This window comes from Peromyscus eremicus, chromosome 1, assembly GCF_949786415.1.
Source record: "Peromyscus eremicus chromosome 1, PerEre_H2_v1, whole genome shotgun sequence".
NCBI classification, from domain to species: Eukaryota; Metazoa; Chordata; class Mammalia; order Rodentia; family Cricetidae; genus Peromyscus; species Peromyscus eremicus.
The window spans coordinates 49860080-49932168 of NC_081416.1; the positions used below are offsets into that span (position 1 = coordinate 49860080).

At 41.3% G+C, this 72089-nt stretch overlaps 4 protein-coding genes across 6 annotated transcripts in view; 2 read left to right on the top strand and 2 right to left on the bottom strand.

The window, feature by feature from the left end:
• The first annotated feature begins 2469 nt into the window (after positions 1–2469).
• Ms4a3 (membrane spanning 4-domains A3) lies at positions 2470–14756 on the top strand. The gene is given in 7 exon segments (XM_059244137.1): positions 2470–2607; positions 3868–4005; positions 7127–7183; positions 11236–11394; positions 13205–13306; positions 14656–14715; positions 14718–14756. Coding segments are annotated over 7 exon segments (693 nt in total).
• Positions 14757–23151: 8395 nt separating this feature from the next.
• On the top strand, positions 23152–29975 carry Ms4a2 (membrane spanning 4-domains A2). 3 transcript variants are annotated; one of them, XM_059248305.1, is made up of 7 exons: positions 23152–23213; positions 24012–24135; positions 24649–24783; positions 27416–27472; positions 28081–28236; positions 28583–28681; positions 29535–29975. In XM_059248305.1, the coding sequence occupies exons 1-7, from the start codon at positions 23152–23154 to the stop codon at positions 29631–29633; spliced, it is 732 nt and encodes a 243-aa protein (XP_059104288.1). In that variant the 3' UTR covers positions 29634–29975. The 3 variants fall into 3 exon arrangements, with proteins under 3 accessions (XP_059104288.1, XP_059104293.1, XP_059104302.1); XM_059248310.1 differs by having other exon boundaries at positions 28192–28236; XM_059248319.1 differs by lacking the exon at positions 28583–28681 and having other exon boundaries at positions 24649–24663; positions 28192–28236.
• Positions 29976–55508: 25533 nt separating this feature from the next.
• On the bottom strand, positions 55509–59111 carry LOC131894530 (membrane-spanning 4-domains subfamily A member 6C-like). Its single transcript, XM_059245114.1, has 4 exons — positions 58954–59111; positions 57674–57808; positions 55790–55950; positions 55509–55575 (listed from the first exon to the last, which is right to left on the bottom strand). The coding sequence occupies exons 1-4, from the start codon at positions 59095–59097 to the stop codon at positions 55509–55511; spliced, it is 507 nt and encodes a 168-aa protein (XP_059101097.1). The 5' UTR covers positions 59098–59111.
• A 9156-nt stretch (positions 59112–68267) lies between these two features.
• Positions 68268–72089, bottom strand: part of LOC131895373 (membrane-spanning 4-domains subfamily A member 4D-like) — an 11505-nt gene continuing 7683 nt past the window's right edge. Inside the window, exons 5-6 of the mRNA XM_059246130.1 lie at positions 70071–70172; positions 68268–68414 (exon numbers count right to left, since the gene is read on the bottom strand). Coding sequence (XP_059102113.1) covers positions 68268–68414; positions 70071–70172 — 249 coding nt within the window. The remainder of the gene's footprint in view (positions 68415–70070; positions 70173–72089) is intronic.

Consider the following 72089-nt stretch of genomic DNA (forward strand, 5'->3'; position numbering starts at 1 on the left):
CGCTCAGCACTTTCTACTTTTCATCCAGCCCAGGGTCTCAGACCATGGGATGTTGAATCCCATATTTAGGATTCGTATTCCAAGTTAAGCTTCTATGGAACCTCACGGACGTATTCAGTCATATTTCATTTCCCAGCTGATCTTAGATGGTTCGTTATGAGCACCCATCCTCTTTTCTTTCACATGTTCTCCCTCGCTCTTACTCTGCTGTGACATGGCATGAAGGACCCCAGCAGGTGCCAATGTTCTGGCATTGGACTAATCAGCTTCTATGACCATGAGGCAAATAAACTTGTGTTTTTAATAGCTCACCCCGGTCAGTGGTATTCCCTTATACCATCAGGCAATGGACAAATATAGGTGGTTAAATGTGAGGGAATCGGTTTATCTTTTCTATGCCAGCTTTATCTTCCATCCCATTGACTTAGGAGTGTTATCTAGGTTGTGGGTTATCCCGAGGATAGAAGAAATAGATGCCCACGAAGCAAACTGAACAGCAAGCAGCAGTTGATATATAGTAAGCATAATATATTTAAGTTACCATTGCTTTATTTTATGACAAATGAACTAACCTTGCTTGGCCTGAGAGGATTAAACATTACCATGCATGTAAAACAATTTCAGTAACATCACCGGTGCATTATGTAAACCCAGTCCCTTAGTGGCCCTGGTACGTCCCTCCTTCCAACACTATTTGTTCTGCCTGGCTTCACCTTTAATTACATAGCCAGACCTATTCCTCCTCCATTCCACAATAGCTTCCCACTGACCTACCCTTATTTTCTGCTTCTACTTCTTGCTCCATTAATGTGTGAAGCAACATCTTAGAGCCAGAGGGTGGTGGTTCCTCATACCAGCTTCCTTCATTATGGGTGAGCCTTGGGGAAGTGGATGGGTCATTGGTGCCCTCAAATACGGGTATGATTAGCACACCTTCCAGGCAGCCAGCAGAAACACTTCCACTGGATCTGCTGAGGTATTGCACAAGGAAGAGATTCGTTAAACCTGAGGAAGAAGAGACGGCTGTTTTTTGCGAGGCAGACTGATTCCTCTTCTGTAAGGAGATGGACTTGCAAGGAAAGGAGTCTGTCAAAGCGTGAAGTCTCCAAGGTAAACCCTACAGGCTCCTTACTCCATAGGAATTCTCCTTGCATTTCTGTCTGCTAATGGTATCTCCAATGGCCTTCTTGGGATGCCTAAACGCTTTCTATTTGGTTGCTCAGTAAAGGTTTGGAATTTTTAGATGTATGGATGACTGCCCTTAGAATGCAGATGCTAGCCTGGGTGCCATTATTTTTGGCATAATATAGCTATTTATTTGGAAAATGCAGACATGGACATGGATGGACAGACAGACACACACACACACACACACACACACACACACACACACACACACACACACTTTGATATATTAAGAGGCTGCCTCTGAGTTTGGTGGCCAGTTCTGGTTATGAGAGGACACTCCTGAACTATGATTGAGGTTTGGTGAGACAGTTCCTGCTCAGAGGAAGACTGTAGTGATAACTAGAGGCAGATTTTGACCCTTAGCTTCTTTGATTCCTACCTGGTGGACTTGGGGATGTTATTTGATTCTCTGTTTCTTAGCTTCTCCATCTAATCTGTAATATGGAAAGGGTCATAAGGACAATACCCATTCCAATGGATGTCCTGAGAGATGATATGAATAAAACACTCAAAAGAACTTTGGCTACTCAGTTAGAGCTGGGGAGGTGAGCTACTCAATACGATGTGAAGAAGCCTATGTTTTCTTGATTTTCAAAAAAGCTTAATTGACCATATTTTATAGAACATAGTTTGCTTTATCTGAAGGCAGAAGCTCATCTTTGATTCTTTCTAAAAAAAAAAAAAAGTCAATGATGTGTCAGACTACATTTTCTTCCCTCCAAGTCTGTTCTATGGTGTTTTCAACATAAAAAGACCTAGTGCCTGCTGATGGATTTTCTATTATTATCCTTAGACATGGCTATTTCTGAAGTATGTATTAGCTGAGTACCAACTGTGAGACAGTGGGACAGTAGAGTAAAGATGATAAGCACACAGAGAGACACAAGCAAACACCTTGAAAATTGAAACTCAGACTGAGGAATGTTAAAGGGGTGCTGAGTGGATTCCCAGAGCAGGCAGAAATGGTTCATCATTCAGACTGGGCCAGGACTAAAAGGAGTTTCTTGAAAGTTTGACTCATGGGCTGGAATTTGGTTTGGTAAAAGAAAGGTACTATCCAAGCCAAGTTGTAGTGGGGAGGGAGGGGTTGCTTTGTGAAGGGAGCAGTTCTAGGGTAGAAAGGGACAGAGCAGGTTATGAATCCTGTCACTCGGGAGAGTAATCTTGATGAATGAACAAAACAGAAATTTCCTTTTACACTAAAAAATATTACTAGAAAGTGATAGAAGGGAGCATCAAGCTTTTGAGTTCTTTCCCAGGACAGCCACAAGCAGCCCCCAAATGGCCTCCCAGGGATTGGATAATGCAGGACTGGGAACCTCAGCAGGTCACGTGAACCAAGAGGAGACTGATGGTTCTGGTTATCAGCTCCTGGATGGATCACGTGATGTTCAAAGAGGAGCATTGCAAGCCCTTGGGGTAAGTCAGCCTCTGTCACCAAGTCGGTTTGTACAAGAAGTAACAAAAGATTACATGGGTTCCCTCTGAAACTGCTGAGTTATTTCTCACTAAGTCATTGAAGACAAGATGGGGCCATCGAGACCTGAGGAATAGAAATGGAGACTCAGCCTCTCATGGGGTAGAGTGTCCTAGCAAACCCTGGAGAGTTTATTCTAAGGCTATTCATTGTTTCTTGGTGCTTTCTGACCACTCACACCAGGAGGTTGAGTTCTGTGAAGTCCCTTCCCTTCCCTTTCCTTCTGTCCCTTCTCTCCCTTCTCTCCCCTCTCTCCCCTCTCTCCCTTCTCTCCCCTTCTTTTCCCTTCCCTTTCCTTCCCCTTCCCTCTCTCCTTCCTCTTCCCTCCCCTCTCCCCCTTTCCCTCCCCCTTTCCCTCCCCTCCCTCCCCTTTCCCTCCCTTCCTCTTTCCCTCCCCTCTCCTCTCTCCCTCTTTCCCTCCCCTCCCCTTCCCTCCCTCTTTCCCTCCCCTCTCCTCCCTCCTTCTTTCTTTCTCCTTCCCTCCCCTCTCTCCCTTCCCCTCCCCCTTTCCCTCCCCTCCCACCCCTTTCCCTCCCTTCCCCTTCCCCTTTCCTTCCCCTCCCTCCCTCTTTCCTCCCCTCCCTCCCTCTTTCCCTTCCCTCCCCTCCCTCCTTCTTTCCCTCCCCTCCCCCCCCTCTTTCCCTCCCCTCTCCTCCCTCCCTCTTTCCTTCCCCTCCCCTGCCCTTCCCTCCCTCTTTCCCTCCCCTCTTCTCCCTCCTTTCCCTCCCCTCCCCTGCCCTTCCCTTCTCTCCCCTTCCTTTCCCTCTTTCCCTTCACTGTGGTCCTGGGGATGGGACCCAGGTCCTCATGCATGCCAGGAAAACACTCTATTATTGACCTACAGCACCACCCCTTTGTGCATTTTTAGACAGGGTCTTACTAAGTCACACAGGTTGGACTTGAACTCATTTTGTAGCTCAGACAGATGCTTCTGCCTCATTCTCCCAAGTAGCTGAGATTGCAGGCCTGTGTCATCAGTGATGGCCGTATTCTATATTTTAAATAAAAAATTTTAAAATAAAAATTTAACAGATGCTTTCCTTTGTCGTATTATGGTTCTAAACAAAATCTTCTTAGAACAAGATCTTGCTCAGTTAATTTAAACTTCACATTTTAAGCATTTAAAGTCATGATATCTCCTCCTTTCTGAGGAAAATAAAAATGGTAGTATGCCTTTTATCTTTTTTTTCTTCTTCTTACAGGCCATCCAGATCCTGAATGGAATACTGATTCTGGCTCTGGGTGTATTTTTGGGTTGTTTACAATATTTGTCCCACTACTTCAGGCATTTTTTCTTCTTCACCTTCTACACAGGCTATCCATTCTGGGGTGCTGTGTTCGTGAGTATTCATTTCCTCAGCCACAAACTATCTCTTATCCTGCACGGCTAGTGTGCTGCAATATGAAAGTGTTCTTTGAAGATTAGCGGCTGTGGTTTTGATTTATAATTTCTGACAAAAGTAGGCAAAATCGTTTTTCTTTCTATTTTATAGGAACCACTTCACTTTGTATAATAATTCCCAGTTCCATCCATTTTCCTATGCAAATTATAGATTCACATTTCTTTATGGCCAAATAAAATTCTGTTATACATATGTAACACATTTTATTTATCTATCCATGTATTTTTAATTAAGATATTTTCTATTCATTTTACATATCAACAACAGATTCCCCTGTCCTCCCTCCTCCCACCCCCCAGCCTTCCTCCCCAACCCACCCCTATTCCCAACTCTTCCAAGGCAAGGTCTCCCATGGGGAGTCAGCAGAGCCTGGTACATTCAGTTGAGGCAGGTCCAAGCCCCTCCTCCCTGCACCATGACATTGCTGGGCATGATGGACATGGCCAGTTCTATCTCCTGGGTGGGACTTAGAGTTCTTGGATATGTACACACACACACACACACACACACACACACACACACACACACACACATGCATGCACAGAATCCTATAGCTTTGAAGCTTTATAGACTCAGGAATATAAATTCTGTATGTTTTCTCTTCTACGCAGTGCCTAGATTTTAATTTTTATATATGTGCCTAAATGTGTGTGTGGGGGCATAAGTTGTGAAACTAGAATAGAGACCAAGAAAGGAGAAAAGGGGTCTTAAGAGAGTGAGAAGGAACAAAAGACAATAACAGACTATGCGAGTCATAAAAGTAGATTGAGGGCTGGTATCAGTTCTCAGTCTGATAAAAGACTGTGTGTATTTTCAGTTCATGGTATGAAGCATGTACTGTGGATTTGACATTCCTGAAATTGTGAGATAGTTAATATAATTTTTTTTTAAGATGGAAGAGCTAAACTCTGAAATATTCCTGAATTGTTCTGCATAATAAATCTTGACAACCCAAGCGAAGAGTTTCTGCTCTGAATTTTAGAAAAGATAGAAAGAAAGAATTTCAGGTGTTCCACAAGCACCGAGTTTTATTTTCTCAGAAAGTGAGATTAGTTTGTTTTGTAATGGAAGGGAGCCAGAGGGATGGCTTAACAGTTAAGCTGTTGTTCCAGGGGACCCAGCTTCGATTCCCAGCACCCACATCTGTAACTCCATTTCTAGATCTGATGCCCTCTTCCGACCTCTACAGGCACTGCACATATGTGTGTAGACATACATGCAGGCAAAACACTCACACACATAAAATAAAATTTAAAAAGGGAAGGGATCAGGGAGCCCTTTGGTGTCACTTTAGCATCACCAAAAGATTAGATCATTGATTCCAATTCTAGAAGCTTCTTTCTGGCTCGGAGACACTTTCAGGGCAAGTCCAAGGTGTATGACCCGTTCTCCTTTTCTGCCCTTGCCTATAGTCATCAACTCCAGTCCAAGCCCTCCCTATCGTGAACGTGCCTGCTGTGTGCCCACTATATAGTGCTTTCTTTCTATTGCTTCATCTTTTAGAATCCTATCAAGGATGTGGTGCTAGAGATTAAATGTGAAATTTTGCTCTCAGTTTCCTTATTTGTCTGTCAGAAATAGCAAAAGGATCTTCTTTTGGAAATCTCTGAAATTAAATGAGAGCTATATATTATTGTTAATTTGGATGCTTTCTGTATCCTGGGCAAACAGGTATTCCCATTTTTGTATCAATCATTTTAGGACCACACAGCTGTTAGTAGGTGATATTAACATGGGGATATGATGTTAGATGGAGAAAGAAGCTGAGGTGAAGAAATGCTTAGTAATCCACCCATGAGATGAAGCTGGTATTGAAAACAAAGGTGCTCTTTTATGAAGGACTGTGACAGAAAGACCTGTGATAATCTCTTTTAATCTGAGGCAGAGCTCAAAGCCTGTTTCTGCATTTTCTTTTTTATTCTTTTCTCATACATTATATCCCAACCACAGTTCCCCTCCCTCCATTTCTCACAGTGTCCCCTGCTCCACCAAGATTCACTCCTCCTCCATTTCCCTTAAAAAAAAAAGCAGGCCTCCCTCCTCAACTGAACATGTCATAGCAAGTTACAATAAGACTAGGTATAAAACCTCATATCAAGGCTGGATGAGGCAACCCAGTAGGAGGAAAAGGGTCCCAGCACAGATAAGAGTCAGAGATACCCCCCACTCCCACTGATAGGAGTCCCAGAAGAACACCAAGCTACACAATATATATGCAGAGGACCTAACTCAGACCCATGCAGGCTCTGTGAGCCTCATGAGCCCTGCTTAGTTGATTCTGTGGGCCGTGTTTTCCTACTGTCCCCGACCCCTCTGGCTCCTACAATCCTTCCCCCGTCCCTCTTCTGCAGGGTTCCTTTGGCTGTAGCTAGTGTTTGGCTGTGGGTCTCTGCATCTGCTCACATCAGTTGCTGGATGCTGCCTCTCTGATGACAATTGGACTAGGCACCAATCTATGAGTATAGTAGAATATCATTAGGAATCATTTCATTGACCTTCAGAATTCAGTAGTTGCATTTTATTTAGCAAGCCTTTATTCTCCAACATTTGGTAACTTGGTAAAGGATTCTAAATCTTACCTATTTAAAATATGGTTTGGATAATCATAAATGTATAGAAAATTCTATTTATCAAAATTAGAGTCATGGAAATAATAACACATTAAAACAGTGATTTAAAAACTAGAGAATACAGAGATGGCCATTTAGATTTATAAATTCTCTTTTGAAGCATCTAGACAGATAAATCAGATGCATGGGCAGTGATACAAGAATTTTAAAAATATATATTAACATAAAAAGAGCATAACTATAGTATTCATTATTTATATCCATAGATACACCTGTTAAAAGCTAGACATAAACAAAATGAAATTATGATGAATTTACTTAGAATATGAACTACGTTAAAATTTTAGTCATATAAAATGAGTAATGTGAAATACACTTTGTGTAAATTTGTGTAACTTCTGTTAGATAACTACTGTCAAGGGAATACTGAGGAGAAAGTGATCAAGACTAAATGTCCCTTTGTCTGTCTTACTTCCTATTTTAAACAGTTTATCAGCTCAGGGTCCTTGACTGTTGCATCAGGGAGAAAACCCACAAGAATGCTGGTAAGTGTCAATTCTTCCTCTTTTTCTCTGTGACCAGAGGAGCAGAAACAAACTACTCATCAACAGTAGGAAAGCAGAGGTTGGTGAATCCAGCTGAGGAACCAAGTCTCATTTAATGCACACACACACACACACACACACACACACACACACACACACACACACACACGCACACACACAGAGTCAATTTTCTTCCAGCATTCAGTGGTAGACAATAAAGGAAATCAGATAAACCGTGAATACTCATATCTGGGATTGTTATTCTGAATAGCTAGTGAATCTGAAGTTTAGAAGCAGGCTCCAATATTTTTGTGTGTTGTTAGGTTTAACAAAGTATTTTTAGTGAATGGTCTTTCACTACTACATCCAAAATTGAAAGCAAAAATTTCTATCCTTTTAATCATTTCTTTCTTTTTCTCTCTTTTTCTGTCTCTTTCTCTCTTTCTTTCTTTCTTTGTTTCTCTTTCTTTCTTTCTTTGTTTCTTTTTCTTTCTTTCTTTCTTTCTCTCTCTCTTTCTTTCTCTTTCTTTTTCTCTCTTTTTCTGTCTCTTTCTTTCTTACTTTCTTTCTCTCTCTCTTTCTTTCTCTCCCTTTCTTCTCTCTCTTTTTCTTTCTTTCTTTCTTTCTTTCTTTCTTTCTTTCTTTCTTTCTCTCTCTCTTTCTCTCTTTCTTTCTTTCTCTCTCTTTCTTTCTTTCTTTCTTTCTTTCTTTCTTCCTTTCTTTCTTTCTTTCTTTCTTCCTTCTTTCTTGAGATGGGGTTTCTCTGTGTAGTCCTGGCTGTCCTGGATCTCACTCTGTAGACCAGGCTGGCCTCAAACTCACAAAGATCTACCTGTCTCTGCCTCCTGAGTGCTGGGATTAAAGACATGAGCCACCACTGCTTGGCCCTTTTAATTATTCATTACAAAGTTACTAACTCTCTGTTGTGTGTTCTCTGAGTTATCTAGCCATTTAACCCCTGTCTATTCTGTTTCCCTTGCCCCGTCATGGCTGTTTCATCATAATATTCCACTCTCAAACACCCGTCTTTTTCTCTCATCCCCACTCCATGATGATGGGCTTGTTCCCTGTTCTGAGAAAACGAAGTCATGGAGAGACTTTCAGACACACACCCTGTAACATCTGTGTGTGCACTAGATCTGCTCCAGTGTGTGTTTTCCTCCAGCCTTTGACCATGGAGGAACTCTTTAAAGCTAATTCTTCTACTTGGGTGTTCTAGACCATGTCCTTTTCCACTATGTAAATTCATCACTCCAATTTGTCCCCATTCAGTCCTTTAAATTAGCATATAAACACATTACTATCATCTATCTATCTATCTATCTATCTATCTATCTATCTATCTATCTATCTATCTTTCTACCTACCTACCTACCTACCTACCTACCTACCTACCTACCTACCTCATCTTGGCATTATTTTTTCCTGTTGTGGAATAATCATTTTGTACATTGTGAAGATTGGTTTGATAAAAAGCTGAATGAATGGCCAGCAGCAAAGCAGGATTTTCAGGGCAGAGGGGATGCTGTGAAGAAGAAGAAGAGCTGAGTTGCTAGCTAGATACAGGAAGCAGGAAAGCAGCTTTCCTGGACAGTACAGAGCAAAGGTAATAAAGCCACAAGGAGGAAAGTAAATGAATAGAAATGGGTTAATTTAAGTTATAAGAGCTAGTGAGACAAGCCTAAGCTATAGGCTGAGCTTTCATAATTAGTAATAAGTCTCCATGTCGTTTTTTCATGAGCTGGCGGCCCAAAGAAAAACCTCCCCACATTTTCCTGATAGGCAAGTGCAGTTTATTTTTCTGTTTATGTATAAACTCTATTTTTTTTTTTTTTGGTTTTTCAAGACAAGATCTCTGTGTGTAGCCTTGGCTGTCCTGGAACTCACTCTGTAGACCTGGCTGGCCTCAAACTCACAGGGATCTGCCTGTCTCTGCCTCCAAAGTGCTGGGATTAAAGGCATCTACCACCACTGCCTGGCCCTAAACTCCATTTTAAAAGGAATTATTCATACTCTGTCTCCAATTCTTGTCTGTTCTGTTGCAGTTAAATCTTCCCAATTCTTTCTTTACTTCCTATCCTCTGTAACTTCCCTCCTTAAGAATATTGAAAGTGTCCAGGTTGCTAAAACAGTGCTCAGTTCTTGTCCGTCACCTGACTTTACCTATGGGCAGCATTTAGCTCACCTCCTCTCCTGATATTTTTTCTCTTGGGCTCCAGCACATCTCAATAATTTCTCCTGTCCTTTACAGTCTTCTTTCCCAGTTCCTTCTCTTGAGACTGCTTAGTGTTGGGTGCTCAATGTTCCTATCTTTGGCAGATACCTGTGATGATATTTTATTTGTGCTTTAATAAAATAAGCTTGCCTGGAGATCAGAGGAAAAAGCCAGCCACTATAGTAAACATAGAAGTGAGGCAATGGTAGCACATTCCTTTAATCCTATCATTCAGGTTGCAGGGATCTGTCTGGATCTCTGTGAGTTCAAGGCCACACTGGGAACAGAGCCAGGCATGGTGGCACATGACTGAAATTCCAACACTAGTTAACCATAAAGGTTTGGAGGTCTGTACAGACAGAAAGGAAGTGACAGAACTGGGCAGGAAGAGGAAGTGATGTAGCTGGACAGAAAGAGCAAATGACATAGCAGAACAGAAAGGCATATAGGTGTGGGTATACAGGAAGTAGGTCTCTCTGGAAACTGAGAGTTGGTAAGGTGAAGTTGGCTTGTGGCTTTTCCTATTCCTCTGATCTCTCAGGTTTTAACCCTGATATCTGGCTCCAGGTTTTTTTTATTTATTTAATAAGACCTTTTAGCAATTTGTCTACAGCTACCCTGCTCAGTCCATATTTACTTCAATGATTTCAGCCATTTTCATTGCTTCAAATGACACCTCTGTGGTCACACTCCTGAAATATATGTTCCTGCCAAGATTTTTCTCCTGAGCAGCAGATTGGATCATCGACTTTGCTTCCACTTAGAAGTCTGAAAAGTCTGAAACCCAACTTAAACTATCCCTGGAACCTGTTCTGTGACATCTCATCTTCATGTCAGCTGATGGAAATTTCATCTTTCCAGATTCTTAGGCTGATAATATGAGCATATCCCAATCTCTTTTTTTCACATTTCTGAAGCTAGTATTTCAGCAAATCACCTGGGCTCCATCATCAAGTTAAGCTTGTGCTTGGCCTTTCTCATCTTTCCTCTGATGGCATTCCAGGTAGTCTCTTAAGTGGGCTCTCTGCTTCCATTTGTGAACCTGATTTTTCCTGTTCTCAATAAAGACAAAGGGACCCTTTTTAGGCTGTTGATCTGTCACCTCTTTGCTCAAAATCCTCCAACAATTTTGTATTTTTCTCAGAATCAGAACTCAAGACTTTTTTTTTCATGAATTACAGAGCTTTATATAATACATCTCTCTATTAATTTTGACTTAGTTTCCTAATCTTATCCATCTTGGCTCTCTTGTCCTTGGGGACACTGTGGCCTCAGGGACTTTGATCTGTGTTCTTTACCCAGACTTCCTCTGGACCACCTGGGGAAATGCTCAGTTATATATCCCTGACTCCGTGTGTTATTATTACTTAATGTTACAAACCTCCACTCCTTTCACTGGATTTCCATTCTTCTTATACCATTCTATTAGCCTCAATACTTAGTTACTTGAAAATATGGCATAATTTTATGCTAGTGTATTTTCTTTTTAAAATTGAAATAGGGTTTCATACAATATAGGGTAGCTTTGAATTTTAATTTCTGCTATCACAGAGTACTGGAATTACAGACATCCTCAACAACACCCAGTTTATGCAGTACTAAAGATTGATCCTGGGGCTTCATACATGTTAGGCAAGTGTTCTACCAACTGAGCTGTGTACCTCAACCTCTTTGTCTTAATTGCTAGATTGTACCAAGGGGGAATTTTTGCTCATGGGAGCTTGCGCTGCATCTAGAATGCTGTTGGGTGTGTAAATAGATACTTCTTTAAATGGAATGTTTCCAAGGTGTTAAAGGATGTTCTACATATATTAACGAACTTTTTTTTTTATTTTAGATGCAAAACAGTTTTGGGATGAACATTGCCAGTACTATAATTGCATTTGTTGGGACTGCTTTCCTTTCTGTACATTTGGCAATCAATACCCAGGCTTTCAAGAGTTGCCAGTCTTCACAGTCACCTGATTTATGCATTTACCTGGGTTCCACATCAAATGTATGTTTTAAAACTGCTAATAACATATTTCAAACCATTCAAAATACACAGAAAAACAGTGTGTTATGTACTATGTTAACTTGAATGTTTGCTTTGCTCTGTATTAGTTTTGTAATGAAGGGCACATTAGATAAACTGTCTATATTTTAATTTTCTTATCTTTGAAGTGAAGATAATAATGAGTAACACCCATCTAAAGGATTGGGCATTCCTTGGGTATATGCCCAAGAGTGGTATAGCTGGATCTTGGGGGAGATTGATTCCCAATTTTCTAAGAAAGCGCCATATTGATTTCCAAAGTGGTTGTACAAGCTTGCATTCCCACCAGCAGTGGAGGAGGGTTCCCCTAGCTCCACATCCTCTCCAGCATAAGCTGTCTTCAGTGTTTTTGATCTTAGCCATTCTGACAGGTGTAAGGTGGTATCTCAGAGTCGTTTGATTTGCATTTCCCTGATGATTAGGGATGTTGAGCAATTCCTTAAATGTCTTTCAGCCATTTGAGTTTCCTCTGTTGAGAATTTTCTGTTTAGTTCTATAGCCCATTTCTTAGTTGGACTGTTGGGCATTTTGATGTCTAATTGGTATAAAACTCAATATGTTAATATTTGATAAGTAATAAAAACAGGGCTTAACTATCATGTTGTGTTATTATTACTACTATTTATTATACTCTCCAGAGAGAATACAATAACAATTTATTTCACATAACCTTTGTTTGATGAAACAAACTTCAGAGACACACAGCTTATTCTGCAGTCTGGAATGTTTGGTCATATTAGGAACACACACTATCAACTAAGCCACATTTATCTTTATCTATCTGTCTGTCCATCCATCTATCCATCCATCTATCCATCCATCCATCTGTCCATCCATTTGTCCATCCATTTGTCCATCCATCCATCCATCCATCCATCCATCCATCCATCCATCCATCCATCCATCCATCTATCTATCTATCTATCTATCTATCTATCTATCTATCTATCTATCTATGGGCTAGATTGTGTGACTATGTGACTATGTTGTCTATGTTCCCTACATTATGTATGTATGTGCGTTATGTGCATGCCTGGTGCCTGAGGAAATCAGAATATGGTATTAGATCTCCTGGAACTTGAGTTACAGATGGTTGTGACAAACCCTATTGGTGCTGGGAACTGAACCCAGGTTCTCTATAAGAGCCACAGATGCCCTTAACTGCTGAGCTGCCTCTCTAGTCCTTCTTTTATTGTATTTTTAATCACCTAAATTTATATTTATCTGAGTCTATTTTTTTCTGGATTAAGTGGCATTTTTCCCTCCATAAAAATTTGATTATGTATTTCTTCTAGGTGATCAGCAATAATAGAAAGGTAACTTCTGCTAATGTGCTATGGTTCTGCTAGCATTATATTTTGGTCTTTGACCTAGTGGAAATGCCTACCCCTCCCCTCTGAAATCCTGTTGGTGGAATCATGGAGGAATCCTTTTTTTGTCCATCTTGCTAAACTGTATATTAATTTCTGTAATTTATTATATTGATAAGTGTTAGTGATAGTGTCAGAAATTTTCTTCTATGATTTCTTCTCCCTTTGACTAGTTCACATAGGTCAATCTAAAAATAACGTATGCCTTTCTCCTGGGACAATATTTTTATGATTTTGGATTGATATTGGATCTCTTCTTTAGAATCTATGTGTCTGCACCTTCTGTCTGATTTGTATTTCACTTTATTCTCTGCTGAGGGTTTTGCAGTATGTTTTTTTTTTCTGACAATTTTTCCCACTGAATATTTCCACTGATTTGATCTGAGGCATCATTTCCCTAGGGCCTTGTGTCTCTAATGCTGATCCTCACCCTGCTGGAGCTGGCCATCACCATTTCCATCTCAGCCATGTGGTGCCTAGGAAATGTTTGTGGTTCAAGAGAGGTGAGTTTGTGTAAATGATGAGCAAGTTCTATCATCTGCAAATTCCACAATGTGTGAAGTAATTTGTGACTTTCAGAATGAGAAACTTTTTATGGTTATGATTAGTGGGGTTCTGGGAATTATTTATTAGATCAAAGTGTGAGATGAAGTAAGGCTGGAAATGATTCAGATTTGAAAATGCAAGCTATATATTAATATATATTTTAATGTGGTTAAACTAATTCTAATTATTTTTTATAAGTTTTTACTTTTGAGCTGTACGACTCAGGATGGTCATATATTCTTGCTAGATATTTAGAGCTTCTAATATGGGTTCTTAAAATTTTCTACTTTCAATTTCTTTTTGCCCAAGAAAGCTTTACACAGCCCTACATATGTAGTTATACAAAATAGGTATTCAGATCAAACATTTATGGATAATAAATAATAAAGAAATTTATTTAAAACAATTAGTTGCTATGTAATTTTACCACTTATTAAAGACCAAAGCAAATGTGCATATTAATGAAATGAATGTGCTTGTTTATGTTTCCATAACAATGAAATCTTGGATATATATTAGATGCTGCAGGATGGAGATCATCTTGTTTCTGAGAGTTGATTAATATTCTGATTTTATTATTGTCAAGGCTGAGAATAGTGCTTTGTATTAACATATAGTACAAAATGACAGGAATATGTTTAGTATGTTTACAGCCATTTTGAAAACTGCTGAAAATTCTGTTCTAATCCTGAGTCAAAATTCATTCAACAATGTTTTTTGAAACAAATCAACAAACAGCAACTTTTAAAATCAAACACTCTGACATAAAGCAACCCAAATGTATGCTAATTTGATGCTTGCATGCTAAGGAAGAATTGTAGAAAAAAATTGCAGGTATTTGCTAACTGTAGTTACACTACTATGCTTTTATGAAGTGAATTTGATGCCATTCATACCATACAAAGAGTATACAACCTGAGCAACACCCACTGGTGTTTTGTGGTGTGGCAGCAGCATGCTGTTCAGAACCAAGTCTACAGTGAAGGCATGTAATTCAACAGGGGCAAGCAGGACCAGAAACACCTTGGATAGGTTATGCATTTGATTTTTATTGACTTTCCTCTGCACAATCTCCATACTCAGTTCTGAAATCACATATGTAGCAGCAACCATAGAAATAAAATAAAAATGTTTTGTCTGTCTCTTTATTCATATGCATGTAACTATTATTCAGTGTTTAACAGAGTAATCATCAGTGAAAGAATATCTGTGGATCTGTAGTAGTGATCATGGTGGCAATAAGGAAGGATGGAGTGGTTGGGGTGATGATGATCCTCTTATTGAGAACTGATGTCTCATTTTCTAGGCAATTTCTTCACCTCCTAATTCTGTGGAATCAGGAATACCTCCTGATGGAAGTGATTCTGAGAGAACCTGAACACTCAGCCTCAAATCACCACAGAGTGAGAACTTCACTTGAGAACTCAGGCGAGAATGAGCAGATGGAATGCAACCCTTCTGTCATGGCACTACCCACGAGAAAGCTGGGTATCTGTTCCAACCCTTCTCCCTTCCCTGTTAACCCACTAGCATGTTCTAGATCTGGATGAATAAATATATTTCCTTAGACATTCTTGGATTTTGCAGCTTCGATGGTCATTCTTCCAAAGCTGTTTCCAGATATCTCTCTCTCTCTCTCTCTCTCTCTCTCTCTCTCTCTCTCTCTCTCTCTCTCTCTCTCTCTCTCTCTCTCTCTCTCTCTCTCTCTCTCTCTCTCTCTCTCTCTCTCTCTCTCTCTCCACAGTGTCTCATGACCTGTAGGCTGGCTTCCAACAACCTACGTAGCCAAGTCTGGGTTTGAACTACTGATTTTCCTACCTTCACCTCCCAAGTTTCAGGATTAGAGGCATGCACAAGCATACCCAGTTTGATATTTTATACTCACAGTCCTCCTCCCAACTGCTAAGATTACATGAGCTACCACATCCAGCTATAATCCCTATTGTGTGCATTTTCCACAAAATCCAAATTGCATCTACCTCATGGGAAGGAGAATAAGCCAGATTTTTTTCAGCACAGAAAAAAAAATGCTCTTGATTTTGGATGATATCAGTATTACAATCTAGAAAATAAAAAACAAAACAAAACAAAGCCAATGTGATTAATTTACACTTCACTATCCTTGAAATTTAAAGCTTTGGTTTCTATTTCACTTAGGTTCTGGGAGTTGCACATGTCCCAACACAGTGGTGGTTTGAATTAGTGGCTTTTGTTCCTCAAAGGACCTTGGCAAACTATAAAGTAGAAACATGAACAGCAAGGACAAATTTGACAGATCTGGGGTTCAAATTCAGGTTATATCACTTACATCTGTATGGCCATTTTTTTCATTAATTCTACTTCTATTATGTTATAGATAATCTACTTCCTTTTATTTGAATATGTCTTCAAGCATCCCTTATCAGAACATATTAACAGTGTACAAGGACACTGTGATTTTATCACTAGCATCCCCTACATCCTGAATTGGCAGACACCTTCAGTCTTTTGTGGAACTGACCTCACTTTGAGGTTCAGGGACACATTCTGAATGATCTAATTCTATTTAGATACTTACCTTGATGTCTGTGTTGGTCCACGGCATCTCCACAGACAACAATTTGGCTCTAGTGTGGAGCCATCTCCACTAAGATGGAGGCTTTATAACTTTCTCATAAAATATATAACTCAAATATAACTGGAAATAGAAGCCTTTAGGAGATAATGACTTAAGGTTGCTGAATCACTAAGCTGAAAGCTACACAAGAGAAATTCAGAAAATAGAAATTGACTTTAACTTAAACACTCCTGGGATTGGATCTAGAATCTGATATCTCTTGAGTTCATGATGTGAGTGTATGCAGGCCAGGGGACAACCCCAGGTGTCATGCCTCATTTTTTGACTGGATCTCTCACTGGAAGTACGGCTCATCAATTAGGGTCAGCTGATTGGCGAAGGAGCTCCAAGGCTCTTCCTGTCTACTCCTTGCCACTGCTGTGATTACCAGGGTATGCCACCATACCTGGCTTTTAATTCAGTTAAAAAAATTTACTTAATGCAGGATCAAAGCCATGTCTTTGTGCTTGCACAGTGAGCACTTTATGAATTGAGTTATCTCACCAGACCTGTATTTTTTAGTCAATAATTTCCATTTTTGTTGTTTGTTTCCTTCAATTTTTCAGGTTTCCCCAACTCTTGCTGTAGTCAATTTAACTTTTAAGTATGATTTATGCATTTTTCATTTTGTAAAAAGAAAAAACAAATAAACCTTTCTTTCCTCAAGGTCTAAGATATTGTTTCACTTTTTATTATTATATTTTTAAATGTTTTAAGTTATGAATTTCATTTTCATCCATAGAGAATGACATTATTGTACTGTTATTATTATAACATCCTTGTAGAAAGCTAAACATTCTAGAACTTTCCACTAAAATGTTGCCATATTCAGATACAGAATTGTACACACACTTCCTAGTTCAGTGACATTTTCCCCTCTTGTTAGGATAACACATTATTGTAGGTTAATAACATCACTTATCTATTCTTACTATCTAGGACAGATTTCTTCTGTATTTTTTTTCATGATTTGCTTGTTTATCCTTGTTTATTTACATCTATATGTTTTAAAAAAATAACTTGTTAACATTCTGGTTATATATGAAAATTTTGACTTAACATAATTTTAGAACATCTTTTATTTATTCTTTAAAGATTTTTGTCCATGTATACAATATATCTTGATGAAACCCACCCCCAGTTCCTTCTTCCCACTCCTTCTGGACAATCCCTAACTTTTCTCTCTCCCCCTTCACATTCCCCCTATTTCTCTCTTCCATTTTGTAATCCACCAGGTCCATTTAGTGCTGTTATAGGCATGGTGACTGATCTTGTTGCCTTGACCTTATGCAGGTCTTTTGCAGTTATCCATAGATCATGAGTACAAGATTTTGTAAGCTAAATTTTTTATTTAAAAAGCAAGACACATAGGATGGAAAATTGATTAAAAGTTCTGGAATTATAGTGGAATAAAAAATGGACTTGGTTAAACATTCAGATGTAATGATTTTAGGATCATGGGTAGGGGAATGTTTGACTTAAGAAAGCTGTCATGGCAACCATTCATGACACAGTATGACAGCTGATATGTAAACCTTGTCTGTGAGTCATGATATTCCCTATCAGGAGATATTCTTATTTCTTAAAGTACAACCATATATCATGCTTACTTTTCCCATGAGAAACATCCTTTCGTGTAGTTGAATATATATATATATATATACTCTTTGGAGGCCTGCCACCCAGCACCCAAATAAATATACACAGACTTATTTTTATGAATGCCTGGGCTTACCTTGGCTTATTTCTAGCTAGATTTTCTTAAATTATTGTCTGCCTTTTGCCTCTGGGTTTTTACCTTTCTCTATCTATATACCTTTCTTTCCTTCTTACTCTGCGGCTGGTTGTGTGACTGGCCCCTGGCTTCCTCCTCTCCTTCTCCTTTTCTCAATTCCCTCTTCTTTTGAACCTGTATTTCCCCTCCTATTTATTCTTTCTGCCCAGCATCCCAGCCTATGCCTTTCCTGCATAGCTATTGAGCATTCAGTTCTTTATTAAGCCAATCAGGTGTTTCAGGCAGGCAAAGTAACACAGCTTTACAGAGTTAAACAAATGCAATATAAAAGACTGCAACACATCTTTCCACCATTAAACAAACGTTCCACAGCATAAATGAATGTAACTCATCTTAAACTAATAGTCCACAACACTTTTGGATAACAGAGGGTATATGGACAGATAAGAATTAGTATGAGTTAGATGATCACCTTGGTAGTTAACTGGCCCATGAGTTGTAACACCAGACAAAAGCTGTCTACAATGAGGATTCAGGGAAACTTTAGAGCCAGCATGAACTGCATGAATCTTGCTCTGAACATTTCTGAAGTCATATGAGTAAAGAAATGAAGGTTTTCCCATAAAGTTTGCACTCGGTACTTGAACTCTTAGAGCCATTTGTCCTATGACCATTTCTGTAATCACATTTCCCATGAAACACTGGAGCTTGACGTCAGTCTAAACTGTTTCATTCTAAATCATATTATATATGTATAAAAAACATTCCTTTTTTTTGTGTGTGCATGTGTGGATACACCCATGGTGTGAATATGGAGGTCAGAGGACAATGTTATGGAATCAGTTCTCTACTGCCACCATGTGAGTTCCAGGGATTGAAACCAGGCCCTCAGGATTGGCAGAAAGCATCTTTACCCACTGAACCTCCGCACCAGGCCTCTTAGTCATCTATTTTGAACGCAGACTTGGCTCTAAGTTGTGGAAATGTGAATATAAGACAGGAAGGAAGAGATGAAAGGGGATTGTGGAAAAAGGAAGATGAGAGATGAGAGAGACAGAGGTTGTAATTCCTTGGTGGAAGGTACCAGAAAATACCCTCTAAAGATAACCTAATTTAAAATCTTTCACATGAAAACTCATGCATATTTATTTTAAATAAATTCAGCATTTACTTTGAGAAAACATTTTCTCATGAGGGATTTAAAAGTAAATTTCTTTTGAATTTGGGGACATACCCTTAACCAAGGAGCTATTTGTAATTGATACCTGCTGTGAGAAGAAAAGTCAGTTTTGTCCAGTGGAGTGATGTTGGGTATCAACTCACTCTGGGGAAGGTCCCAACAAAAAAGGGCTCGATGTTTTTTGTTGTTGTTTGTATGTATTCTTTTTTGTTTCTTGTTTGTTTTTTTCCTATTTTTAGTGTTTTTTTTCCGTTGTTTGTTTTGAGAGAAAGAGAGAGAGAGAGAAGGAACATGAAGTTGGGTTTGTCAGGAGGTAGGGAGGATGTGTGAGGACTTGGGGGGAGGAGAAGGAATATAATGAAAATACTTTCTATGAAAATTAAGAAAAATAAAAAATATAATAAAAAGATCTAGGATCTAACTGTAAGTATTGCAGCTCAGATGGAAAAGTATCCTGGCAGTCGGGAGCCAAGGAATACCATAGTCACTGTAAGCATAGCAGCTTACAGCTATGCTCCAGGGAAAGGTTTCCCCGATGTAAGCACAACTCTGCTCCACTAGGGAAAAGTTTCCCCAGGGAAAGTGTTACAATTCTGCTCTGCTCCACTCCACTCTGCTGTACTCTCAGAGTGTAACAATTCTTTTCCACTAGGGAAAAGTTTCCCCAGGGAAAGTGTTACAATTCTGCTCCCCTCCACTCCACTCTGCTGTACTCTCAGAGTGTAACAATTCTTTTCCACTAGGGAAAAGTTTCCCCAGGGAAAGTGTTACAATTCTGCTCCCCTTCACTCCACTCTGCTGTACTCTCAGAGTGTAACAATTCTTTTCCACTAGGGAAAAGTTTCCCCAGGGAGAGTGTTACAATTCTGCTCCGCTCCACTCCACTCTGCTGTACTCTCAGAGTGTAACAATTCTTTTCCACTAGGGAAAAGTTTCCCCAGGGAAAGTGTTACAATTCTGCTCCACTCCACTCTGCTGTACTCTCAGAGTGTAACAATTCTTTTCCACTAGGGAAAAGTTTCCCCAGGGAATGTGTTATAGCTCTGCAGCTCTGGCGAGAATTGTTACAGCTGGGCTCAGCTCTGGCAAAAACGTCACACTACACAACAAACCTCACTCAAGAGATTTATTGAGAAGGAAGAATCCAGGACGGTGGCTGCCTCTAGGGTGAGAAGCAGCAGCAAACTGAACAGCGTACAGAGCTTATATTGGCTTTCTTTGGGAGGCGGAGAGAGCTTTCCAGGGTGGCTTGGGATTGGTGGATTTTTGTAGCCTGATTCTGGGGCAAGCTCAGGAATTGGTGGGATTTCAAGCCCTGGTTCTGGGTTCATGTCAGGGTCAGGGTGGTTTTCTTTGGCCCTGGTCTCTAGTCTAGTTAAGGACAGGTTGTTTTTTTCCTTGGCCCTTTTCACCTTACACTAACTAAATAAACAAACTTGATAGTCAGAGAGAAAGCCAGAGTAAAAGGCATGTGAAAAGTCTGTGTGTGCCAGAGAAGAAATGCTATGTAGTGGGGAAGAAATGCTAACTCTGTTATCTCTTCCTTCCAGGCAGACATATGGTTAAAACTCATCTTGATAATAGTGGCCAGCCCAAAAGGAAGTCATTTGATCATATGTTCTGATACTCGCTGTTATGGAGGGGGGAACAACATGGCTGTGGGGAAGTGGGCTATGAGTACAGGATGTGCTTAGTATCTCAGGAAGGGTGAAGCTGTTGATAAACACTGGGCATGAAATAATTGGGAGATCATAAGTCACTTTCAGTAATGTATTTGCATTTCATGAGTTGCTGTTTACCATTCTCACAGAGCAGCATTATGTCCAAACATGGAAGGGCACCCTCAGTCTGTTAACTGTCCAAATCTTAAATAGGATTCCGATTTTTTTAAATATAAACCTTTATATATTACTAGGAGACACTGTAAAGGACCACTATATTGCTTCATGGCATCACTCTGCAGACATGTATGGCTTTGCAAAGGTTGGGTAGGGAATGAGATTTCTAAGCCAATCATTTTAAGGATAGGTTCAAACATCACCTTCCCTGGCAGTTCCTTCTCTGAACTCTACACATGCTCCATCAGGCAGTACTGTTGCAACCTCTTTCACGTTTTAGCAGTTTCTGACCTCTGATCTCCTGGATAATCAGTTTTCTTTGTTCTCATCTGCAATACTGTGGCATAGATAAGTCTGGGATCATGGTCCTCAATAGTGCCTGCTCCATGCTATGAGCAGACAATAGCATTAAGTCCTTTCTGTATGAACGAATAAGAAGATGGGGCTTACTCCTTAATTCAAATAGTATTGTTGTCAGATTCACTGATTCCCAAGGATACAGAGGAAAGAAAGTAGAGTTGGGGCAATGAAATTTTGTTAGGAAAGATTTGGTAATATGTACATTGTGGGAGCCCGTTCTCGGGTTCCTCGTGGCTTTACCCAGCAGGTCCGCATAGAGGATGATTAGGACCACGGGCCTGAGTGCAGGTGTCTGAGATGGTCTGCACTTGGCTGGGCTGGGGGAGGAGGTCTTTTGCTCCACCCCCTTGGCGTCTCTATAAAAACCCTAGGGCAGAGACAGTCGGGCCCCGTTGGAAAAGGTTCCAGGCCCTCTCGAGGCTATCCTTTATTTTCTATCTGTTTATCTCCACAAGATTCTCCGCAATAAATCCTTCTATCTAATATTTCCTGCTGCTCGCACTCAAGAAAACTCTGGGGAACTGTGGGAGTGGTTGGGTAAACGCCCCACAGTACATCAGAATCCTCTATTAATATACGTATCTTAATTTCTCTTGAGACATTTTATATCTCAGGAAAATAACTCAGGCAATTAGGGTATCATGCAGAGTATCTTGCAGTAATAAAAAGAAACATTCATAGAGTTAAACTGAAATATAAGCAAGGCAGACCTGTGAATTCCCTTTGTTTGTTGTGTTCTGGGGTAGTTAGTTGTGATATAGTTGAGTGAATACCTTGTCTGGGCAGATGTATTGCTCAGTTCCTACCATTCAGATTTGCTCATAACATTTCTATTTATGAATTCACATCCCTCCATATTTTCCTTGTCTTGTTTTTACCATTATAAAGATTGCAGCAGTTGCCATGGAAACATTCAGATAAGACATATTTCTTTTTTTTAATTAAATTTTTTTATTCATTTTACATACCAACTGCCAGGGGCCCCTCAAACAGACTCAGCTACACAACTCTCCCGTATGCCAGGGGTCTTGTCAAGTCCCATGCAGGTTCCACAGCTGGCAGTCTAAAGTTTGTGAGTTCCTCTGAGATTGGTTCAGTTGTCTCTGTAGATTTCCCCATCATGATCTTGACTCCCACCCCTTGCTCACATAATCCCTCTTCCCTCTCTTTGACTGGACTCCTGGAGCTTGGCCTGGTGCTTGTTTGTGGATCTCTGCATCTGGTTCATCAGTTACTGGGTGAAGGCTCTATGACAGTTAGGGTATTCACCAATCTGATTACCAGGATAGGCCAATTCAAGCACTCTCTCCACTATACCTAGGATTCTAATCTGGGGTCATCCTTGTGGATTCCTGGGAATTTCCCTAGCACCAAGTTTCTCCCTTACCCCATAATCTCTCCCTCTATCAAGGAACATGAGGGAATGGGATGATCAAGCTGGGGGAGGGACGGAGTGGGAGAGCAATGAAAGGCATATTTCTTGATTCAAATAGTACATTGGTTAGTTTCAGTGGCATGGGGGTCCTGTTTTCAAGATCATTTGCTGCAGATAGAAAATACTATCTGGGAGATAGGAAGAGAGAATGAGAAGGAGGTGAGGAAGAGAGAGGGAAGAGGAGTGGGAGGGGAAGGGGAAGAGAGGATGCAAAGTCCAGATACATTTTGAAATTGAGACTAGTGCTAATACACACATTTCAGCTTTGGGGCCACACATGAAAACAAATTGAAGAACTCGTGACATAGCAGATGAAGTTTCTAAAGAGCACATCTATTTTTACTTCTCTCTTTTATCCTCTCAGAGCCTAGACGCTTCACTATTAGGTTCCATTAATTCCACTTCTTAGGCACAATTATGCTCTAAAATGCTCAAGTTTCTCCATTCATCCTGCTCTCCATTCAGTAAACGTGTCAGTCTTATTACTTTCCATTATAGCAAGAGAAAAGAACCACTGATATCAATCAACTGGGAGACTTATCTGCATGAAGATAGCCATTGGTATTCAGAGTCAGCCCATCTTAACTGCCCACCCAGAGCACACCACATCTCTGCACAACAGTATCCTTCATTCCTGAGTAGCTCAATTCATGAAAAAATGGATACAGAAAATAAGAGCAGAGCAGATCTTGCTCTCCCAAACCCACAAGAATCCCCCAGGTAAGCAAGGACTATTGCTTTTTCCATTGAAGTTATTTATCCAAGACAGAGAAATTCAGTGCTGGGCAGGCAGATGCCAATTCATAGATTGGTTCACAGACTCAAGTTAAGTCACTTAACTGTGCTGATTACACATTCTTAGTGTCTTTTTCTCTCAGCAGTTGGCAGCAAGGTTTTTACTTGGCTTGAAAACTGGGGATACTATATTTTCTAACACTAGAGACTTGTGGTTTGGGGTATGAGATGGGGGAGTTGAACATACAGATCTGTTACCTCTATGTCTGATGTGTGTTATAGGGGTCAGAGGCTTTCTAAGATGACCGCATTCCAGGTTGGCTTTTGTTAAATTTAGGGCATGGAATCCTGCACCCAAGATTAAAATAGGAATGGAGATTGAACTAATCCCTCTGTGTGTGAAGTTGTGTGCATTTGACAAAACACACGCAGATGCATTTCTATGCTAAAATGACTTTGAAGTTGACAGACAAGCATATTTGATTGTTTTTGTTTTAATTATAGATAGAGATTGGTAGAAGGAACTTATGGCAACTTGAGATGAACAAGAGTATGAGACATGGTTTTTGTTCTATTCTGTTCTATATAAACACTTAGATAATATTCAAATGTCCATGGTTGATTGCTTTGACTCTCTGAGCCTTCTCAGGCACTACACTAAAGAGTTTAACTGCTGGATGCTTCTGAAACACAATTAACAAGTAACACTCCAGTTTCTGTCAGTTAACAACTTAACATAGAGAGCTAGAGAATTTTCATATGATTGAATTTTGTAAATTTCAGTGCGCCTGACATTGAGCTCTTGGAAGCATCTCCTCCTGCTAAAGCTCTGCCAGAGAAGCCAGTGACACCCCCACCACAGCAGACATGGCAGACAGTTTTGAAGAGAGATTTGGAGTTCCTGGGGGTAAGTGCCTAGCCTCCCTTCTCAACTCGAATTCAGGCTGGATCTAGAAAAGAATATTTGGATATATTAAAATTTCCTCTAGTGGGCTGATGAGGAGGATAGGTCCTGTAACATTTTTGATAGGTGAGGAACTGATGGAACTCTGCGCATTCTGGGAAGAGATAAGCATTTTCTCAAGAAGACTTTAAGTGACTGGGACATGGATAGAGAACAGGAATGAAGGATAGATACATAATGTCTGTTGTTACTTAGATAGAAAAATAATTACTCACATCCACCATAACTATGGAAATAAAGATGTATGTGACACATATTAACTATGTGTACATTAGAGTCTACTAGTCATAGTTCCATTCTTTATACTGAAAAGAAGACAGTAGAGAATCTCACATTTAGTTCAATCTCAGGAAGGCGTGAGACACTAAAGAGATTTCTCATGTTCAGTCTTACAGAGAAATTGGTATACCCTTGAGAAAATATATCCTAACTTTATAAAGTTCATGTTTTCCACAGGCAACACAAATTCTGGTTGGCTTGATATGCCTTTGTTTTGGAACAATTGTCTACTCTGCACTCCATATTTCAGACTTCGATGAAGAAGTACTTTTATCGTATAGAGCGGGCTATCCATTCTGGGGAGCAGTGCTGGTGAGAACACATCTGTAATTGTTTCTGAAATAATGCTGATCAGAGATTTTCTCTTCATCAAATCTATATATCTCTAGCATTTTGATAAAATCTAAAATTTTTCACTTGTATGCATATAGCATCTATAAATTCAGTTTCCAAAGCTCTCTCCACATATAACTCATTAACAAGAGTAAAAGATTCTTATCACTCTTAGATGTGGTTTAAACCACTAACATACTTATTGACTAAAAAACTTGACTGTATGAAATTGTAAAAATAATACATTAATATTTAAGATATTAAAAGCTGGGCAGTGGTGGTGGTGCACGCCTTTAATCCCAGCACTCGGGAGGCAGAGCCAGGTGGATCTCTGTGAGTTAGAGGCCAGCCTGGGCTACCAAGTGAGTCCCAGGAAAGGTGCAAAGCTACACAGAGAAACCCTGTCTCAAAAAACCAAAAAAAAAAAAAAAATTAAATGACTTGCCTAACACTTGTATTCTAAGAAAATGCCATTAACACTATTAATAAAATTACATACTAAGTACATATATTTTATCCATTAATAAAAACTAAGTTAAGCTGGAGAGAAGACTTAGTAGTTAAGGTGCTTGCTGCTCTTCCACAGGACCCAAGTTCAGTTCCCAGCACCATGTCAGATGCTCACGACTGCCTGTAACTCCAGCTCAAGGGGATAAGAACCTTCCTCTGGTCTTTCTTGGGCCAATATGTCATACACAGACATACGTGCACATTTGCAGACAGACATACGTACACACTTGCAGATAAATTTTTTAAAAATCTAAAAAAAAACCCACGATAGCATAAAAGGTTGTCTTTAAGAAAGGAGGGGGGATATTGCTCAGGTGAGAACAAGGTAGCAATACTGGATGGATATCTGTTGGGCCCTTGGCATGCTTTTGGCCACTAATGTGCTGGATTCCTTTTTAAACATCCTACTATCTAGAAAGCAGGTGGCTGAATGAGAGCACATTCTGTGTATAGAAGAGTTCTGTGTATACAAGGTGTAGAATTTGATAAAATTTGACTCTCACACACACATAAAATGTTAGCATATATGTCACCCTCAGTACAAGGAGTCTGTCTATGATTTTGAAAGTTACATTCACTTCCTTACAACTCTTCCTGTCTCGCTGCTCCCTGACTTCTCATCCAGATCACTAAGACTGAAAATTAGTTTTCAATGTTTAGAGCATTGTAGAAATAAAATTGCATGCTGCAAGGTCTCTTGTGCTTATCTTCCATCATTCCATATCATTATTTTTTTTTCTTTCGAGACAGGGTTTCTCTGTGTAGTTTTGTGCCTTTCCTGGAACTCACTTTGTAGACCAGGCTGGCCTCGAACTCACAGAGATCCGCCTGCCTCTGCCTCCTGAGTGCTGGGATTAAAGGCGTGCACCACCACCGCCCAGCTCATTATTGTGTATTACTTTTATTGATAATTCAGTTATAAAGATATATTTAAATCTAAGAAAAACATCACATTGGTTTGATACAAGGCTAAGTATGTAGTTCTCAGATCTCTTGGTCACTTGCTCAAGAATCTTCTTGACCATCTACCATATTTTCCTTGAACTTTCTTTCTACTTTATTTCCAAACATTTAGCTTTAAAATTATTCTCTCTCTCTTTCTCTCTCTCTCTCTCTCTCTCTCTCTCTCTCTCTCTCTCTCTCTCTCTCTCTTTCTCCCCCCCCCCCCCCCGTGTGTGTGTGTGTGTGTGTGTGTGTGTGTGTGTGTGTGTGTGTGTGTGTGCGCGTGTGTGTGTGCATGCCATGGTGCTCATGTGGAGGTCAGAAAACAATTCTGTAATGCCATTTCTCTCTTGCTACCTTGTGGGATCCAGGAATTGAACTCAGGCCATCGAGCCTGTGTTATGTTACAAGTACTTCTACCTGCCAGACCATCTCATAGGTGCAGATATTTAGCTTTTTAAGTGCTCCTCGGACACACACATGTCAATTTCTTAGATGGTGTTCTGAATTTGAGGTCTCATCTTTTACTTTTACTAAATATTCCCACATTTACATTTTCATAGTTAACTATACGACCATGTGCTACTGAGCAGCCTCCATAGGTATGCACAGCATGGATACAGGTTTCTGACCTGGAGGAGCCGACAGCATAAGACAGGTCATGCGAACAAAGCATTACAATCAATGAGACTGCTATTGCCTTTGCCCACCAGATGCCACTAGCCCCTGCTGCCTACCCAGGAAGTAGCAAATCCGCCTCACAGGGGAGCCATGTAAAAAAAGTGAAGAGCCACAGGTCCCATTAAGACCTAATGACTAAGCCCGAATGCTCCCTTTTCTGTTTCTCACAGTGCAGCTCAGGCTTTCCTCAGACTTACAACCTTCCTTCTTCAGCTTCTTAAGTACTGGGATCACAGGCATGTGCCACCATACTCAGTTCAGAACCTGCATTTTATCAGGACTTTCAGATGGTTTGTATAAGCAATTGACTTTTTAAAGCACTTTATCGGAAATAATAATGAATACTGGCCTCATGGGAGGTTTTAGTAGATAGCCTTATGGGGCACCTAAAGCTTGTTTTGTATTTCAAGGGTAGAGGAAGGAATATCCCAGAGAGCAGAGACTCACTTTCCTTTCTCTCCTGTTTCTTTTTGGACAGTTTGTTTTGTCTGGATTTTTGTCAATTATGTCTGAAAGGAAAAACACACTGTATCTGGTGAGTCGCACTGTGTTTTTATTCATTCTTCCAAGTGGAATTTCAGGGGTGTTAAGGGAGACCCCCCAGTATCAGCTGTATTACAGAGAGTGCAGATATGTGGTTCACCTCAATTCCTTTGTGATGGAAGGCTTTTTACAGCAAAAGTTGGATAAAATTATTAGAAACATAAATTGTGTCACTTAATAAGCAGTGAAATTTGATTATTTTGACACCATTTAAAAGGGACCCATGCAGGTATTGTCCTTGTGCGTATTTAAATAGAGTCTTATGGCTGTGCAATTAGTTTCCAACAGAGATGACTTGAGGATAGACTATGCATGTATGTGTCCTTTTTTTAAATGCTGAGCATTGAGCCTCTGACCTTCTGCAAGGCTTACCCCTGTGGTCCACTGCTGAGCTACATCCCCAGCTCTTGTGCTAATCTTGAAGGCATCCCAGAGGGAAATGGATGCTTACTAGATGATGGGTACGTTTGCAAGAGTTACCTATTTAACTGGAGTTCTAGACAGCTTTGAGTTACTGTATAGGACCAGCTCTGAAAGACAGATCAGTTGATTGGCTGCTGCCACACGGAACTACACGGCTGAATGTTCTTTTGCCAGCAGGTGAGAGGAAGCCTGGGAGCCAACGTCGTCAGCAGTATCACTGCAGGAATAGGGATCGTCATACTGATCCTCAATCTGAGCCACAGTTCCGCTTATATGAACTACTGCAAGGACCTGAGCGAGGACGATGGCTGCTTCGTGGCGTCTTTTGTCACAGTATGTATCTCCTGAGAAAACACTGACTCTCTGGGTCCCGGCCTAAGTGCGAAGCCCCATTTCTTTTCCAGAGACAATACCCTCCCATTTGGAGTTTCCATCTCATAGAGTTATGAACTTTGAGGGGTTCATGGCCTTACTCCCACTCCTGGCCACATTCCTTAAGCTTAGAGTTATCATCTCCAAATAGCCACTCCTGGCTTCCTACGTGCATGTCAGTTTATAAAGTGTGCTCCCGAGAGAGGATGAAAGAGGGAGCTTCTGTAAGGGAAAGGATGGGGCGCGGGGGGTGGGGGGTGTTACATCTGTCTGTGACTTTGCCTGTTGGTCGGTTGTTGTTTGGCAGGAAATGGTGCTGATGATGCTGTTCCTCACCATCCTGGCCTTTTGCAGTGCTGTGCTGCTCACTACCCATAGGCTTGGAGAAGAACTCAAAAATAATAAGGTCAGTAGGAAGTCCTGAAGAGCACGGTAAAGAGTTGGTGCTTTGTTCTTTTAAAACACAGTCTTAATTTTCCACAATTATTCTTTTTTTCCCCCCTGAAAAAAATACTTCTCAAGAACCGGCTTTCATATCTCATATTGGAAAACTTATTTTTCACACTGAAATGGCATGTGGTCACAGCACAGTCCCCTGAGGGTTAGACAAATGGAATCTTTATAATTTTAGAAATTATGGGTGCTTTGAAGGGGCTGCGTGTGAGAAGTGAGTTAATGGCAGTGTGTGATAGAAACATGCAGCTGTTAGGGTTTTACTTTTCTTTTTTGTTCCCGAAGAGCTTGTTCATTTGTTTCTGCCCTCTCTCTTTTTCCCCCAAAATGCATTTTTTCTTCCTTTCTTTATTGCTCTAAATAAGCCTCAAGGTTTCTTTCTCCCCTGACTCATGGTGACAACTACGTTTTCACCTGCTACACACGTTCATTATACCCTCGATGGGGATTTCCAGTTCTCAGCCACTGTACTAACTCAAATCTGACAAATGGAACCTACCGTTCACCTTCTATGTCCACTTTAGACACACTCCAGTTTCTGCACTTCTTGTAACCACAGTCCCGAGTCAGAAGATAAACCACTTCAGAAACAGACTAGCCTTAGTAACTTGTCACTGACATGGTTTCTTTTAGCCCCCATTGGCCAGCCCATCTGATTTGATTTCTAGACATTAGGGGAATAATTTGAGTGTCGTGAGAGTTAGGGTGAAATTAAAAAAGACAAAAGAAGAGATTCCTGTATGATAAACCTTCTAGCAATGGGAAATTCTGGGTAATTGATATGGGATCGTTTTTCTCTTTATTAGGTCACAGATGATCGTCTTTATGAAGAATTAAATGTTTATTCACCAATTTACAGTGAGTTGGAAGACAAAGAGGAAACACCTTCTCCTATTGGTTCATAAGCATCAGGGGACCAGAACAATCTGCTTCATGGTAGACTCCTGAAAGCCAACCTTTAAATGCCTTTACAAAATTATGGCAAAATTGGTTTGCTCCACATTCTGCCGGTTTTACAATTAGACTGTTCTCTGAAGCCAATGTTTTAGTTACGCTGTTTCTGATCTTCTAAACATCCCCTTTTTCAGGATATCATCCACTCCAATTTCTTTGTTTTGTGTCACAGTCTCACAAACATTCGTTCTGGATAGTCATCAAGGAATAAGTTAGCTCTTATTGTATGTCCACAACCATGAACAAAAGGAAAACAAGGAGGAATTAGGCTGAGAATTTAACTAAACTTAGATAATCAGGTAATGTTTGCTCTTCATTCTTTTTAGAATTCTAAACAACTATAGTTGGTCATGATATGTATTTTTAACATGATATATAATTTTCTATATGGAAATATTTTGCACCCTAGTGATGATGGCTTTTTCAAAGGTACAACATTTTATAAAAATATGTATATCTTCTGATTCATCAGTATATTCACTAACATAGTCATTGTTCAGTGATGTTTACCAATTGGTGAGTAGTAAGTAATAGGGAATACCATTAAGTCATTCAGTCTAGTGAGATGGGTAGGCAAAATCAAGGACACTCTGAGTGTTTTATCATTCAGGTAGATGTGATGAATGAAGAATAAATTGATTAAGACTTGAGTTGAAAGGAATTCAATAGAAAAACAAGAAATGATCATGTATAACACATGTAGATAAATATTTACCCCACATTTGGTAGATCTGGGCATGTGTGCCTAGAATCCCAGCACAAGGCCAGCCTCCATTACATAGAGAGTTAGAAGCCAACCTGGGTTACACAGGATCCTACATCAAAGGACCAAAGAGGAAATTGGTTCAAGCTGTTAACACTTAAAAGATAGCTAGACAGCAGTTTGACTGATATACTGAGTGTTTGAGTCTTTAATAAAACTGAATATTGATAACATTGTAGGGGAGGGAAGCAGTAATATAGGAATCTGAATGATGAAGAGTAGCAGAGACAAACTAAATATAGAAGCTTAGTTTTAGACTTTTATTATGAGATGGTTATGAGATGTGATTATTAAATGAAGAAGATCAGGATGCTAGGAGAATTATTTTGAGATAGAATTAAGGCAAGCTAATCTCCACATGCCTATACTTAGAAGGGGAAAATAAGGATCAAATCCAGAAAGCATAACAACTAGAAAAGCATATTACAAAACATCAGACAGCAGGTAGCCTATGGTGGAGAAGAGTTAAGCAAAGAGAAAATGATTAATCACCAGAGACTGTACGTGGGAAAGAGAAGAGAAAACAGCAATTCTAAATGAACGCAAAATATAAACAGGGGTTGGAGTGGGAAGGGCAGAGGGGCAGAATGTTTGTAAAGGTGATTAGAGAGGAAGTTGTGAATAGGAGGTAGTAAAAAAGCAACCGAGAAAAATGGTTTTGTCGTTGTTGTTTAGATTTTTAAAAGAAATAAAAAAGTTCATAACATAATCTACTTAATGGAATCCAATTAGACATTGAAAAATCCATTTGGAGAATCAGTTATCTGCCCCTTGAACATACATAGAACACAGTGGGCACACTTCCATACATCTTCATATCTTTATACAGCCATAATTCCTTGCTTCACAGTTTCTCTAGCCACTAGAGTAGTAGAGTGTGCTTGTGGTCTCCTTATGCATCATTCAGCTGGCATTTGTACAATAAATCAGATTTATTTCACTTGATTTTTGAGCTTGCAAATAAAGTTGAGAGAATATGGGGGAAGTTTTGAGGAAGAAAACTGAGGGTGGATATGATCATATTTCATTGTACACATTCATAAGGTTCTCAAGAATAAAGAAAAATCATTTAAAAAAGGAGTCATGTAGATTAAAACAATTAATTAAGTAGTGTTAAGAACAAAGAGTAGTTCCTAGGGTTTTCTTCCCTACTCCTTTCCCAGTAGAACTGTGTGTGAGTAACTCTGAAGGCAGAAAACAGAATGTGGGACTAGCTACCAACCACATTTTGTAAATAAATTGGGTAAACAGGACATGATCATGTTTTACTCATTGCTACTGATACTAATTCAATTGCTATACGAGTTTGAGAAAGTGGCTTCTCTTGGTGAGCCTATATCATTCAGCGTTCATCCAAGAAGCACAAGCTATAGGAGGCAATGATAGACAGATGGATAGGTGTAAGAAATAAAATACAAATGGACAATTTCCTAAACCAGAGGTGCATGAGATAGATGTAAATTTATTAGGTTTTAAATAGGCAGGAGGCATTGGATCCTGTCTTTCCTAGCAGCTGGTGTCTGCTTGCGTGCGCACTTTTAGTTTATTTTAGGGCTAAAACATTACAATCTGTTCAATAACTGAGGCCATGTATCAGGAAGGAAGAGGAATGTTTGAGCTCCAGGATGTACACTAGATAAGATTTTAAGTTCTCAGAGCACAGAACTTAAACTAGAAAAAAAAAAAACTTAAACAAATTTGGAGTGATGGCTGTATCAGACATTGGAAAGATTTCTTCTCCAGAAGCACCCAGTCAATGACAGAGAGCGAGTGAGCAAAGGATTCTGTTTAAAATAAAAACCACGATTTCATGCTAATCCATGTGTAACCTTCATTGACCTTTCTTTGGGTTAATGACTTGTTCAGCAGAAATAAAAACAGAACCACCAGGCTTTTGCTACTTGAAGTGTCTTGAATTTGTTATTAGAGAGTGGGGAGGGGTCTTGTTTCTCACAACAGAGATATACAGAAGAGGATCAATTAGGGAGACTGACCTCAAATGCTTACAGAGGCTGATTAATCGCTTGACAGGGTATTTGCAAGGTGGAGACCCTGAAACACCAGGAGTGTGGTTTAGTCCAAATCCCAAGTCTCCAGAATCAAGGAAGCTGTGGTGTAGTCTGTCTGAGGCCTTGGACATACAGACCAAGCCCAGGAGTGCACAGCCTTCAAACTCCTTCTCCCACAGCTGACCTGAGCTCATGGGACACAGACTCTGGACAGACAGGGAGGGAGCCTGCATGGGACCGACCTAGGCCCTCTGCACGTGGGTGACAGTTGTGTAGCTTGGTCTGTTTGTGAGGCCCCTAGCAGTGGGACTAAGATCTGCCCCTGGCTTTTTGGAACTGATTCCCTATGGTTGGATGCCTCTCTCAGCTTTGATGCAGTGGAGAGGAGGTTGGTCCTGCCTCAACTTGATATGCCATGCTTTGTTGACTCTCATGGGAGGCCTTACCCTTTCTGGGGAGTGGATGGTGGGATGGGTGGGTGGGTGGGGGTAGAGAGGAGGAGGGGGGAGGGAGTGGGAGGAGAGGAGGGAGGAGAAACTGTGGTTGATATGTAAAATGAACAAAAAATATTTAATAAAAAAATTCCTTCCCCCGTTATAACTCAGGACATGGCAGGCACCCCCACAACTTGCTTACAATAGGTCACTATCTTTTCTGCTGTGTTTCAGTCAATCAGCTAATGAGCTCTTAATGCCCCCCCTTTTTAAATTTTCTGTTTATTATGTGTCCTTCACCTTATGTATCTTGATCACATTCATCTTCCTGTCCTTCCATATCTGCCTGCCGCCCTTACAACCTTCCTGAAAAATCAAATAAAATAAAATTTAAGAGAAAATTAAAAACTAAAAAGAAAAACCTTATCATGGAAGCTTAGTATGACACAGTGATCACGCAGTAGACTCCCTTTTCCATATATCTTTTTTTTTTTTTTTTTTATATTTTTTTCTGTTTAGAAACAGCAACATGGCTTGTGTAAATATCTTTTTTTTTTTTTTTAATTCTTTTTTTTTTTTTTTTAATTTTTATTTTGCAATACAATTCAGTTCTACATATCAGCCACAGATTTCCTTGTTCTCCCCCCTCCCGCCCCCCTCACCTTCCCCCCAGCCCGCCCCCCATTCCAATCTCCTCCAGGGCAAAGCCTTCCCCACAGACTGAGATCAACCTGGTGGACTCAGTCCAGGTAGGTCCAGTCCCCTCCTCCCATGCTGAGCCAAGGGACCCTGCATAGGCCCCAGGTTTCAAACAGCCAACTCATGCAATGAGCACAGGACCCGGTCCCACTGCCTGGATGCCTCCCAAACAGATCAGGCCAATCAACTGTCTCACCCACTCAGAGGGCCTGATCCAGTTGGTGACCCCTCAGCCATTGGTTCATATTTCATGTGTTTCCGTTTGTTTGGCTATTTGTCTCTGTGCTTTATCCGACCTTGGTCTCAACAATTCTCTCTCATATAAACCCTCCTCATTCTCGCTAATTGGACTCCCAGAGATCCACCTGGGGCCTAGTCATGGATCTCTGCCTCCAGGTCCATCAGTAGTTGGATGAGGTTTCTAGCACGACAATTAGGGTGTTTGGCCATCCCATCACCAGAGTAGGTCAGTTCGGATTGTCGCTCGACCATTGCCAGCAGTCTGTTGTGGGGGTATCTTTGTGGATTTCTGTGGACCTCTCTAGCACTTTGTTTCTTCCTATTCTCCTGTGGTCTTCATTTACCATGGTCTCCTATTCCTTGTTCTCCCTCTCTGTTGTTGATCCAGCTGGGATCTCCCACTCACCCAAGCTCTCTTTCCCTCGACCCTCGCCCTTCACTACCCCCACTCCTGTCCAGGCTGTTCATGTAGATCTCATTCCATTTCTCTGTCGTTGGGCGATCCCTGTGTCTTTCTTGGGGTCCTGTTTTCCAGGTAGCCTGCCTGGTGATGACCCTGCAGTCTCCACGCCCTGCCCCCACGCCCATCTGCCTGAGCCCCAAGCCTCTTCCATATATCTTTACGTGCAAATGTTCACTAATGAGTCACTGGACTAGTTTGAGTCCTCTGGTTTCTGCTACACTATCAATATTAGATTTTCACTTAGATTCCTTCTGGATATCTTGTTGTTGCCCTGAGTCATGGAGATCCTCCAGCTTTGGTTCTGGAGGATGTGCCCCTTCACATACCCCAGCAGATCATGGATGGGGTAGATGTTGGGGTGAGCCAACTCATAACCCTGGGTCTGGGCCTGGGTAGTTTCAGGGTTGGTCAGCCCACCAGCTCTTCCCTGTCCTTACTACCAGGGTGAGCTCTCCAGCATTGCTCCAGCTAGTTTATCCTATGCAGCAAGGAGCAAGTGGAGGGGAGATTCTCCTGCTTTTATGCCCTCAGGGTCAGCTCACCTACACTTACACCAGCAGAGTCAGCTTTACTGTGTTGCCCAGGTGCAGGGGCCACTCACCCGAGTGCTGCAGCTGGTGAAGGGCAGGGCCAGCTCTTCAACTTCCACAGGTGGCAAGGGGTGGGGTGGGGGGCATCTCTCCCTTGCCCACACCACCATATGACAGATGTGTGGCCAGATCTCAGGCCTGTTCACCGAGTCCCACCATCAGAGTCAGCTCTACTGTACTGCTCAGGCGAGAGGCAGGGACCACTTTCCTGAGTGCTGCAGCTGGTAAGGTGGAGGGTCAGCTCCCTCAACTGCTGCAGGTGGCAGGGGAAAGGGGAGAGGGCATCTTTCCCTTGCCCTCACCACCACGCAGCAGATGAGGGGGAGATACCAGCTATCCTACTCTTATGCCCTCAGGGCCAGCTCACCCATGCCCCTGTCTACAGAGTCAGCTCTATTGTGCTGCCCAGGAGAGGTGTAGGACCTGCTCTCCTGAGTGCTGCAGCTGGTGAGGGGCAGGACCAATTCTCCCTAGTGTTGCAGCCAGTGAGGGGCAGGACCAACTCTGTACAACTCTATCCTCTCAGCCTGCAGTGGTATCAGAAGCCTCAGAAGCCATAGACATCAACACAGACTGTGGCTGAAACAGCACCATGAGCCCAGACATGGGCCCTGGCAGCATCCCAGGCCTAGATATCACCATGGCCCCGGGTGGCAATCAAGCCGCTTACCTCAGCCTGCTTCTCATCACTTTTACCTCTTCAGATATGCTTCTGTCTACAGCACATGAACCATCTGTCTCTTTTTCTCTTCCATACCACACTATACATGTGCTCATCATAATAGCACCTGACTGCTGGGCACTGCAAATGCCATGCTTTCTCCTTGGCACTTTGGGCAGCCACCTGGGGCATGGTTCTCCTTGTCATGCTCAGTCATGATGGCACTGGGAAGGGCCCATTAATGTCCTTCTTAATCCCCAACCTAAAACATTACATTTAAACTATCTGCTTAGAGAGTTCATATCAATAAATGTATCTAGAGCCAAATTCAACAGACTTTTGGCTGCTTTCCTATACATGCTTAAACATCTGTTCTCACATACACTCCCCAGACTTCTTCTGTGTAATTATAATGTAGAAAACTCAGGCAGTCATTTTCATTTTCCCAGAGATCAGTAGATGACGTGGCTTTAAGTGCTTATTTTGTGATTAACACAATGTTTATTTATTTTTACTTTGTCAGTGTATGGTGTGTGTGTGTTGGAGGGGCGTGTGTACACATGTGGAGGTCAGAGAGGGACATCCGGTGTCTTCCTCTATCACTGTCCACCTCATTGCCTTGAGACAGGATCTCCCAATGAGCTGGTAATTATGTTTACCTAGCTTAGCTAGCCATCTCTCTGGCTCCATGTATCTCCATTGCTCCTCTGGGGTTATAGACATGTACAGCCATGACAGACTAAGGGGTCGTAGGGGGTATTACATTATTTTCTAAAGGAGAATATTTTTCATTTTGCTCTTTATTATGAGAGCCTTCTAAAATTCAGTATACATCCCATTAATCTCTTAGATAATTATTTCATATATATATAGGTATATATATATATATATATATATATATATATATATATATATATATGTGTGTGTGTGTGTGTGTGTGTGTGTGTGTGTGTGTGTGTATGTCAGGCTCTGTATAGCTGCCAAACTTGTCACATATATAAAGCAGTATCTTCTTTTTAAGAAAGCCATTAAACTCTTTTCAACATTTAGTTTTTTAAAAATTGAGATGTCTTGAGAAAGATTATTGGGGACCGAAAAATGCTCAGATACTTGTTATGAGTGGAGATGGGAAGGAAGGGCTGAGTATGAACACCTGCGTTGTGAGTACTCAGTTCATAGACACTTCACTTTCCTCTAGTGATACCCTGAATGCATGGGGTAAGCTGTTTCACAGAGGCTCATCTCTGGGTCTGCTCCTGTTTTGACTTCGCTGCTTCTCTTTCTGCTGATGGCTAGAAAGACACTCCTGCGTCCTCATCTGTTTTAAGAGAAGGTGTTCTCTTTCCCATTAAGGTATGTGGAGATGAAGGAGGCACCCTCAAATACTGCAACTGAACCTCAGTCTTAGGTCCAATTAACCTGAGACTCAGGCCCGTGGCCTTCTCAAGAATGCTACCCCCTTCCAACTATAACGATGGACTCACAGCTCACTCCCACCTCGTCTGGATGTAGCTTTTTGTTTATTGATTTTCTTTCCCAGATGAAGTAGATTTGCATCCATGCCTTCAGGTCACCTGTTTTGTTTTGTTTTGTTTTTTTTTTTTTCAGATTAAAATTTCTTTTATTCTCCTAAAGGTGAAGAGAAATAATCTCCCTCTGTATCTCATAGTGTTCCTGTAGGAAGAGCCTACAAAAAATTGTGCACACTTTACTCTGGATCCCCTAGTTTCTGTTACACTGTGTCTTGTACTATTCCTGAAGAAGATGCCTACAGGGAATTGTGAATCCCTTTTCTCTGGGTCTCTCAGTCTCCATCACACTCCTCAAGTCAAGTCTTCTTTCACGCTTGTATCTCTGTGTAAATAGTCCTTGAATGGCCTCATTCTCTCCAGTTTTAAGGTTAGTGGTGTGTTTCCTGCAGACTTCATTCTCTAAGGGATCCATGAACCATGTCAAGATTGAACAATTGAGCTGAAAGACAGGTTAGAAGCAGTGTTTTAATCACAGAAGAGCAAAAACAAGAAAGGAATATGGAGAAAATCGCTCAAGAGTGCATGGGCTATCCAAGCTCTGGAGGGAGATTAGTCTCGTTTTTTGTTTTTTTTTTTTTAATGTGAATTGCACAATGAGAGAACAGAATGCCACAGAGATAACACTTGAAGAGATAAGGCTAAAGATGGCAAAAGACATCAAAGCATAAATTAAAAAATTCCCAGGAATGTCCAATAACCAAAATAGGAATACAAACTCCTCACACCAAAATACCATGTACCCAAGGAAGATAACATAAGGAAAGGATGGTGACCTTTAGATCAGGCACAGAAAATAAAAATACAGGAAATCAATAAGCTGTTGCTCCTACCTGTGAGAGGAAATTGCAGCCATCCCTAAAAGTGACCACATTTATTTTAGAAACATTGAGGTAACTGAGCGCCCACAGCAACAGCAGCAACAACAACTCACCCCTTCGGCAAAGCTTGTCCCTCCTACCACTCAAGGACAAAAGTATTTTCATTACATGTAGGTTTTTTTCTACTTTTTTTTTTCTGACAAATCTCTCCTGGATCATATGATTACACAATGCAAATTGCAACCCGAATGCTAACCAAACTCCTGAAGCCCCTTAGTGTGTGATAGAAGATGGAACAAGAAAGGACCACCTGGCTCCAAAGGAAAAAAACTGAGCATAAGAATTCCAGATAATTTTTTTTCTAAGTTCTTGCTGCTGATCTTTATATCCACTCCTTTCCCACTCATCATCGCATTAAAAACTTTATCACAGAGAGGGAAATTCAGAATGTCATGGAACCTCAGGGAAGAAGCAGATGTCTGTTCCTGGGGAGTGGGGGAGTGGTCTCTGTCTGGCATTGAGGAGGTTAGTGTGAAGAGAAGAAAAAAAAATGGTGAACAATGACTTCAAGGTGGTTTTTCTTCTACATCTTTGTGGAAATGCCCTGTATATTTCTGGAGTTGTACAATGTCTGTCCAACTTTTACATCTTGGGCTGGTCCTATATATTCATTATAATGTTGCTAAAGATAATTTCACTTCCTGTGTGGAAAAGGTGTCCTTGTAGATTATCCCTGAAGAGGAACCACTTTGAAAAACAACATTATCTCTCTGGCTTCTCTTCCTTTCTGAGTCATAATTTATTTGACTAGATAATATAATCTCATGTTTTCATATGATCTTTTGCTTTTTCCTTTTTTTATTTCTCACTCATACTCTAGAACATAATATGTCCCCTCATGTTCTAAAATATTTAACATTTAAGCACTATCATGTTATAATTAAATAAGTATCTTTTCTGCTGGGGTTCTTCCAACTAAGGGGAATTTCTCTTGGTGGGATCAATTGACAGTGTTTCAACAGGGGCTAAGAAGGGTCCTCAGTCAGCTAAGTCCACGCTTCACAAGCAGGAGGACTTGAGTTCAGCTTCTCCAGAACCCATATAAAATAGCCACGCGTAGTGGCAAGTGCCTCACCCCAGAACCGGAAAGGCAGAGACAGGGTCATCTCTGGAGCATATTGTCCAGCCAGTGCAGCCAAATAGGTGAGCTCCAGGTCTGGGGAAACAGCCTATCTGAAAATATAAGGTGGAAAATGATTGATGAAGATACTCAACATTGACCTCTGGCCTCCACATTTACACACACTTGTATCCACCCACACATGTTCCCTCCCACACAAACATGTGCACACACACAAAAGGAGGAGGAAGAGGAAGAGCTTTGTGATGGCCTGGGTCCAATCAGAAAACTCACAGTAGATTTATTAGGGTACATTTAAGATCTTGAGTTATAAAAGAGTAACAGAAATTCTAGATGGCATCCTAGACTTGAGTTCTTCCTCAGGGAAGGACAAATTTGAAATGGGTTCATTTCCTGGAGAAAGTGTGATTTAATCACCTGATGGGAGTTTGCTGTTTTATCCAGGCTGGAATGAGTCTGCAGTTAAGCAACAAATAATTCACAGTTTCCTAAGTGTAGACAGAGAATGGACAGTGAGCACTGGTTCCACTGTTGTACAGTGAAGTTTTGAGTTCAAGTCAGGGCAATGCACTTCAGGGTGCACGAAGGTTATGGGAAGAAAATGCCCACAGCCACAGAAGGTTGTCTGTGCCCAGGTTTCCTGAGGATTGTCAATGGAAATAGTACGCCATGTGGGTGAGCATCTACTTTTCTTGGCCGAAAAGTGTCTATGTTGTCAATTGGAGGATGCAGGGCTAGACTGGACTTGCTGTGGGCCTGTCCAGAGATGGCAGGATGCCTCTTGCTGCTGCAGTGACTCTTTTGCTCCCTCTACTGAGAAACTGAACGCATATTCCTTAACACATATTCCTGTGTCTGGAATATATTATACAATGATTAATAGATTTTGAATTACTAGACATTCTTTCTTAATAAGGAACATATAAAAAGTCATATAATATATAGTACTTTCATATATATATATATATATATATATATACACATATACATATACATGTATATGGTGATTTTTGTATTGGAGATTGAACCTAGGGCCTCATACAGGAAAGGCAAGCACTGTACCCCTAAGCTGTATCTCCAGCCTTCATTTTAGTTTTTAATTTGAAACAGGATCTCACTGAGTTGTCCAGGCTGGCCTTATGTTTACTCTCTAGCCCAGGCAAGCCCTGAACTTGTGAGGCATAAGCCTTCCAAACAGCTGGTATTATAGGCACATACCACGAGGTCCAGTCGATGTGAGGGTCTGTCAGTCATCTCTTTCTTTTCTTTTGAAAATGTATTCTTCTCTCATATATTACATCCTGACCATAGTTTCCCCTCCCTCCACTCTTCCCAGTCCCCCTCCTCATCTCCTCTCTCTTCCAGATCCACTCCTTCTCAATTACACATCAGAAGAGAGCAGACCTCCCAGGGATAGCAACTGAACATGGCATAACAAATTACAGTAAAACTAAGCACAAATCCTCATATCAAGGCTGGATGAGGCAACCTAGTAGGAGGAAAAGGATCCCAAAAGCAGACAAAAGTCACCCCACTCCCACTATTGGGAGTCCCACAAGAACACCAAGCTACACAACCATAACATACATGCAGAGGACCTAGCTGAGACTCACACAGGCTCCCTGATTGTCGCTTCAGTCTCTGTGAGCCCCTATGAGCCCTGCTTAGTTGATTCTGTGGGTGGTGTTCAGGTAGTATCCTCCACCCCTCTGGCTCCTATCATCCTTCCTCCTCCTCTTCCATGAGATTTCCTGAGATCTTCCTAATGTTTGGCTGTGGATCTCTACATCTGTTTCCATCAGTTGCTGGATGAAGCTTCTCTGATGACAACTGGGCAAGTCACCAATCTATCAGTATAGCAGAATATCATTAAGAATCAATTCATTGACTTTTTTTAGTCCTGTTTGGTTCTACCCTAGGTCTCTGAGCCATCCAGCCTCTGGTTCCTGGCCATCCATGCAGTGTCAGGTGTGGGATCCCTCTTGATGTGAGGGCCTCAAGTTGGACCAGTCATTGGTCAGCCACTCCCACAATTTCTGCACCACCATTACCCCAGCATATCTTGCAGGCAGGATAGATTGCACAGCAAAGGTTTTGTAGCTGGGTTGGTGTGCCAGTCCCACCACTGGAAGCCATGGCTGGTTACAGAAGATGGCTCGTTCAGCTTTGTATCCCCCATTACTAGGAGTTTTTGCTAGGGTAACCCTTGTAGTTTCCACATTGCACTCCCCCCACCAATGCCTTCCAATTCCAGTAATCTCTCCTAGTACTCTCTCTTTACACCCGTACCCCTCCTGTTCTCATCCTCACCTGGCCCCAGTCCATCTGCAAAATCTATTCTATTTCTCCTTCCCAGGGAGATCTATGCAACCCCACCCCTTGAGCCCTCCTTGTTATTTAGCCTCTCTGGAGGGCTTGTCAATCATTTCTACTAGAAGATACACATGTGGACATTAAGTATACAACTTACCACCTTAAAATTTACTAATTGGACTAAATTACTATTTTAGGATAAACTGTATTCCTCAGTGCATCTATACCACACGCCAAGTGAAATTAGCTGGACATAGAGAAACAAATTTCATGAGCACATGTCCTTACACACAGAATCTAATACTCAGAATCTAACACAGCAAATTCAGAGGAGAGAAAGAAGTCAAACTATGGTGACCAGAAGCCTGGAGGTGTGAAATAAAGAACTATTTGTCCAACAAACGAAAAGCTTCAATGACACAAGAAAAAATATTTAAAGACATATGCTCTAGTCTGGTCATCATTTCACAAACAAAATATATTTAAAAATTATTAAGATGTCCCCACCCATCACTGCCCCAGTGGCTGGCCAGCAGGGAAGACTACTATGGGTAGGTTCCCCCACCAAAACCCCACATCGGACCCTGCAATATACAAGACCCACACCCTATTCCAAACATGTCCATCACCCTGTGACCCCAGTTGCTTCCTGAGACACAGAATCCACCAGCTCTCATTGGACCAAGAGTGGCTTCCTGAGGCACAAAATCTGCCAGCTCTCATTGGACCAAGAGTGGTTTCCAGAGACACAGACTCCACCAGCTCACATTGGACCAAGAGCTCTCATAGGACCAAGAGAGTGTTCCTGAGACACAGAATTCTCCAGCTCTGATTGGACCAAGAGCCCTGATAAGACCAAGAGCAACCCCCTGAGACACAGAATCAGGCAGCTCTAATTAGACCAAGAGCTAAGATTGGACCAGTGTGGCCCCCTTAGACATAGGCACAGCAAGCACAGATTGGACCAAGAGCAACTCACTCAGACACAGACACCTCCTTCACTTATTGGAGGAAGAGATTGGTAGACGCCAGTGCAAAAATAAATACAACAACATAAAGAGTAATATGACATCACCAGAACCTAGTGGTTCTACAACAACAAGACCTAAACATCACAACATAGAAGAAGCAGAAGAAAGCAGCCTTAAAAATAACTTTATGAAGACGATAGAGGCCTTTAAAGAGGAAATGAAAAATTCCCTTAAAGAAATGGAGGGCAGAGCCAGGTGGATCTCTGTGAGTTCGAGGCCGGCCTGGGCTACCGAGTGAGTTCCAGGAAAGGCACAAAGCTACACAGAGAAACCCTGTCTCGAAAAACCAAATAAATAAATAAATAAATAAATAAATGGAGGAAAAGATAAATAAAAAATGGGAAAAAATCAACAAATACTTTAAAGAAAGCCAATAAAACCATGAAAAAGCAATTAAACATGTGTAAAAAGCAGTTTAAGACCTGAAAACTGAAATAGAAACAATGAAGAAGACACAAATTGAGGGAATGCTAGAAATAAAATAACTGAGTAAATGAACAGGAACTATAGATGCAAGCATAACCAACAAAATACAATAGATGGAAGAATCTCAGACATAGAGGATACAATAGAGGAAATAGATTCGCCAGTCAAAGAAGACACCAAAGCCAAAAAAGTCATAACACAAAATGTCCAGGAAATCTGGAACACCATGAAAAGGCCAAACCTAAGAATAATAGGGATAGAAGAAGGAGAAGAATACCAACTCAAAGGCACAGAAAATATATTCAATAAAATCGTGGAAGAAAACTTTCCCAACTTAAAGAAGGAAATACCTTTGAAGATACAAGAAGCAAACAGACTATTATCATCTCTAATTTTCTGGGAAAATATTTGAAATTTTATTTAATGTTTACTTGAATCATAAGTCATTTAGCTCATAGCGCAAAAGAAAACAAAATGGAAGAGTTGACCCTGGAGGACAGGAAAGATTTTTCCCTTATTGTTCCTCTCCTGAGCTATATGGACAGCAGAAATTTCCTTGACCTTTTGGACTACCATGTCCTCATCTTTATAAATGAACAGAGAAGACTAAATTATGTCTAATTACCCTTGTAGTGTCCTCCAAAGGAAAACTAAAAAAGAAATAATAAAAATAGGGTAAAAATACAAAATACAATAAGAATATTAATGAACAAAATAAACAAAAAATTAAAAAACAAAACAAAAAAGGAAACAAACAAAAACCACATTGCTCCTCCATCTTTCCCACTTCTCCATCACCTCTTCATTCATCTTAGTGGCACTGGGAGCTGCTGTGTAATTTATTAAGTGGCACAATGTTATTCATTAAGCAGCACTGTTTACTGTGCAAGAAAAGCCACAAGGTACAACAAAACCCACTATAAGAGTTTATTAAGGGGAGGAAATATAAGGGATGTGCTTAGGCCTATGGAAAGATCATGCAGGAAGAGAGGGAGGGACACGTGAAATCTGCTTTCAAAGATTCTTCCTGCACATGCGTATATGGGCTTATATAGCTACAGCACACATGCACAAAGATTATGTGATCACGCAGTGCACGGATTACATAGGACATAAGGCTCTGAGATGACTAAGCTTCTTGCCAGCACGTGATCGGTCATGGGGGAGTGGCTAGGAATTCTAACACTGTGTATCACACAGTGTACCCTCTTGTCCAAACAGCTTTACTTGTAAATGTTCATTGTGTAATGTGTTGGTCAGGTTCAAGGCCTCTAGCTTCTGGTACACCACCAGTAATGGACCCTCACTGAAACTCCTCTCGGATATCCTGCTGTTACCCCTAGTCATGGAGATCCTCAGACTGATCCCTTCATGCACTCTAGCAGATCAGAGATGAAGTAGATGATGGGCCAACTCAAAGCCCTGAATGTGTGTCTCTGTGGTAGCTGAGTTGGTCTGACTGGGCTGTTATTCGAATTGCTAAACGGTCTTATTAATAAAAAAAAAAACCAGAGCCTGATATTGGGGTGAAAGCTGATAGACCAGAGAAACAGAAAAAGCCAGCTAACCTCACCTCACCAACTACTCAGCCTCCAGAGAAAGCTACTTCCTGTATACCCATGCATATATGCCTTGTGTGCTCTGCAATCTTACTTCCTTTCCACATCCAGCTACATCACTTCCTCTCTCTGCCCAGTTCTATCATTTTCTGTTTGTCTATACAGACCTCCAGACCTCTGTGGTTAGTGCTTGGATTAAAGGCATGTGCCACCATGCCTGGCTGTGTTCCCAGTATGGCCTTGATATCACAGAGATCTGAATGGATCTCTGCCTCCTGAATGCTAGGGTTAAAGGCATATACTACCACTGCCTAACCTCTGTGTTTAATACAGTGGCTGGTTCTGTCCTCTGATCTCCAGACAGGCTTTATTAGGGCACACAAATAATATATCACCACACTGGGATGCTGTGACCACCCCCCTCAGAGTGAGAATCAGAGACAGCTCTTTCACACTCCTGGTGAGGGGTGATCCCAGCTTTCCCAAGTGGAGGAAGGAAGGGGGCAGATCTTCTAATAGGGGTAGGACCAACTCTCCAGTGCCAGGGTTATCATGTTCCATTATCCCAGGGCCAGTGAGGGGCAGGGTCAATCTGGAACACAGACCCCAGCTGTGGCAGGACCATGGATCCTGGATCCCGACATGGCCAGCAGCAGCAGTTTGGACCCAGGTTTCACTATGGCCCTGAGTGGCAGCACAGGCCTCTCAGATTGGCATGGGACCAGAAACAACATGGTCCCTGGACTTCAACATGGCCCCAGGTGGTGGCCCGGACCACAGACAGAAGCATGGCCTTTGATGGTAACAGGAGCCATGGACCTCAACACAGGCCCTGGCTGCAGCAGGTTCACACACCCAGACATGGTCCTTGGTAGCAGCCCAGGACTGGATGTCACCTTGGCCTTGGGTGGCAAGCAGGCCTCCCACATCAGCCCATTCCTCCATGCCTTTGCCTCTCAGATCTGACTCTCTCCATATGACATGAACCATTCTGTCCCTCTTATTCTCCAATACCCCACCACATATTTGCTTGTCATAATGGCATCCAACCACCCAGTCCTATTGGTGCTAGACAGGCCCATGGTTTCTTCCTTCCACCTAGGGCAAAGCCCCTGGGCAAGCATGTGTGTGTCCATCTCCAAACATCCTGTCCTAATAGTGCCTAGCTGGCCCATGGTTTCTTCTCGTCATTGCGTCTCTTAGTTTCTTTGTTTGTTTCTACTTATGAGAGACACACAATACTGTGTTCTTGTGTCTTTCTTGTTTTATTGACTTGATGCCTCCATATTCTATATATTTTTTTCTGAAAATGAGAGGATTCCACTTTTCTTTATGGCCAAATATTACTTGATTCTGTATATATGCGATTAATTCCTTATCTATTCACTAGTTGATGGACTTTTGGGCTGAGTCCATATCATTAGCATTTAAAAAGCAGGGAGAGATTAGTGTCTTACAGAGAGAGTACTATGATTGCAACCTCCCAGATGGTCCTCTGTGAGGTTGAGTGAGGTAAGCAACAGGAAGCAGATGGCCAACACAGGACTCTTGGTCATGTTTCTGTCACATGCCCACATCAGAGCAAGTCAGTCTTTGTGAGAACTGTACAGTCTATGTAGTAGAAAAGACAATAACTGTTGTGATTGTTCTCTGAAAATATGCAAATTTAAGAAGAAACCATACCTCATCCTATGTAGCTTAAGTTTTCCTTTCTGGCCCACAGTCAGGGCAAATCTCTTTCACCTGCCAGTCCCACAGCCTCTCAGACCCGACCAAGTAAACACAGAGACTTATGTTGCTTTCAAACTGTATGGCCATGGCAGGCTTCTTGCTAACTGTTCTTATAGCTTAAATTAATCCATTTCCTTTAATCTATACCTTGCCACATGGCTGTGGCTTACCGGCATCTTCACAAGCTGTTTCTCATCGTGGCGGCTGGCAGTGTCTCTCTGACTCAGCCTTCCACTTCCCAGCTTTATTCTCCTCCTTGCCCCGCCTATACTTCCTGCCTAGCCAATGGCCAATCAGTGTTTTATTGATTAATTAGCAACACATTTGCCATACATCCCACAGCACTTCCCCCCCCCCTTTTTTTTTCAAAAAGGAAGGTTTTAACCTTAACAAAGTAAAATTACATATAATTTGGGAATTTGGGCGTAGCTTCTCTTACTACTTCCTGCTGGAAGGGGGCGCTGTATCTTATGGGGAAACAAAGAAAATTTTAGAATTATGGAATAGTCCATGAGGCTGTATCGTCTGAGCCAGATGCCTTCAAACCATTCTGGATGTTGGATCATCTGGGCCATGGTGTCATTGGAGACCTTCAGGGGGTCTTGGCTGGTCAAACCTGATGTATCTTAATCTGAAACAATTCCATAGCCTTTGGCTTTCTGTGGGAACAAAAGCAGAGACTCCTTTCCAAAGTAACATATCCTTATATCCAAATTTTGAAGTCAAGGTACCTTTAAAATATACATTTTGGCATAACTCAACAGCTTTTACAATCAAATGTTTTTCTGCAGTTAAAAATCCCAAAGACAACACAATCCAGATTCTCTGTGTAATATCCATTTTTACGTGGCTTATTTTTTATACTACCTTTACTGTCTCTTTAAAGACTTTATTTTTTAAAACTATGTATTTGTTTCTATAACTCTATATATCACCTTTTTTGTCTCTTTCAAGCCTACGTATCTTTTACACACATTGTAAACTATTACATCTGAATCTGTCTTATTGTGAATCTCTTGCCTTAAACTGCAGCAGCTGTGGCTGCTGGCTCTGCCCACCTCAGCTTCCCAACATGGCTACGTTTACCACCAGCTCTGGGAGCTATCGTGGGTCTATTCTTTTATCCAAGCAGCATGTAGTCCAGAAACCTCTTTTTTTGTTTTGTACTGTCAAAGTCTAAATCCACCATGCAGCTTAATGTGCCACTTGCAGAGGCCTCATTCCCGCCAGTAGCTCCAACTGGCAGCTGCCGCTCATTTGAGAGAGACAATTAGGAACTGTTTTTAGCTCCGTTTTAGAATCTTTTTTCTCAGTTTTTGGGTGGAAACTCTTGCCACCACGTTGGACGCCATTTGTTGCTGGAGTTTTCCTGCCTGGCCCACAGTCAATCAGTGTTTTATTGATTAATTAGCAACACATTTGCCATACATCCCACAGCAATTCTAGGTTCTTATTTTGTCTCTGAGAAGAAGCCCAGTGAGGAGAATGAGAGTAACTGAGCTATGGAAAGGTCAGTGTATATAAAGCTAAAGGAAAGGCAAAAGTGGAAAATGCCATGCCTAAAGTCTTGCCAGGAGTTAGCAATTAGCATTTTCCTTTTAATCTGAGAGGAAATCACCCAGATTTCTTAGGCTTAGGATCATTGCTTTAACATCACTAACACTGTCCACATTGCTGAGGTCAGTTGTAAAACATCATGATTTATTTGAGCTGGTTTCTTGGGCAATAAGGAGATCTACAGCATGTCTTTAGTTAAAACAGACAGAAACTGGACATGTTTCTATCTATTCTCAGAAACCATGAATCCCTTGTGGCTTGATATTGGCAGTGATGGTAACAGATTTGAAAGTGGTCTGCTTTTTTCTCTGGTACCAAAAGTAGCAGTTGGACACACAAGGATTACACAGACAACATACTACTGACCATGAACTTCCCAAGGAGTGAGAAGGACTTCCAGCTAGGCCAGCCAGTGGTTGGGTCCTGCCCTCCTGCAACAGCAGAAGCTGCTGAACTTTCTGAAGGGTCCTAGGGGTAAGTGAGCATGAGAAGAGTACACACGACTGGGGAAAAGACTGCTTCCTGGCTAAACTATGGTGGTAGGTAATTTTAGTTCTCTATTTCATTAATTCATACCCTATTCTTCCCTAACAATCACTTACTATATGATTGGCTGTGTCTCAGCCTTGAAGGGTGTCTGTAATCAAAGTGAAGGCACTGATTAAAAATGAGTGGTATTCTGTAAATTGGTGCAGAAATGTGTGAGAGGGTCCTGATGAAATGATAAGACTTCAACTCAATTTTGTTTCTAAATATATAACCAGACTAGTGAGTGTGTCCCCAAATGCATCCAGTGGTTACTTCCTCAATTATTATGCATAATTGGAGTAAATATACTGAGAAATTGGTAGAATCTCCACATTGGTTTCCTGGCCTGTGGAGTGAGGTATATTGTGGTTAGAAAGGCCAGTAGAAGCTGTTATATGTGCTTCTACTTGGGAAAATAGTGAGTCAAGGTCATTAATCATGTCCTTGGAAAAGTTACAGAGAGAGTGCCACCACTAATAATGTGAAAGGTGCAAGGTAATGTTTTCAACCACATCTCTGTTTAACTTTCCTGTTTGGCCTGTGCAGAAGACAGACAGACCTTAGAGCATGACAGTTTTGTCTAATTATGTGGTGGATCAAATTGCTGCTGCTATACAATGTGAATTCCTTATCTATCTATCTATCTATCTATCTATCTATCTATCTATCTATCTATCTACCTACCTACCTATCTATTTATTTATTTATTTATTTATTTATTTATTTATTTATTTATTTATTTATTTATTTATCAGATAAGTTATCTCCTGGTACTGCATGCAGCAACTGATCTGGTAAATGCTTTTCTCTCCATACATGTTTATAAGGTCCACCAGAACCAATGTACCTTCAGATTGGTGTATTTTGCTTTAAATATTGAAATTAATTCACCAGTGAAGCACTCTCTTATGACTATTGCTCCCATTCCTTCACTTGTTATATGACCATACATATTTTAAATTCTTCTATAGTAGTTATTTTTGAGTTGCTTTTTATTATTTTTTTATCTTCCTACTATTTGTTCTCATTTCATTTAATTGTATAAACTGTTTGCACAATGGTGTTCACTATGTGACTTTAAGTCCTTTTAGTTTCTGTAGTGTTGGTAATGATGTCTCCTTGCTCATGAGATGTTTGGAATCTTTGATGCTAACAGTGACGGCTGAGCTAGAGTGGGGATGCAATGATGAAAACACCAACTATGATGTCTAGGTGGTAGGTCTTCCTTCCTCTCCTGAAGCAATATCAGTCACATGATTGGCAGTAGGCAAGGGCTGGGGGACATGTCTCAAAGCAAGGCTCTCCTCTTCTATAAATGATTTGAGGCAGAAAACAAGAATCAGAATACTTTGTTGTGGACTCAAATAGACATTAATGGCTTATACAATATGATCCTAATTTTATTGTCATTTTCTACTTTTCTTATTTTACTACAAATTTCTTTTTAAATATGTTTTTATGTTGTATGCATATGTTACATGGATGTTTGGCTGTGCACCACATGCATGTCTAGTGCCCACAAGGATCAGAGGAGGGGTCAGATCATCTTACAGTCAGGTTGCCTAGCAACAGGACATTGAGTCAGAACCCTTGACCCTTTCACCCTGTGGATATCCTATACAAATATCCTGTTAGCTTGTCCCACCTTATGCAGATGTCAGCTTCTTGCTCCCCCCACCCTGCAGGAACTATATAAACCCTCCTGGAGAAAAATAAAGTTGCACCTTGATCAGAATCTAGACTTGGTGTGTTTCCTTTGTATCTCTTGTCCCTACATTCCCTCCTTAGGGTGGTCGAGAAACTGTTGTAGCCCTGCAGGCGGGGTAACTGGCGCCCAACATGGATGAAACCACCTCTTGAGGATTCGGAATGTCATCTCCCAGAGGAAAGACCAAGGCCTTGGTGAAGTTGTTGGATCCCCCTGAAATCGTCCGGTTCAGGACACGATCCCGGAGGAGAGCGGAGACAACGCAGGTAAGAAAGTGACGAGCCATGGGACAGGCAATTTCGTCACAAGATTTATTTATTTCTGGCCTAAATGAGCCCCTCAAGACACAAGGAACTAGGGTAAAAAAAAAAAAAAAAAGACCTAAAGCCTTTTTTGATTATTAATGACATTCTTAGGGTCTATAAACATTCCCCTGACATATAGGAGCTTATTAATATAGGAGAAAAAAATCTTCAAAGAAGCCTTTCGCTCCCCCTCTACCTGCCCTAAGACCCCCACCCCCCCAGCACTTTCTCGTCTGCCTTCGGTCTGTCCCTCGGATCGTGACCTACGCTCTATGGAAGAGGGGACGCTCATGACTTTTAAATGTAGGAATCCCCAGGAGTCCACTCCTGCCCATCTTTATCTCTCTGATAATAATTTTACCTCTAACTTCCCTCTAGACCCTGCCTAGGAGGCCTCCCTAGAGGGTTGGTCCGAGGGTAGTGGTGTTTACAACTAATTGATCACAACCAGTTACAGATTTCTTTGTTCCTTCTCCACTCCCACTACTTTACTTGAACAGCCGTCCTCAAAAACTTGGACGCTAAAGAAAATCCTCGGCAACTCCCCCTATGATACAAATGCAGCACAAGCAAAATTCCCTCCTGGCTGAGAGACTGTTCGGGCTGGGCCGGACAAAAACAAAAGTACCTTCATTAAACACTTGGCCTTTGAAAATGCAAACCCTGCCTGTCAGGAACTAGGGCTTGGGGTAGCTACTGGTGCTTTCGGGATTTGCCAAGGCAACCATGAGTCCCCTGTGCAGCTAGAGAGGACGGGGGACATTTTGTCTCTAGATGGGCAGTCGCCTGGAGTGCAGGATGGGGCCGGAGCCGGACTTGGAGGTGGTTCCCGGGACTGGGGTGCTGGCAGGCCGGATGCTTGCTGTTGTGGAGGGCCAGGTCTTGGTGGCACGGGGGGGGGGGGAGCTTGTGGGGCGTGGAGGGTAGAGGGGAGGGCCTTTCCACCTTGGCGCCTGATGGCTCCTTCATTCATAGGGAGAGAGTCACAGGGGCCAGCAGGGGGAGGGGGAATTTGGGGGGGCCAGCAGCCTTCTGATTCTCATGATGTAAGGTAGGAGAACATTCAGCATTAACACCATTGCTGATCATCACAGAAAAACTAAATCCTGTTAATGGTGCCAGAAAGAGATACACTCTGCTCCCAGATGGTTACCAGACGCCTGGTTAGAGCTTTAAATCTACCTGATCTTCCCAGGAGAGATAGCCCCTCTCCTGAGAAAACTTCTTCTCTTTCAAATGCTGTCCCTCTGGCAAGCCCTCCAGGCTGTTGTCCTTGCCCACATCAACCCCCACCAGCCCTTTAGCTCTGTTATCACTCTGCTCAGAGTTCCTGTGGGGGGACAGTGAGAACTTTACAGTAAATTGTGTTTGAGACCTTTCACATAGCACATACAAGTTCCATAGTCAATCATGTTCTGGGCTGAGCAGGGACACTGCTTGTCACAAATCCAGTCTGACAGCAGGGGTCATGTTTCCAAGGGTAGCGCTGAATTTTCATCCAAAGTGTCAGAAAGGCTTGACGGACTTGCTGACCTTGGTGTCACAGGCGGTCATAGCCATGTTGGGCCAGCTTGACACAGCCCGTGGCTGGCAGGTAGCACAGCAAACAGGGTAGCACCAGAGAGAGGGCACCCATGAAGGACCAGTGGGTACAGCAGTTGGAGCGGGAGTAGGAGCAGGGATGGTCAGTGCAGGAGCCCTCATCATCCTCATTGGTGCAATGGTAGAAGATGCCTTGTACTAGGCACATGCATGTGCCATAGACCCAAATCTTCCTTGCTCAGTTGATTCTAACCTTCTGCTTATAAAGATACTCTTTTAAAAAAATCCTGTAACACTGATGGCAGAGGAAGCCCACCGATCCCATCATATGTAGTGCACCTGCAGATCACTGGGTCAGGTTGCTATGTTGCCACTCAGGGCACTTAGGTCCCTTCCACCTAGACTAACCTATTATTCCTCAGATCAATTCCTAGATCTCTAGGAAGAGAAGCCGCACTGAGACGACTGCCTTGACAGGAGCCTGTTACTGCCATCACCTTAGCAGTCCTTCTTGGGGTTGGAGCAATGGGAACAGGCACGAGAATTGCCTCTCTGGTCCTGTCCAACCAACATTACTCTGAACTTCGACTGTCTATAGATGAGGATATTGCCCAATTTGAACAGGGAATTTCTGCCCTTGAGTCATCCCTTTCCTCCCTAGCTGAGGTAGTTTTACAGAACAGGAGAGGCCTGGATCTCCTCTTTTTACAACAGGGCGGCCTTTGTAGTGGGCTCAAAGAGAAATGTTGCTTCTTTACAGACCACACGGGGTAGTCAGGGACAGTATGGTAGGTTAGAAAAGGACTAGAAAAAGAGAAAAAGAAAAGGAGAACAAGAGCTTGGGTGGTTCCAGAATTGGTTTTCCAACTCCCCTTAGCTAACAACCCTTCTTCCCTCCCTCCTAGGACCTGTTGTAGGCCTGCTCCTCGTCCTTGCCTTTGGGCCATGGGCACTTTCCCGGCTCACTCGGTTCATCCAAAGCCAAATAACAGACCTGCCGTCCAGGCAGATCCAGGTTCATTACCACTGCTTTGATATGCAGGACTCCAGGGTTGAAATTTCCCCTGACAAGAGATGCCCCACACAGACCCCTTCACTCTGGGGAGGCTGCACCTGTGTGTGGGAAAAAGGCTCACTCAAGGCATGATTGAAGTGCAGCTGGGACTGCACAGGCTGGGGACCATGGTACCCCCAAATCCCGAGAGCCTGGATTATATGCCTTGTTGCATAGCGGTTGTGCAGTAACAGCCTTGTGCTTACCCATTTCTGCTCCCTCAAAAAACTGCACGGTCCATTGATTCCTGCACTATGGGGATGCCTGTGGTGCTTGAGTGTGGAGAGACATTCCCTCTCAGACCTTTTTTCACAATCTTTAGAGGGATAGGGCCTCTGTAATCCTCCATGCAAAGCCTCTTTCAGAGCCCTCCTTTTAGACCATTTGAACCTGGTTTATGTTGGCCCTTAGATTTATTACTAAGAAGGGGGAGATGTCAGGGACAAGAATAGAATCTCTAGTTAGTGGAAAAATACAGACTCCCATAAGACAGGGGACTAGATCATCTTATACTCAGGTTGCCTAGCAACAGGACATTGAGTCAGAGCCCTTGACCCTTTCACCCTGTGGACATCCTATACAAACATCCTGTTAGCTTGCCCCACCTTATGCAGATGTCAGCTTCTTGCTCCCCCCACCCTGCAGGAACTATATAAACCATCCTGGAGAAAAATAAAGTTGCACCTTGATCAGAATCTAGACTTGGTGTATTTCCTTTGTATCTCTTGTCCCTACATTCCCTCCTTAGGGTGGTCGAGAAACTGTTGTAGCCCTGTAGGAGAGGCAAAGGAGCATAACAGAAACAATTCCTTCATCTCAATCTCTCTTTTCTTCCTTTCTGCCATGTGGCACACAGCTTTGCTCTCTTAGCATGAGACACTCACTGCCTATCTTCAAGCTTCGAACAAATGGATCCACAAAAAGCATGCACTATTGAACCTCCAAATGATGAGTCCAAAGAAAGCATTCCTCTTTTGGATTTGAGTTATCTCAAGAGTTGAACTTGGACACACCTAATACCAGCTAATATACTCAGAATAACATACCCTGATCACACCCCACACATGAATGCATTAACCACACAGAAAAGGCAGGCAGGTAAAGCAGTTCATTCCTGAATACTACCTCAGAAGCTCATATGACCAATGGTGAGTGTGGGGACTTTGTTCTCAGTGTCAGGTAGGCTTTGGAAGTCTGGAAAGGCTTATGATTGCCTATAACCAGGGCCATGTAGGGGTGGATGTAGATAGAAATCTAGACATGTGACTAAGGATATTGTCATTTGTGGAGACAGTGTGAGACAGAAAGAAACAGATTTGGAATTAGATGTTGGTAAATTGAGGCCACAGTGCCAGAGTTCCACGGTCTTTCATTGTTCTTGAGTACTCAGTCCCAATGTTCACTTTGGATCTCCTCTCTACAATGTTCATAGTGTCAGCAAAATAAATAAACTTTTCTCAATAGGGGCTTCCTTTCTTCCTCAACTTACAGAAAATGAAAGTTGAGCTAAGACCTCTCTGAAAGCTATGGTTACAGGTAAGTATTTCCAGGGTGTACCCAGATATCTTGCACTGGAGTGTGATTTAATTTCAGGATACTTATATTTTAGACTGATTGTATAAATCACTCATGATTTGGTGCTTTTGAGTGCTACTTTCCACAAATAGTGACTAAAGTCAAACTCTTGGACTCCTCTAACAATTGTTGATATCAGGATGCTGATCGTATGTATGTTCTTAGAACAAACTAGGTTTATTCTAGCTGACACTCTTCTTTAGTTTCCATACATAGGATGAAAAGAACATTCTCCAGCATAGGTTAAATGTCTTTCATGAGCCTTATTCTACCTAGAGACTACCTATATCCTCCATTGCTTTTAGATGTGGTATTTTACCACAGCAACAGAAAAGTAAGTAGTACTCTGTGTATTTGAGAGACTGGTTTAGTCAGATCTTAACAACTAAATCCCCAAGATGTTGCATTACATGGCATTCTCTTCCATGACTTCCTGAATCAACTCCTTGAGGAATGTGAGTTGACTGATGACTAAGTGAATCTTTACATATCTCAAAAACTTCTTCCTATAGTTGTATTTCTTTCCTCAATGACTTCAGTTTTCCCCTGGATAAAGTTAAAAGTCAGTAAAGCTGAATTATTAGCCAAAACACATAACTACTAAGACTTTCTGAATTCAAATATTCTGTTCAAAAATGCATACTCAGTCCCAGCAAAAGCATTACCTTTATGGAGATATAAATGAGAGATGATTCTCACATGAACATTTTTTCTGGGACTTTTCATGGATTTTAAGTGGTGAGATTATATATATATATATATATATATATATATATAGTATACCCACAACAACTACAACTCTTTAAAAACAAGGACATTAGCTTCATTACTAAAGAGTAAAATTTGAAAGCTTTTATGTTAGACTTTTCATTGCTATGACAAAATGCCTCATATAAACAACTTAAGCACCAAAATATATTTCGCTCACAGTTTCAGAGTCTCAGCCCATCATTGTGGGGTTGGTGTGGCAGAACAGAACAGCTCACAGCATGGTAGTCATGGTTGCCATGGTGGTCATGGAAGCAGAATGAGAGGATATCTATGCTAAGCACATTTCAACTTTCCCTGTTTATTTCATCTGGGTATTTATGCTAAGGAAAGACAGTATCACATTTTGGAAATAGAACAGCCTGGGAGGTATGCTTTATTAATCTCCTCGGTGCTCCTCAGTCAGGTCAAGTTGATGATCAAGGTTAATTATCAGAGCCTGCTGCCTACACAATGAGATTATAAGAAAGCAGGAGTTTTACATGAGATTCCTTGGTACTGGTCTCGGGCATAAAGCACACTATAATTTTGGTCACCATGACAGGAAGAATATGCTCTGTACAGGGATATGGAGAACCCAGAATTAGCTCATGTAGAGAACAAGTAATTATTATTTTTTTATTTTTATTTTTTTAATTTTATAATTTAATTTAATTTTACATATCAGCCACGGATTTCCAGTTTGTAATTTCAACATGGAAAGCCTGGCCATGAAGGGTCTGGGTTTCATCACCATCAGTGCGGGGTGTGACTCTTGTACTCACCAAAGACTTTGTTGACTTTGTCTTCGTGATAACTGACAGAATTCCAGAGATGATAAACTGCTCAGACAAGAGAAAAGTTTTATCACATCAATTTCTATGTACAAAGTGACTATAGTATTACTCTCTATGTTTTATGACGAACTTCCATGGGAAATCCTCAAAGAACAAATGACCAATGATAAACTTGAGTTCCCAGAGGAGTATCTTTGCCCATGTACTATTCAGAAAACAGAAGAATAGGTAGATTAGAGCAGAAATCTATCCCATTAAAATCGATAAAAAAAACTTTAAGAGGTAATAAAAACATATTTTGTTAATTTGAAAGGAAAATTTCAGAATCAGATGCTTTTTAGATCCTGAGGCATTGGTCTACGGGGAGAGAGAATGGAAAATAGCAATGGGATTTTTGTCCCCTCTTTCATTAAAAGAGCTATGCCACTCTGTATAAACTATGCAAACTTCTCTCAGTAAATCTCATTTGAACATGTTGCAGTAGCTTTTTAACATGCAGTTTTCAATGTGCTAGTATTTTAGCAAGGAGTTTTGCAGCTACCATCCTTTAGAATGTTGGCTCACTATCCATTTCCCATCATGCTCTTGGCTGGCATTACACCATTATCCTAGTGTCAAGACAAGGCTGGTGTCCTAAAGTAAGATTTTTGTGATAGTTTGAGATCAACTTGCACTAGTTTTGTTGTTGTTGTTTTGTTTTGAATAAGGGAAGATATTAACAAGCACAGAAGAAAAGAAATAGAACTTTCAGTGGCTGGTCCTAGAGACTATGGGAAATGAGAACAAAAGGAAGCATAAGGTTGGATGATGAGAAACCCTTAACATGATTCAGAAAATCAAGAAATAGTTTCTCTCATCCAATAAATTAAAGGAAATCAAGGAGCAAACAATCTTTAGAAATGTTTAAAAAAAGCTAGAAATTTTATGATTTCTATTCTCCAAAGTTAAGTAGCTTATCCACATAAATGAATGCTGAGTCTTTATCTCTGTGATGCTAGTGTCTGTGTGTTCTATGCATGTGTTCAACTGCTGAGCTACATCCACAGCCTCACATGCAGAGTCTTTCAATATGACTCTTTTATTTATTAAAAAATAAATAAAACTAACAGTTACCAAGTGCCTCTTTTAATGCAAAGGATGCTAGTGATATGTAAAGAGCACAATACGGAGAGGAGGAAAAAATAAAGTAACAGCCCTGACCTAGGAATCACCACATCAGCCCCATGATCCAGGTTAAGTCAACAGTGGAATGATGTAAATAGTGTGCACCCTTCATAGAACCAGACAGTATGGCATATCACTGCTGTCACCTGAACAGTCACCATTCTGTGCTCACTTAAAGAGTAAGAAGATATCAGACAAATTCAAACTTAGAAATATTTCACAAAATCCTGACCAGTACAACTCAGAAACTGTCAAAGTCACCAAGGATAGGGAAAGCCTGAGAAGATCCAAATGAGGAAGTCTAGTGGAGACTCTGGAACAACTAGTGGAATGCAGTGTCTTTGAATGGAACCTGGGACAGAGGACATTCATGAAAAACTGGTGGAATCAGATGTTGTATTGGCCTGAGATGACTAAACCAAAAATTATCAGCACAGCAAAAGGAAAGGTGGAGCTGTGGATTCATCAAAGAAAAAAATGTAGGTGATATATAGAAAAACAAAAATCTACCATCGACCCTGATCCCCAAAGTAAACAGAAATTGAGATAGATGACCTCTCCTTCCTCTGTTCTCCCAGCTGACTCCCCATAAAACTCTACTTACAAACAAGGCTCCTACAAATGGATAGCCAGATTTTAACAGGACAGAAAACACTGGTGTAAAGTGTGGGACTGTGGGAACAGATGCCAAAATGATGCCGAGACTCAACACCATCACACCACACATGATCTGGATCGCCTGTTGAAGGAAGAGAGATGGGAGATTAAAGCCAGCAATGACAAGCAGAACCTCTCCACTCCTCCCATGGTGCTCATGTGTTGTCACCGTCTACAACATCACTGTTAGCACTGTAAAAGCTCTGGGGTGAGGGAGAGGAAAGTTCATTCTGGAGGAGATGTGGTTCTGCCACAGCCTCAGGCCACCTTCAGGTATTTTTGTCCAGGAACCCTGGGCATGCTCAAGACCCTTCCTAGCATCTCCTGGCTGGGGCTGAGCTTTGAGTCCCCAGTTAGTCAGTCTCCTGCTCCCTCTAGTGGGAAGAAGAGTGATCTGAAAGTCCTTCCACCCTGAGCACTTTCTGGTGGAAACCTCTTCCTCATCACCCAGAGCCCATAGAACACATCATACAGCCAGCCTGTCTGCCCAGCTCCACAGAGGCTTCCGTTCAGGTGTCCATTCTGGGGCTCCCTAGCCTCTGTACTAAAAGGGCAAGTTTGTCTTCCTGACATCCTCCTTCCCCTCACAGACTCACAGCCTTATAAGTTTGGATAAGCAATTTTTAAAGGTTTGTCACATGTACTTCAAAGGAATCCAGATGATGGTATGCCCAAGGCAAGGCCATCGGTTCCATTAAGTTCTGAAACTGGGTGATACAGAGTCCATGAAGATAGTGTTAGGACAGACAACACTGAAAAACAGCACAAAATATATGTTCTTTCTCATATCTTCCCTTTACCCAAAAACGTCCTTTTAGTTAGTTGGGACGAGCACAGAGGGGCAAACGAATGGTGTTGTTGTACCATCTCTTCTCTCTAAAGAGGAGAAGCGTATTCTACACTCAGTGAGCACTGATAATGTATCTACAAATTATTTTTATAAATAAAATACTAACAAGTACTCTCCAAAAATGAAAACAAAAATTATTTAAATAACAAAATCTCAGTGACTCATTTTTACAGTAAGGGGAAATACTTGTCAATTTTCAGAAAGTCTTAGAGATATAAGCAGCTTACCAAAGGCTTTCTTCTAGTCTACAGACCACTCTGTGATCACTTTGTCAAAACCAAAGGCTTTCCATACCCCAAATCTATTTCTAGTCTTAAGACACAGTGTCTCCTCTCTCTGCCCTCCACCCACCCTAGAGCGTTCTGATTTGGATTTACCGCAATCACTTTGACCTCTGTCTTTAGATGTTTCTTCAGGCTGTCTTGCCTCTGCTCGGTAGGCTGGGGCTTGTCTGTTTGGGGAAAGTTGGCTCCATTTGGTGAAATCACTGTGACAGTCTCATTGGTCATAATTTGTGGCATCGTGATGGAGCTTCCACGGCTGGAAGAGAAAATGCACTGAGCTCTTTAAAAGAACTGTGATCATTGTAGGAGTTTTATTGTTTTACTTTGCTTGTTTGGTCGGTTGATTGGTTTTGTTTTATGTTTGGTTGTTTGCTTTTATTTGCCTATTAGTTTGAGAGAGAGAGGGAGAGAAAGAAAGAGACAGAGAGACATAGTATGAAGTTTAATGGGAAGGGAGGACCAGAATATATTGCATGAACTTTCAATAAAAAAATAAATACTTTACTCTGAATCCAAAAAAATCCAACCAACCAACAAAACAAAACAAAACAAAAAACCCAACATGCTCCCAGGTTCTGCTGCCACCTCCCAGACTGTGCATCTCTCTGGATTCTTGGACCTGTCCTCTGTCAGAAGAAGCTGGTGGTACAGAGAAATGAAAAACTACTATACTTTGGGTTCCTGCAGTCTTTCCTGATAGTATTAGACATGGTCCACTGATTTTTTTCAGATAATAAACACATCATAGGAAGAGACAGCATGAATCCCCAGAGGTTCCTGTGTTCATACCTAAGTGTTCACAGAAAATTTGCAAAATGTAGCTCCAGCTCTTTCCTCAATTCTACCTAGTTCAAGTGCATTTTCTTTATTCAATGACTTTCACCTTCAGGTTACTCTGCTCATCATGAGATATTAAAATTCAACTTTCAATGTTTTCTAATTCATGCTAAATAGCACTCAAAATACTTAATTCCATTTGTGTATTTTGTGAGTCTAAAAGAACTGCTTTTAGAATTAGCACTTCATATTTTATCATATTTTTATACAAGTGATCTTGCAGTATATTCAATCCTCAAAACAATCCTTTCTCTCAATGAACAAAATCATAATCAGTAAGAAAATCCAGAGTCAAAGTTTTGATGTGCATGTGGAAGTAATTCATGTTTGTATGGTGACATAAAATCAATGTTAACCAAATATTTAAAGTTCTTCTTATTAATCGGTTGCCCACACACAGTTGGGTGCTGGACCCCAGCTGTCTCTGACTCTGTTTCCTCTCCCATTTTTGTCATCTGTCAATGGCATCCTGTTTCTGATTCTCTTTAGTGTGAAGAAGCAGCTGGATGCAGTGGTGTGGGGTCCTGAAGTCATAATAACCTGAGGTTCAAGGTTAGAACCATGTCCTTGTTAACTGGAAGGACCAAGTTGCCTGTGGAATTGGTTTCTAAGCTCAGCTTGGTGTTGTGGGATATTTTGATCGCACTTTGACCCACCCAAGCCTGCCCAATAAAGTTATACCTTGAATCAGGGGGCAGAGCCAGTGACTAGCTGACTGGAATTGGCCATAGAGAAGCCAGGAATTTGGATAGTGAAGATGTACAGGGAGGAAAGAGTAGCGAATGGAGTTTGAGCTTCCTCTTAGTACTGGGTCGAGAAAAAAAGACGTGTCTCTTATGATGTTTCTGACCAAAAAGCAAGGTCAGCCAGTTGCTACTCAGCCTCTCTGAGCTAGCAGGTTTTCAGGCCAGCCTTTGATTTCTGCATCTTATTGATAAATACAATGATAGAGACTTAAATCAAACCTACATACTGCGGCTGCAGCAGAGCCAGGGCCATGGGACCAGAAGCCCTGCCAGGCCATGACCTGAGTGGCCAGCAGGGTGATGACTGAGGGACTGTATGGTGTCAGATGGTAATTAAAATACCTGTAGATTCATGTGTAGCCACTAAGCCAACAGAAAAACATCAGCTTGGCTCTCTTTTCTCTGTGCCATTCTCAGCCCTTAGGCTGCCCAGTTAGTGAATGGCCTCAGAGCCTTTGCAGGTACACAAGTTCTGCTCCCATTAATCACATGGTCTTAGGTCAGTGACCAGTAAGATCATAGGGCTTGAAACAGCAGGGACAGAGGTAAGTCAGATGCCCTGTCCCTTCGCCCTTTTAGTTCTGAAGTGCCCCGGGGTCTCCATCTCTTTCATAAGCATCAACAGTTTCCCCTAATGAGGACCCAGAAAGAGAGTGCTGCACAGGAGAAAGCCTCTTCAGGGTTGCCTACCTGAGCCTGTGTGCCTCTCTGTCTGCCCCCGCAGGGCTCTCAGGATTCCCAAGAGATTTTAGTGCTGGGTTCTCTCAGTCTGATCCTTGGTTCTTACTCGTGAAGTTCTGACTCTCTCCAGTCCTTCCTCTTTCAGTGTTAACTACCGCACAGGATGTGATGCTTACAGACTGTGGCCATGCGAATGTAGCTGCACTTCCTATTTCTGAAATTCCACAGAACTTCAGAAAAATCACCAATCTAAACAGCGCTGGAAGCATGTGGGGTGGTGAGCTCCAACCCCACCAGCTCCAGGTAATGCCCAAGTCCACGTTCTTGAACTTTAGTTGTCTAAGAGTTAAAGAGAGAACAACAACAAGCTGGGGAAAACCATGAGATGAGAGAAAGTGTCTTTGAAAGGCCTGTCTTGCTTCTAAGTAGTACTTAATGAACTGTAGTGATTACTAATGATATTGCCAGTCATAGTAGTATTGAAGAATAAAACATTTCACAATATACAATAAAGTATAATGTTAATAGTAATCATGAGTTTAGGCTTTAAAAGAATATTTAATAATATATAATCAATGGTAAAAATTGAACATATTACAATCCTTTTGGTACTTTTTACATATATATATATATATATATATTTACTAATTCCTCAGCCTCTGGAAAAGCTACAAGCAGCCTTGCAGTACTCATTGATTGCTACCCACTTTAGAGCTCTTCTAGTTTTCTTCTTCTAACTTACTTCTCGACCACTGGACTTCTCTGACTGTGGAGGTGCCCAGGGAATAACTGGACACTATTAGGAAAGTAACATAGGACAGGAGCAAGTGGGAAACTTCCAACGCACCATGAATGACTTCAACAATTCCACACTCAGGACGCTGTCATGAAGACAGATGTCCTTGTGGCTTTCAGGCACAGTTCAGAAGCTGGCTTTGACAATAATTAATTGTACAGGAGAACCAGAGCCAGATGCAGCAACTTTACAGCCACACTCTGGAAACTTCCAGAAAGAACGCAGGGATCCAGCATGAGCTGTCACTGTCACATCAGAGGGTTGTGGGTCCTGAAGTACCTGTAGGAAAGCTTCTGAATAAGTTCTGCTTCAATTCTAGAGAAGATTGGGAGACTGGATTCTCTAAGAAATCTGTAGAAAGGGGCTTTCTGACCTCGTGTTTGTTCTCCTTTCCCAGGATGACTGAGCCACTGTCCGTTACCCATCATGCCCTGTGCCCTCCTCACTGTCCCAGGACCCAGTGAATTAGTGAGATACAGCTACTTTTTAGAGCTTTGACAAAGTAGAAGTGTGGCCTCTTGAGGGCAACAACACCCACTTTTGTTTGCAGGAGAATTTGCTAATAAACTGGTTAAATCTGTCTACTCAAGATTCCCTCTCCAGTCTGTTTTTCATCTCTATGCTCTCACAATTTTAAGTGTACTTAAGGACATTTTCCCCATCCATCCATTTCCACCATCAATCTCCTCTTCTCCCCATCCTAGGGCTTCTGTGCTTTATTTGGAGAGGGGACTTCTACACTCTGAACAAAAAGCTGCTCTCTCTAGTCTCAGCTTAGTTCCATCCTGCCCTTATACCCTCGGAGTCCAGCACCTGTACCTGGAGATAAGTGACTCATTGTCAATAACACGTCCTGTTTAGTCATCTGGGCTCCACTATTCACAATCTCCTATTCTCTGTAAGCACCTTAGCAAATGTTCTGCTCCTCTGCCCATCCCCCACAATGGGAAACGCCTCTTCACATTCTGCCTTCATTTAGGGTTGCTGTTTTCTCTTCTCTTTTCCCAAGCCAACATGTACCGTCTCTGGTGATTAATCATTTTCTCTTTGCTTAACTCTTCTCCACCATAGGCTACCTGCTGTCTGATGTTTTGTAATATGCTTTTCTAGTTGTTATGCTTTCTGGATTTGATACTTATTTTCCCTTTCTAAGTATAGGCATGTGGAGTTTAACTTGCCTTAATTCTATCCCAAAATAATTCTCCTAGCATCTTGATCTTCTTCGTGTAATAATCACATCTCATAACCATCTCAGAATAAAAATCTAAAACTAAGCTTCTATATTAGTCTCTGCTACTCTTCATCATTCAGATTCCTATATTACTGCTTCCTTCCTCCACAATGTTATGAATATTCAGCTTTATTAAAGACTCAAACACTCAATATATCAGTCAAACTGATGTCTGTTTAACTGTCTTTTAAGGTTTTAACAGCTTGAACCAATTTCCTTTTTGGTCTTTTGATGTAGGATCCTGTGTAGCCCAGGTTGGCTTCTAACTCTCTATGTAATGGAGGCTGGCCTTGTGCTGGCATCTAGGCACACATGCCCAGATCTTCCAAATGTGGAGTAGATGTTTATCTACATGTGTTATACATGATCATTTCTTGTCATTTCCATTGACTGCCTTTAAACTCATATTCATCAATTTATTCATCATCAGTTTATTATTCATTCATCACACATGTCTTACTGAACCACAGATATACTCATAGGGTCTCTGACTTTACCTATCCATCTCACTAGACTGAGTGACTTAATACCTACTACTCACCAATTGGTAATCCCCACTGAACAATAACTGTGTCAGTGAATGTACTGATGAATCAACAAGATGCATCTTTTTTATAAAACTTTATGTCTTTGAAAAACCATTATCAGTGATGATGCAAAATATTTCCACATAGAACATTAGAAAATTGTGTCACTTATCCAGGGGGAACTATTTAGGAGGCCCCCAGGGAGTGGGACCAGGACCTGTCCATGGTGCATGAGCCGGCTTTTTGGAATCTAGGGCCTATGGAGAGACACTTTGCTCAGTCTTGGTGCATTGAGGAGGGGACTGGACCTGTCTCAACTGAATCTACCAGGCTGGGCTGACTCTCCAGCGGAGACTTTGCCTTGGAGGAGGTGGGAATGGGGGGATGAGTTGTGGGGTAAGGCTGGGGGGTGGGAAGAGTGATGAAAGGGGAATCCGTGGCTGATATGTAAAATTAAATTAACTATAAGATAAAAATATGTATAAAAAAACAAAAAAGAAAGTTAAATTATCTATCTATCTATCTATCTATCTATCTATCTATCTATCTATCTATCTATCTATCTATAGATATGGAGAGACAGAGAGAGAGAGGTAGATTTGGTGGATGTACATAATGCCCAACTATAGTTGTTGGAGATTTAAAAAAGAACCATGAGCCAAATACTGCCCTATTATATTTGTTAAATTCCCAGCCTGCTTCCTGTATGGGTAGCCATTCCAGCTTTGATCTGGAAGTTCCAACCCCCATTGAGGTTTCAGGAACTGTCACGCCTACAAGGCAGGGGCAAGGGAGGACCCTTGGAGACCTGAGACCCAGATGGGCCAGCTCTCTCTCTGTTCCTGGACCCTGGATGGTGGAGGTTGACTGAGCAGAGCTCCAGAGAACACCGCTGGACTGCGATACACCTTCCCCAGACCCCACGACCTACCTATCCCTTCATTTGTAAGTTACCCACTAAATAAATCTTCCTTTTAACTACGTGGAGTGGCCTTAATAATTTCACCAATAGCTTCCTTCTTGTTTTCATGATTGTAGACATACAATAAAAGCTAACTTATTCCTGGAAGACTTTCCAGAAGGAATGTGTGTGAGACTGTGACACAAAACAAGAAACTGGGAGTAGATTCTGGAACTACTCCCAAACATTTTTGAGATGCATCTTCTCTGGCACATGTGTGTAGTTTCCTGGTTAAACCAGTTCACTGTTTGTCCTTTAGAACTCAGCATCGCTTTCGGCCCTGTTCACTGTAGAGCTGCAATCACCCCTGTGGGGGGAGACAGTAGGGTTCCCTAAGACAGGTTCCAATAAGATACGGAAGCTGTGCTATCTTCTGTCATATTTATGTGTCAGATGAGACAGAAAACAGTCTTGTAGATCACCTCACTAGGGGCTAAGCATCTTGTCCTTTCAAGAGAGAAGCTCAGAATTGTGTTTTCTCCCAAGTACACTTCCGGAGTAAGAGTGGAGACAGAATAAGAACATTGAATAAATTCTTTACAGTTTAGTAAATGAAACCTTGTAGTTAGAGGAAAAATGTTTTCCTTTCTTCTACTTATATTTTCTGTTATTCTTTTCTATTCTCTTGGTAAGGAAAGAACTGAAAAAAAAATTCCCAAGTGCTTCAAATGGAGAAGAAAAAGATGCATTGTTTTGCAATAGTATTGGTCTTGTTCATTATGTCTCGTGGCTAAAGTGTGATTGGGAAATAGGAAAGATGCAGTTGTGAATGCAGCCTGGCCATCTGCTCCAGGGTTGACCAGATTCAGAGAACAAAGGGCGAGAGTGTAACATAAGCACTTTAATGATCTGACTGAGAGGTCTCATCCTTAGCTGAGAACACAGTTCCCATAATGAGAACAAGGAAGTAACACGAAGAACCAAGAAAGAACAACTTGAAAGTCAACAGAATTGGGCAAAGTGTTGGGATTCATCCTGAGTGTGACAGATTACCTACTGGAAGCACATCTGTGGCTTTGTCTGACTCTCTAGCATTTGAGTAACCCCAGTAAGGGAAAGTGTCTCATTTTTCTTGCTTGAAACAGCTTTAGATCAATCATTTTCTAATTGGTACTGGTCTTGAATCAATTGCTTTACATTTTTGTCCAACGTATTATTTTTATAGATAAATTTATTTCATTTTACATGTTGTTTTGTGTGATGTGTATATGTGCACCTCTTTTGTGCTTGGTGCCTGCAGAAGTCAGAAGAGGGTTGTGAACCACCACGTGGTGCTGGGAACTGAAACCAGGTCCCCTCCAAGAAAAACAAGGACTCTTATCTCCTGAGCCATGTCTCTATCCCATTTGTTATGTTTTTAGGGTTTTATTTCTGAGAACTCTCTTGATACACTATATTAAAACATTAATTTAAGATTATAAGTAAAGAAATAGCAGCATGTTTGTGGTTTTGGTAAGTTTTTGCCTTTTGGGACACATCAGTACCTGAGGTTTGTATCCTGGCTGCTTGGAGATATGCAAATAATTTAAACTATGCTATGTCAAACTAACACAGGCTTTAGACTTATTCCATAATGAACTGTAAATATTGACACATATTTAGAATCAATTTGGCTAAGAATTTATTTACACTTATTTCTTTCAGGGAAATTTAGCCTGATAGCAGAGTTTTTGTACTTTGCTTCCAACCAGAAAGGTAATACCAACATTCAACAAACAGTAACTGAACTAAGAATGCCCTGGAAAATTTTAAGAATGCTAAGATCATTTAGTAAAACTTGTAGGAGAACATAATATTCACATGTACCTAAACAATCTGTCTACTGGTAACTTCTCAGCAATGAATTTGCAAATAAATCTTTCTCATGATGACAGCCAGTGGAGAACACTTTCCTTACATGGAATGTTTATCTCTCACAATTCTGGAGTCTGAGACTTCAAGATCAAGGCACTGACACAGTCTCATGTCCAATGAGAGCACACCTTTAATCTACAGAGCACACCTAAAAATCTACTGCCTTCTGCTGTGTCTACATGGTAGAACTCTCTGGGATCTGCATCTGTGGGCACTGAGATCATTCATGAGTGACCTGCTCTCCTACCTTAGACACCACACAAATGCCCTGTAACACTGCAAGTTAGGATTCCAACATCTGAATTTGGGGGAGAATTTCAAGGACATGCAATTTTTACAAAACAATCAATCTAGACTAACTCTATAAATTAGAAAACAATATAAGAACAGATCACAAATGAAACCAGTGTGGGAGCTGACCTAAGCATCTAGATGATAGCACTCTTAAAAGACTGGAAATGCAGCTATATTTATAAGCCAACAAGATTTATTTGAATGTATGTGTAAATGTAAGATATAGTATTCTAGACAAATTTGTATAATTTGTTTACATATAAAAATATATACTTTGTGGACAGTGGTAGAAACTTTAGTAGGAATTTTATACTAGATTATGTTTATAATCTCTGGAATGTACTATTAACAATGAGGTTATATAGGTATATTAATTACTTTAGTTAATGGCTTCTGCAGGTATGGTCTGTAGAGGGGGGGATGGTGGGGCAGGGCTGTTGCTGCAATCACTTTTGGCAGAGTCTCTCAGTGAGGCTTGCCCGGAAGCAGAAAGCTCATGAAGAAACTGGAAGGCAGCAGAACCTTCAAAGCCAACCTTTAGTGACTCACTTTCACAAGTTAGAACTCATAGCTGAAAGATTCAGCAATCTCTCAACAGAGTGGTACCACTTAGGGACCAAGTGTTCAAACACGTGAATCTCTAGGGGACATTGCAGATTCAATTCACAACAATAAGAAACTTCTTTTTAGGTGATATATAATACATACATACATATGTGTGTATCTGCTCCCTGTATCCACACTACACAACTACACATATACAATACATACATACTCACATACATATGATATATATGTATATATATATATATGTATATATATAGAGAGAGAGACAGACAGAGAGACAGAGATACAGAGAGAGATGCATAGTGTGTGTCTGCGCGTGCGCGCACGCGTGCCTGTGTGTGTGTGTGTGTGTGTGTGTGTGTGTGTGTGTGTGTGTGTGTGTGTTGTGTATTTAGGAATCAGGTATCCTGATTTCAACCACTTGTCTTCACTGTAATTTTTATCCATATTAATTAAAGTATATTCTATGGTATTATGTCATGCACATGCACATAGAGATTAAAATTGGTGGCTATAGTTAATGGTTTAATTTGCCTATTGTCTTACATACTTTATGTGTATTTACATGATCATGAGTAGCTAAATCTACTTATTTAGCAAAAGCCTCAAATAAAATGTGAACTGTAGTCTTCACTTCTCAGAGACCTCATTTTGCTAACACATTTTTTTCAGTTTGCATTTAAAACTTCTTTGCCAATTCAATACCCATGTACATACAATGAATGGAAGATACTCAGGTGTTGTTGGCCTAGTAAATGCTTGGGTTTATTTATTTATAACAGGTCTGATACTCCAACCAAAAGCCAGTGCAATGAAGCATTAATTTCTCAGGGGAAAAAAAACAATGAGAACATGATTCTGAAATCACATACATGCATGCAGGCATGCACACACGCACACACACACACACAAATTAGAATTGGACTCTTCCTCCAGTGGGATTCTTGTATAGATTTTCTGGAACATCTTGTTGTTGGTATACTGGTGGTACCAATGGTTGTAGTGGCATGGGAGGTGCCGCTGCTGACACAGCAGGATTTGCTGGCAGAACTACCACAACCTGTGAAATGAATCACAATGTCACTGAGTCACCCAGTATATTTAGAGCTTCCTTCTCCTTACCCTACGATGTCACCTTTACCAGTGTCTACACTGTTGCTATGGAGTTGAATCCTACATCACCCTGGTTGGTGTCTCAGGCATAGGTCAGGTGTTGCACACATAGGATGCTCATTCTACAGCAGAGTTGGACCAGAGAAGCTGGTGTTTGCAGCACATCTTGGAGCATGAATCTTCCATGTAAATGGCTTAAGAATCAAGGTGTTGTGGTAAATGACAATGGTGTTCTTCCAAACTAGTTTACTCCTGTTGACAGCAGCACATCCATGCTGTGACCTGACAGACACGAACAAATTTCTCCACACACGACAGTGGCCCAGAATGGCAGAAGCATCATGAGACTTGGGAAAAACCTGTCCTTCACAAACTCAAGTGATGTGGGGGCAGTGGTAGAATGAAGAAGATGTACATGCTTAAGTATAACATGCCCCTAGGCCACTGCTTTTGTGGGTTAATACAGGAGGTCAGCAGGAACAGCATCGCTCAGCTCTAGGGAGCAATTGCTAGGCTTCACTGGCTCCTTTCTCTACTTGAGGCTTTGCAGCTTTGAGGACACTCCTGGCATATAATCCTCATGGTCTACTTCCTGGTCTTTTTTTCTCCTCATAAGTCTGTCACTTTCTTATCTCTATGTAACCCTCTTCCTCCTCATGGCTCAAGATCATCTGCATCAGTTCTTGGGGAAAGACAATGGTCATGTGTGCACGAACTGAAAGTTTCTCATAAACAACAGCCCAGTCAACTCCCTGAGCACATTTGAGGCAGGACAACAGGGTTTGGAAAGGAGTGATTAGAACAGAGGAAAAGGAGTTGGATTTGATCAAAGCACATTATCTGCAGTTATGGCATTCTCAAACAATAAAGATTAGCACGTGAAAGAAACCAGTACACAGAAGAAGATTGGAAAGACTTTTCCACCTGGGTTTCATCTAAGGAACAGAGCTTGCTAGGTGGGGATGGTTGGCAGTGAATCTGTGAGACACAAACAGAAGAGGCAGGATCTCTCACAGTCCTGTAAAAGGGTGCTACATTCTGTGGCTGGAAGCCTTTTGGATTCTTTCTACACCTCACAAACCCACTTCCATTCTTAGTAATACTTTTCTTTTTCTTAATAAATTGTCTCTATTTCTATTTCTAAGTACGAGTCTCTGGTACAGTCTTTGCTCTGAAACACAGGGATTTGGAATTGGGTAACCTCTGAACTCAGATCCATGGCTTGGCCATCATAAACATGTTTTCCCAGACTCCCTTGGTTTTCTAGATCTTTCTCTCCATCTCCCCTCTGCCTGAAGGCTGCAGATATTTTCACCTTGTCTGTTCTGTTGTTTTCCCTCCCAGAAACTGTCATAAAAATGTTCATAAGCTTCCTTCTGAGTCTGGTTCTAAACTCTTTTATTAATGAAGCTAAAAACCCCAAAGGGAACCTCAGTTTCTCTGGTAAGCCTTTGAAGTCTGAGCAGAGGACCCAGCTGATGGTCTTGACTTGAGGAAGGTGAGAGACAATGAAGATGTGTCCTTGTTAGCTGCTAGATTTATGTGACTGACTACAGAGCAATAGAGATCTACTGAACATCATTTAACGAGGACTGATACTTACCTCACTGGAGGTACAACAGGATGCCTTACACCCAAAGGCAGCAATGGACACAGTAACGCAGAATCCTAGCACATTTAAAATGAACATCAAAGCATCCATACCCTAAAAACAGATTCATACAAAGGAATGTGAAGAGTGAGTGGAGATTATAAGTTTGAAATATGCCCTCCCCCTTGACTACCATCCCCAAAGAGGAAAGACCCTAGCCAGGGATTTGGAAATACAGCTTTTGATATGGTCCAACCCTTAGACAATTTCTTGGCCTCCTGAAAGTCATTTATTTTATCAATTTTTTATTATTAAAAATTATCAGGACCCCAGAGTCTGCTATGCTCTGATGCTAAAAATTTCACATGGAGAAAAATCATAATATTTTTCCACATTTGAAGAGAATGGTCTTTCAGGTTGGCTTTCTAACCAAGCCCTGGAATGGGGAGATACTAGTTTGCAGTGGGAAGGAAGGTTGTTTATTAGATAATATAGACAGACTGTCCTGGCCTGTGCAAGGTGTCCAAGTTATTACAACGTCTTCACAAGTAGAAGCAAGATGCTGAAGAATCAAAGTCCTAGAGCCTGAGGAGGCTGCAGTACTTGCCTTGAAATAGAGGACAGAATGATGAGCCGAGGGATGGAGACAGAATGTAGAAACACAAAAGCCAAGAAAATTACCTGTCCCTAAATCTCCCAGGCAGGACAACAGCCCTGTCAACATTTTGATTTTATGCAATTGAGACTCATTTTGAACTTCTGTCATCCTGTAATATATCTGGATTATGCATTCAATTGGTAGCAATTATCACAGCTATAATAACTGATTGGTGTTAAACCCCACGTCCCTTAGTATTCAAGGCACTTGACTTTGTCTGATTCTTCACCAGACCACAGGATCAAAATGGAGGAACAAAGGTAGCACGTTTGTTCTGAATTCTCTTGCCTTGTACTGGTGCCTGGAACTGCTGGGTTTGGATATTCTGTCTTTTTCTCTCAGTGATCAGAAATGCTCCCTCTGCTGTGAATTAGTCAATAGATCAGGAGCTTGGCACATAGAAATACTGATTCAGTGGGCCCTGAGAATATTTGCATTTGTTGTTTTAATCCTTGCTCCTGCCTCAACAGATCCAGTAGTCTCTGTGTTTCAGGCATTGTGGCAGGCACAAGGGCAGAACAGTGCTGCGGGCCGCAGGAGTATATCCTAAGAACTCAGCTGGTTATGGCAAAGTCACTACCTGGAGGGATCAGGGAATTCTTCTAGAGGAAGCCAAATTCCAAGGAGCTTTTTTGTTATTTGGCTTGTTATAATATCAGCTGTCTTTTGTTATGAAAACTGTGCTTTCACAGTTTTCCCAATTGACTTTTCCCTAAGAAGGGCTAACAGTGTAGACTGATCACTCTCTGTACATACACATTCCAGATATTTGGAGAACAGCCTCAGGAAAGGCTTTCTCTGGAATCAGATATCTCCCTTAGCCACTTTCAAGGACTAACAGTAATCATAGTCCACATACAAGTCTCCTGACTTAAGGTAAATCCCACAAGGAGACACTGCCTAGGTTAGGTAGATGTTGAGTAATAGCTTTACTCAATTTAGCTTGGACCCTCCTTTCTTACTGCCTTACTAACTTTATAGACCTCTAACTCCTTACCTAACCACTTCTAGGAATATTTAGATAACCTTCTGCGCTGACAGCTATGCTCAGCCAGAACCCCAGTTCAAGCCTCCCTGTAATTATCATCATTGGCAGCATCCAGCCAGGTCCATCCCCAGATGGAGGAAAGTACTTTATCAGAGATTACTCAGTACTCTCTAAGAACAGACTTAAGCATCCAGGCTACCTGTTTGAGAAAGCCTTGTGGATGTGCCAATTAAGCTTTACTTCATCCTTTCCCAAACCTTACCTCTAGTTCCAGATCTCCCTTTAACTATCACCAGAGTCATCTAGCTGTACACAGGTTGCCTAGCGACTGAGTACACTATCCCCCACCCTGCAGAAAAACGGCAAATAGCTTGGACAGATAGGA

Bases quoted from the DNA above. Each gene is read 5' to 3' on its own strand.
- Ms4a2 (XM_059248305.1), top strand. From the start codon at position 23,152: ATGGATACAGAAAATAAGAGCAGAGCAGATCTTGCTCTCCCAAACCCA. The intron at 24,136-24,648 runs GTAAGTGCCTAG...TGTTTTCCACAG, and splicing joins GAGATTTGGAGTTCCTGGGG to GCAACACAAATTCTGGTTGG. The intron at 27,473-28,080 runs GTGAGTCGCACT...TTTTGCCAGCAG, and splicing joins GGAAAAACACACTGTATCTG to GTGAGAGGAAGCCTGGGAGC.
- LOC131894530 (XM_059245114.1), bottom strand. From the start codon at position 59,097: ATGCCACAAATTATGACCAATGAGACTGTCACAGTGATTTCACCAAAT. The intron at 57,809-58,953 runs GTAAATCCAAAT...TTCCTTCAACAG, and splicing joins CAGAGGTCAAAGTGATTGCG to GCGATCCAGATCATGTGTGG. The intron at 55,951-57,673 runs GTAAGTAGAGTT...TTGTCTGAGCAG, and splicing joins CATTTGTAGGAGCCTTGTTT to TTTATCATCTCTGGAATTCT.